At 41.9% G+C, this 72,089-nt stretch overlaps 1 long non-coding RNA gene across 1 annotated transcript; it reads left to right on the plus strand.

Annotated features, from left to right (window-relative positions):
* Positions 1–25,338: 25,338 nt before the first annotated feature.
* Positions 25,339–46,274, plus strand: LOC120406775. Its single transcript, XR_005599573.1, has 4 exons — positions 25,339–25,453; positions 31,512–31,616; positions 31,700–31,775; positions 45,777–46,274. It is a non-coding gene; the product is annotated as an uncharacterized LOC120406775 (long non-coding RNA).
* The last annotated feature ends 25,815 nt before the right edge of the window (positions 46,275–72,089 follow it).

The raw sequence follows: 72,089 nt of genomic DNA on the forward strand, positions 1-72,089 counted from the left end.
GAAGGGGAGGATACCAAAGAAGCCCACCACAGTAGCCTTTCACTTCAAAAAGTGGCACTACACAAAAATGAGGAATGTAGCCCGATCTATGGATCGTATATTAATCATATTGATTACTTAAGAATTCCCAGTTATCACTGTGAGCTTTGACAGGTTCTTGTCCCAAGATCAGGCCTGGTATTATTAGAATTACTGTGTAGTTGGGAACCCTGATGTACACAATGCAACACTCACTGTTTTTGGCACCTTGCTGTATTTGTAATAGTTTATTAACACATTTAGCAAAGTCCCAAACACTCTAATCCAGCAAGGTGGCGAGAGATAATACACACTGTACAGCTGAACATCCATATACTCACTCTCCCTTGCAGAACAACCTGAAATGTTAGCCATCAACTTCCTCATCACCATCACCTTCCCCATTATCACCAGTGGCCATCATCCTGGCACCTCCCAAAGGCTACATGTCTCTCCTCTACTGTCCACAGGCTGGGATACAACTTTTATAATATGGTACGCTAACACTACTATATCTAATGCGTATTCAGTCGGAGTTTCTCCCCCTCTTCCTTATTTGTATTTCCTCATCATACTAATGTTGGGATGCCCTTCTCCTATAGGTTAGCACAATAATGATCTCAACTTATGATCATGTATGTTAATTCATTGCCATGGAACTCTTGTGGTCAGGCATCTGCAGCTGTTCGTATCCTAAAATATCAAAAAGTTGGTGTTAGTTCATGTTCTTGTGGTTGGCTGGTGTCGTTATGGACAAACTTCCCCCTTAAACACTCTATTCTCAGTTCCCCAAAACTTAAGGGTGACTATTGGCACAGATAAATGGTCTAAAGTGCATAGGCCTCAAGCCTTATGCTAACTGTCGAAGCCAATGTCTTACATGATACAGGCCTATAGGTTCCTTGCATTACTGCTGAATAATGCTCTGAGGAGGAAGTCCAGGATACACTCCTTAACACACCTGAAACCGTCTTCATAAAATAAAGTGAGCATGAGAATAATATTAGTGGAATTTACTGTTTGTGTCCAGTTGTGTATTTAACTAAGGCAAACCATACCTTCAGTAGGAAATCACAAAACCTAGGGATCATATTGATACAGACTTAGAGATTGGATGTTTGCTTGGAACATGCAGCAGAAAAACTGGGCTTGCTAATTTAAAATAAAACTGTGCTCAGTTTATTCCAGCACAGTCCTGAGAGCGCTCATGATGGCTGTTAACAGGGGCGGCTCCAGACCCCAGCACACCAAGCGCATGCTTGGGGCGGCATGCCACGGGGGGCGCTCTGCTGGTCGCCGGGAGGGCGGCAGGCGGCTCCAGTGGACCTCCTGCAGGCGTGCCTATGGAGGGTCCACTGGTCCAGCGTGGCTTCGGTGGAGCTGCGGGACCAGCGAACCCTCGGCAGGCACGCCTGCGGGAGGTCCACCGGAGCCGTGGGACCGGCGACCGGCAAAGCGCCTCCCGTGACATGCCGCCCTGCTTGGGGCGGCGAAATGTCTAGAGCCGCCCCTGACAGTTAAACATATCTTCTAATGAACACAGTCTGAACTGTATTTTTAAATTACTCTTAGAATTACCAGTAGCAACCTTGAGCCTCCTTATCTGAAGAAGTGGGTTTTTTACCCATGAAAGCTTATGCCCAAATAAATCTGTTAGTCTTTAAGGTGTCACCGCAGGGCCGACTCCAGGCACCAGCTCAGCAAGCAGGTGCTTGGGGCGGCCAAGGGGAAGGGGAGGCAAGTTGGGCTCTTTGGTGGCAATTCGGTGGTGGGTCCCTCGGTGCCTCTCGGAGGGAAGGACCTGCCACTGAATTGCAGCTGAAGAAGAAAGTGGCGCGGTGGAGCTGCCGCTGATTGTGGTCACAGCTTTTTTTTTTTTTTCTTCGCTGCTTGGGGCGGCAAAAACCCTGGAGCCAGCCCTCGTCACCTGACTCCTCGTTGTTTTTGTGGATACAGACTAACACGGCTACCCCTTGATATCTGACCTCCTTAACTAGGTTATTCTAAGACCGTGAGAAGAAAGCTTGATTTTTATTTTCTATACAGCTACTGCTGTAGAGATTCACGGTTCTGCTTAACCTCCTATTTATCAATGAAGTTATATCCATTTATATTCTTGACTTTTTGAACAGTAAAATTATATCTTGAATATTAAATTTAACTGCATGTGATACACAACATTATAAATCAAATATAATTGGTGCATTATGCTGTACAAGAAATGACAAGATGTTCCTTCAACTGCAGAAAAGAAAATGTGATTGATGGCAGAGATTAATATTGAGCAGCGTGGTTGACTATGCACCACACACAATGAACAGAGCAACTTCAGAAAAGGATAGACAGGGCTAATAAATGGGAAGTGTCTTTCCATAACTCTTGCTTGCAAAGCACATACACAAGTAAAAGAATCTAGTGCACATGTAGGCCAAACACATCCAGAGCACAATAAGCCCCCTTTTTAATGTAAGGCCAATGTCCTTAGTGTCAAACAAAAATCACAAAGAAGAAAAATCCTCCATCCTGGATGGCAGTGTTTAACTTGGCTCTAATATACAATTCTCATAGAAGTGTAGGACTGGAAGGGACTTCAGCAGGTCATCTATACCAGTCCCCTGCATTCAAGGCAGGACTAAGTAATAACTAAATGATTCCTGACAGGTGTTTTTTCTAACTTGTTTTTAAAAACCTCCAATTACAGAGATTCCACAACATCCCTAGGGAATTTGTTCCAATGCTTAACCACCCTGACAGGATGTTTTTCCTAATGTCCAGCATAAACCACCCTTGCTGCAATTTAAGCTTATTGCTTCTTGTCCTATCATCAGAGGTTAAGGAGAACAATTTTTCACCCTCCTCCTTGTAACAATGTTTTATTTATTTGAAAACTGTTATATCCCCTCTGTCTTCTCTTCCCCAATCTGAAAAAAAATTGGGTTTGTTTAATCTTTCCTCATATGTCACGTTTTCTAGACCTTGAATAATTTTTGTTGCTCTTCTCTGGAATTTTTCCAATTTGTCCACATCTTTCCTGAAATGTGGTGCCCAGAACTGGACACAGTACTCCAGCTGAGGCCTTATCAGAGCAGAGTAAAGTGGAAGAACTACTTCTCGTGTCTTGCTTATAAGATTCCTGCAGATACATCCCAGAATGATGTTTGCTTTTTTTTTTGCAACAGTATTACACTGACTCATATTTAGCTTGTGATCTACTATGACCCCCCAGATCCCTTTCTACAGTACTCCTTCCTAGGCAGTCATTTCCCATTTTGTGTGTGTGCAACTGATTGTTCCTTCCTAAGTGGAGTACTTCACATTTGTCCATATTGAATTTCATCATATTTACTTCAGACCATTTCTCCAGTTTGTTCAGATGCTTGCAAGTCCTCCCAATTTGGTATCATCCACAAACTTTATAAGTGTACTGTCTATGCCATTATCTAAATCATTTATGAAGCTCTTGAACAGAACTGGACCCAGGACCGATCTCTGCGGAACCCCACATGATATGCCCTTCCAGCTTAACTGTGAACCACTGATAATTACTCACAGTTATGCAACCATCTTATAGTAGCTCCATCTAGGCTATATTTCCCTAGTTTGTTTATGAGAAAGTCATGCAAGACAGTATCAAAAGCCTTGCTAAAGTCAAGATATACCACATATACCTCTTCCTCCATCCACGAGGCTTATTACCCTGTCAAAGAAAGCTATTAGGTTGATTTGACATGACTTATTCTTGACAAATCCATGTTGACTGTTACTTATCACCTTATACTCTCCTAGGTATTTGGAAACTGATTGCTTGATTATTTGCTCCATTATCTTTCCGAGTACTGAAGTTAAGATGACTGATCTGTGATTCCCCAGGTTGTCCTTACTCCCCTTTTTAGAGATTGGTACTATATTTGCTCTCTTCCAGTCCCTCAGAATCCGTTCTGTCTTCCATGAGTTTTCAAAGATAATCACTAATGGCTCAGATATCTCCTCAGACAGCTGCTTGAGTATTCTAGGATGCATTTCATCAGGCCCTGCCAAATTGAAGATATCTAACTTGTCTATGTAATTTTTAACATGTTCTTTTCCTATTTTAGCCTCTGATTGTACCTCATTTTCACTGGCATTCACCATATTGGACATCCAATCACCACCAACCTTCTTGGTGAAAACCAAAACAAAGAAGTCATTAAGCACCTTTGCAATTTCCACATGTTCTGTTATTATTTTTCCTCCTTCATCCAATCGCTACTAACCTTTCTGATGAAAATTGAAACAAAAAGGTCATTTAGCATGTCTGCACCTGCCCCCCTATTGAGTAAAGGGCCTACCATGTCCTTGGTCCTCCTCTTGCTTTTAATGTATTTGTAGAATAATAGGTATGAGTTTCACTCTTCTAGGGCTCATAGCATAATATAGCAAAGAGGGACATGGGAATGAATTTCCAAATTTGAACTGATACTGAGATTTTTTTGAGGTTTTAAAAATATGGATAACTTTTTCAAAGTGAGGTTTTCCTGCTTATGTGCACTTCTTCGTTTCAAATGAGCCTTGGGAGGTGGCTGGCTGGGTTCAGGCCATGGTGCTATCACAAAAGTACAAGCTACAATGTGCATGCCTTCCCCTATTGTAGGCAGCTGTGACAACTGCCTTCTTCTTTTCCCCCTCCACTCCCAGGTAGAAAACAATCCACCTTTGTGAGTAGATCTAGTACATAGGTGGGACAGATGGTTGGATATAGTTAAGTAGCACCAGTGAGATTCATTGTTCAGATATTTTCCTCTTCAGGACCAGTGCTTAGAAAAGCTTACTGGTCATCAAAACATCTTTTCCAGTCTTCCTAAAGTGTTTCTCTCCCACATAGGCAGCAATCTTTAAAAAAAAGTCCCTGTTAAAAAAATAAAATTAGATTATATCTGAATTTCTCCTCCATTTTCTCAGAAATGGCTTTTTTTGAGGTAAAATTTGGGTTTGTCGTGGTTGCAGAATAAAAATGTAAATTGTTTCACTCTTCAGGAAATACGCAAAAATATAATTTCCCTCCCCACCCTCACACCTCAGCAGGGATACAAATTTTTATGCACTGCTCTCCTGCTGCCCACTCCTGCATACCGTATTCACCCCACGCTCTATGCACCAATTTAGTGTGCTAAATCATGCAGGATTAAGGCTCTTAATAAGCAAAGTCATTTCAGCAATGGCAACTAACAATAAATCTCCCCTAACCATGCAGATGTCTTACACACATCGGTTTGTGCTTACCTGCTCTGTACATTTATGACACTATGGAAATAATAAACAGCATGTGAAACCCATTTGCTATTTTAGAATAAAATAATTCCATCAGGGGAAACAAGAAAGGTAGAGAGCCTGGGCCAAAATCAAAGGGGCTTCAATGGCCTTTGGATAAGGTCTTTAATGTGTGTTTTCACACAGATATTTTGAAAATACTAGTTTTAAACTTTTATTTAGAAATATGTAGTATGTTCCTTTTACACCCTTTGCTAAGATAACAAACCTTTGCCTATATAAATACATACAAAGCAAATAACATGAGTGGAAAAATTAAGCTGGTGTGAAAAAAATACATTTTCCCAACCCAATACACATTATAACTACTAATGCTTATTTTTTGGAGATTATTCAAAGCACACCACTTGTCTGAAGGCTCATTAGACGTTGTTAGGAATAGGGTATAAAATAGTCATCCAGGAATTGTCACCGCTGAGAACCAGGAAAAAAGCCATGCTGTACTTTCTTTAGTGAATTAGCAGCGACGGAGTGGCAAAATAAGGTCCTTTTGTAAATAAATCATTTTCCCTGTTTTGAGGCTTGTTAGATGTGTAACCCTTCTTCCAGGTGGTGTTGGCAGCAACATGGGTGGGATTCAGTATGAAGGTCATTCCTTTTAACATTGCAAAACAGAACTCATTTGAACCCTCACCCAGAAATCTGGGAAAACTGAACACCTCCCCTGGGTGCCTCTAAGACTCAATGCTTCCCCCCTTGAAAGCACTGAGTCTGTGTATGACAAAAGAAAACTTTTATTAAAAGGCAGAGGGAACTCTGCATTACCTGGGGAAAACACTGCAACAATGATTCAAAAGTATGGAAATAATAAGTAATATTGTACTTTGCAGAGTACAACCCCACCGTATCTTGGGTAGTGTCCTTTGTGATGTGAAAATCCATCTCCCTTTAACATGTGTGACAAAGTTCCTCCTCTATCTTGGTGGGTACTGCGCTTATTGGCAGATTTTTTTACATCAGAGATTCACCATGTGGGTCAGGGAACAGCCCAGAGACCTTCCCCTCTGGTAGAACCCACAATCCAGGTCAATTCCTCCTGTGTCAGATCAGGAGTTGGGAGGTTTGGGGGGAACCCGGGCCCAACCTCTACTCCAGGTTCCAGCCCAGGTCCCTGTGGATTGCAGCTGTCTAGAGTGCCTCCTGGTACACTTGTGCAACAGCTACAACTCCCTGGGCTACTTCCCCATGACCTCCTCCCAACACCTTCTTTGTCCTCACCACTGGACCTTCCTCCTGATGTCTGATAATGCTTGTACTTCTCAGTCCTCCAGCAGTATGCCCACTCACTCTCAGCTTCTTGCACGCCTCTTGCTCCCAGTTCCTCGCACGCACTTCCTCTCCTTTGGCTCCCTGGATCCCTCTGGCCTGACTGGAGTGAGCCCTTTTATAGCATCAGAGAGGCGTTAATTAGAGTCAGGTGCTTAACAGCCTCACCTGACTCTTAGCAGGTTAATTGGAGTCAGGTGTTCTCATTAGCCTGGAGCAGCCCCTGCTCTGGTCACTCAGGGAACTTATACAGTGGCCTTCTACTCCCTTCTACTACTCTGCTGTTCCCAACTGGCCAGGGTCTATCAACATGGCCAGTGCAAGGAAGTTTCGCGCCCTAGGCAAAACTTCCACCTTACGCCACCCCCCCACCTAGCTAACCCCACTCGCCCCCGGCGGCAGCTAACCTCGTCTGCTGCGGCAGCTAGCCTAACCTAGGGAGTCCCCCACCCCCGCAGCAGCTACCCCCACCCCTGCAGCTAACCCTGCCCGGGGAGCCCTCCCTCCATGACAGCTAACCCCACCCAGGGAGCCCCCCCTGTGGAAGCTAACCCCGCCCGCTCCGCGGCAGCTAACCCCGCCCAGGGAGCCCGCCCCAGCTCTCCTCCGCTCCGCTGAGCACACCGGCGCCGCTCTAATTCTCCTCCCCTCCCAGGCTTGCGGCACCGATTGGAGGAGAATTAGAGCGAGGGCTGTGTGCTCAGTGGAGGAGGCAGAGTGGAGGTGATCTGAGGAGGAGAGTGGTTCCCCTGTACTCCCCCCCCGTTACTGCGGGTGGCCCTACCAGCGCCCCCTCACCCCAGCTCACTGCCACTCCACCTCCTCGCCTGAGCGGGCTTTTAGGCGCCCTCAACCACTAGGCGCCCTAGGCGGCCGCCTAGTTCGCCTAGTGGTTGCACCGGCCCTGTCTATCACACATGCCACTCCCCTTTTCCCTCTGCTGCACACCACTCATGGTTGATTGTCCGAGTTCAGTGAAGTCCCAGAATCTGGGGGTGCATTCAAGTGGTTCACCTCTGACCCGTTGAAGGGGGTGCGGTTGAGCAATGTCTCCACCGCTGCTGCCACTGGTCACCATGGCTTGCCACTGTTTCTGCCTCTGCCTTGAGCTGCAATGCCGTGTTCTGAGGTTCTACCATATATCCCAGTTCACAGGGATTTCACTGGGAAGTGGGGACCCTCACTACTGCTCCCTCTTCTGTGTTCCCTTTCACCACAACACTGTCATCATATGATGTCTAATGTTCAACTCCCTAGACCAGCTTCTCAGTGAGTTCAGCTCTTGTGACCACTAAGCAGAAATAAGGACTCTCAACTGAGTCTCATCAGCTCTCTCTCTCTCTCTAAATACTGGAGGAAGAGGATCAAAGGGTATCTAGAACTCTTTAAACATCATCTATCCTAGCAAGTGAGAACACATATTCCCACTCCCTCTGACTTTCAGTTGGATTGGACATCACTATTATAGAAAATTAGGGTCAGAAAAGACCTCAGGAGATCATCTAGTCCAACTCCCTAGTTCACACCTCCTCCTCCACCCCCGCTTAGCCACTGAGATTACAGTCAGGGTGACCCCACTCAATTAGGGCATGTTAGTTCTGCTGCCTTTTAGTCATACAATAAGGATAACAACATTTCATTATCCTTGTATCCAAGACTGAAGTGAATTTTAACCCAAAACAGCCAAAATTGATCACTTCAGCAAAGCAGGTCTGGTTTCTGATCACCTAAGCAAAATAGGCATGTCTATTCAAATACAGAGGGGTAGCCGTGTTAGTCTGGATCTGTAAAAAGTGACAAAGAGTCCTGTGGCACCTTATAGACTAACAGAAGTATTGGAGCATAATATGTCCTAGAAGGTGCCACAGGACTCTTTGTCGCTTTATTCAAATACAGTCTGCTCCTGAGGTCTTTCCCCCTAGTTTATCACTAGATGGCAGGAGAGAGCTCATTCAGATCAAAGATTAGCTTGATTGTTTTAACTGAAATCAGAGAGATGCCAAAAAAGTACATTGCCTATGAAGAAATTTCTCTTTGATTTTTGCAGAGGGATTAAAGTTCCACATTTTGAGAGGTGCAACTTGGTGAATATTATCAGAATCTGAATTTAAAAAAAAATCTCATAATAGAGTTGGCACATAGTTGGAGGTCAAAGTTTGAATTCAGTTTTCAATATGTACAGAGTGTTCCCAATAGCCATGCTAAATAAGGATATCCAGCTTATTATTTATCTAATATCCAGTCCTGCCGTAGCCAGCTGGCTCATTGTTCTGATGTGACCCACGCACGCACACGTGCATCATGCTGCACTATCAGGTTACCACAGAAACCTGCAGAAGCTTGGAGCCACGGCAGTCCATAGGGGATCAAGTGCAGTCCAATATGTCCTGATTTGAATATATTATCTCTTTTCCTTTCAAAGTTGATTTTTAAAATTATGCTCCCAAGATAAGCTGTAACAAAAATTAAAATGTTACTATCTACTGACTTTATAGAACATGAGAAATATACAGGCATTCAGGCCCTGATTCAGAAAAGCATCCTTATTCAGGACATCACTTAAACATGTATTTAAGACCCATCAAACTCAATGAGATTTAAAGTAAAGCCCCTTGTATCAAGGCCCTACATACAGATGGAATGGAATTTTCCAAGCATTGAAGGGAATGACAGGTATGGCTGATGTTGAAGTAAAGCCTTTTTGTAGTGAATACATTAGAGAAATTGTTCAGGAACATTTCATCCTTTGGTAAATATCATAATGACTGAAGCAGCTGTTTTCAACTTACTGTTCAGAAGATTTGAGACTAACAGGTGCTGAGATTAGCAACTAAATTTTCATATTGTATTCAGCAGCACATGAACTTTGTTTCTTAATGATCACTGTCACTGTCTAATATACCATTGTAAATTAGACAGAATGTAATTATTGTCTGGATTGTTATTGTATTATTGCCAACACTGGGATATTGCTACCTGTCTCTTATAAAAGTATTTTTAATAAATTGTTCTGCAAAGTACCATATTATTTTGGAAGACATCTAAATATTCCATGATTACAAAATAAAATCAGAAGTTTCTCAAGGTGTAAGTAAGGAAAAAAATCTAAAGAACAATAAGTAAATAAGTGCCCCCGTCTCATTTATATTCAACATGTGCCACAAGAGCATACTGAAATCATACTTCCATGATAGGGTAACACACTGGCAAAGTGTGTCTTATTCCTTGCTCACGGATGCTCTACTAAAGGGTCACAGCCTAAACCACTTACCAGCTAATGAAGTTTCTCCTTTGCTCACATGTTAAAGCTCCGTGCTTTGATAACAAAAGTCCTAGGTTGAAACCCTGGTAGTCGCTATGGAAGGCCATTGCTATACTTAGGATTTAGTGAGACTGCTAAGAAAGGGCATGAACGTACAAAGGATCTTTCATCCTCAATAGAGCTGTTTTCAGAAACCAAGAACAGAAAGAGAAAATATCTCAATTCCACTGGCCTCTCCATCTTTTCAAACAATTCTTTCTTTTCATTTTAATCCTCCGCCTTTCTGGTTGCCTATTCCTCTCTTTCTTCTTCCTGTAATTTTCTTACCTACCACTATTGTCACCTCTCTGCTCTTCTCTCCTACACTGAACAAAACAGCAGAGTGTTGGATAGGCGGTTAACCATGAGCTGGACCTTGGAATGTAGTGTATGCCTTTTTTCTGCTGCCAGTCCTGTGTGTCTCAGAAAGTCTCACCCCAGCATAAGGGTGATCCTGCAGTTGTTTAAAGCCAATATAGAGGCTCATCATCTAGCTATTGACACATTGAGTGAAGGGAGTGCCATAATGCACTGTCTTCAAATCCCCACTGTGACGTTATTGATATAAACTGGGACCATATAGAACATGGTTTGCAACCAAGGTCCTGTAGTGGCACCAAATCTTATGTAAAGGGGGTCATATAAGGTGTCTAAGACCAGGTTATGGGTTGCTGGTTATGATTATGCTGTCTGTATGTATGTGTCATTTTGTAGTTGAAGTTATGAGTATTGGATCTATACTGTCTGTATTTCAAATTTGTGCTGTGTTTCTGGGAAACATCCCAGACAAGTTGGTGTTAGCTCTGCCTAGCCTGCTTGATGGCCCATTAAGGACCATCAGCTACACAATTGACCCATTGAGAGGAGGCAGATATGTCTTGTAACTCAGCAGGGTCTGCAGGAACTTGCCCATGTGACTGCAGACTCCATTTTGCTGTAATTTTCCAGAGTAAGAACAAAGAGGTTCTTACACCTGGAAGAGCCTATATAAGGCTAATGCCTCATCTCCATCTTGTCTTCAGTCCTGCTTCTTACCTCTGGAGGGACTTTGCTACAAGCTGAAGCTCTGCACAAAGGACTGATGACCCATCCCAGCGGGGGATGTTCTCCAGAGACTTGATTTGAACCTGCAGTTTACTCCATCACTGCTACAAGCCTGAACTAAGAACTTTGCCATTACTGTATGTAATTGATTCCATTTAACCAATTCTAGCTCTCATCTGTATCTTTTTCCTTTTATGAATAAACCTTTAGACTTTAGATTCTAAAGGATTGGCAACAGCATGATTTGTGGGTAAGATCTGATGTGTATATTGACCTGGGTCTGGGGCTTGATTCTTTGGGATCAAGAGAACCATTTTCTTTTATTGGGGTGTTGGTTTTCATAACCATTCATCCCCAGGATGAGTGGCACTGGTGGTGATACTGGGAGACTGGAGTGTCTAAGGAAATTGCTTGTGTGACTTGTGGTTAGCCAGTGGGGTAAAACCAAAGTCCTTTTTGTGTGGCTGGTTTGGTTTGGTTTGCCTTAGAGGTGGAAAAACCCCAGCCTAGGGCTGTAACTGCCCTGTTTAAGCAATTGGTCCTGAATTGGCACTCTCAGTTGGGTCCCGCCAGAACCGCATCATCACACCCACTTTAAATGGTAAAAAGGCCTTTTGAAAAACAAACATACAAGAGTATAAATATTTGCAGAAGGGGCTAATTGGAGAAACTGTACAAAGAAACTTCATTCTATATAAGTACGAAAAGAATGGGTAGATAACTTAAATGGGAAACAAAATAAATATATGGAGATATACCTATCTCATAGAACTGGAAGGGATGCTGAAAGGTCATTGAGTCTACCCCCTGCCTTCACTAGCAGGACCAAGTACTAATTTTTGCTCCAGATTCCTCAGTGGCCCCCCTTTAGGGATTAAACTCATAACCCTGGGTTTAGCAGGCCAATGCTCAAACCACTGAGCTATTTTCCTCCAAACACTGCTTAAAAAGATTTTCATTATATGGGATTTGGGCAAAGAAGAGAAAATTTCTTATTTTTAAATTGAATTTAGTAGTTCATTGTGTCAGAGTCCACACAGTGTCCAATAGTCACTTTTTCATCTGTAAGACGTGAAAAGAACAGGAAGGGAAAAACAAGAGAGGATTAAAGAAGAGAAAATTGATATAGAAAAGGGAGAAAGTGTGAGAGAAAAATGAGGTAAAAGGAGAAGGACCCACACATCATTGTGAGATGTGGATTTACAATGAGAGGTGAGCAGAAAAGAGTGTTTATGGCATGTTATGGTATCTCCCAGGAATGGGAAACAAGTTGCCTCTCCTAGACTGGCCTTATTGAAGGCTCACTTCTGACACCCACAATCATATTGAGCAGCTCTCACTTGCATGAGTAGCCCTCTGGGACTACACTTGTGACTACATACTGCTCAACGTAAGGGTGGCACAACTGAGAGTTCTAACTTAACTTCTCCAGGGAGTCTATGCAGACTGCAGCTCTGCCTCTTACAATAATTAAATAGCACATTGCCTGCTTAGGCCTCAGAGATGCCACAATGCGCAAAATCTATTTTCTCGCTCTCTGCCACCTTTTGGGAAGTACAGTATTCCACCCCATCCCTTTGCTTTCTCTGTGGGTATTAGATCCAATGTGAGCAAAAACACCTCGTTAAGTAGTAGGCCAGCCACAGCAAGAACAGTCTGGAGTAGAAAGAAAAATGAAAATATAACAGGAAATTGTGTCTTAATTTTGCTCATCATTTAGGTTGGAGTACCCTAGAGGATGATCTGCTGTTTCACTTGTACTTTCTTTTCATTTTTAAATCAACTCTTGGCATATGCAAGGTAGAGTTAAATTCTTATGATTATGATGTGAATATTACCATTTGGCTTTATCCATCTGGACAGAGACTATTTGCCATCTGAGCAGCGCTATCTTACTCTGAAGTTGTTTTAGACAGAGGGTCTGTTGAACAGCCAAAGTAATCAGCATGCCATCTCATGAGAAATTCATCTCAATAAAATAAGAACTTGGTAGCTCTTATCCCTCAGGTCAGAAATGCTGGCGTTTTCTTTGATTTCCATATACCACTTTCTTCTCATGTGAGGCAGTAACAAATCCCTGTCAACATCATTTGTTTAATCTCACAAAATGCACATATTAGTGCCTGGTGCTATGATTCCGGTTAACTCTTCAGGCATTTCTCAACAAGATAATTGTTTTAACATTTTAAGTGGTCTTCCCTTTTCATCTATCCCATATTTAAAGTCTACGCAACATTTTTTCATATCTATGAATTTTCCCCAATTTTTGAAGTTCTCAGTTTTTTTTCTTTAGGGTTCTTTTGGCACAAAAATTAAGTAGTACCTTCCTCCAGCAGAGAGGTCCTACTGAAACCAGTGGTATTACTTGGGCAGTATCGTACTACTCAATATGAGTAAGCATATCAGAATGTAGTTCTTATTTAGACAACTACACTGGGTCCTCTGCACCTGAACATTGGGTTTAAAGTTCATACTTCCAGCACTCCAGCTTATGCTGAAGTTCACATTTTGTTTTCTGTATTTGTTTCATTATTACTATCTCATATGCACTTTCTCTCATACATATTGAAGACCATGTTTTAGTACAATTTTCACGTGCCTGGTGCAACTCTCTTCCATAAAATATCCACACAAGTTGTTCTCACGATAAAAGTTCTTTTTATGTGTTGCCTGGTCATGTTATTGATAGAGCTTCTTGCATCATTTTCACTTTTCAAGGTTGCAACAAACACTGGGTACAAACGTTTTCTTTGGTTTTTATCGCTATTCCTTCGAACTGTCCCTGCCCCATCCAGACCAATTTTGCTTAGAATGTTACGTGTGAGCAAATCCCAAACTAGATCACATCTGAGTTTTGCCTAATTCTACATTGAAAGCATGAGTTTCAAATGATTCTGCTGCAAAATGATAAATTGGTATCATTTGTATTACGGTAACACCTCCAGGCCCCAATCAGGATTATTTATTAGCTCATATTCCATCCAAATTTGCTTGCCTCCAAAAAAAAATCTTCCAAATCTAGCCCTTCCTTGGTCTCCCAAAATAGGGGCCCCTGACACATCCATATTACAAAACCCAGCACCACAGTTGGTGCTAATTGACAATCTTGTTGACAGTCTCAGCAGAGAGACTAAGGGCTGAAACTGCACTCTCATTCTCAGAGTGTCCTTCCAAGGCAGGGCTGAGGCATGTTTATGAGAGAGTGTAGGAACCCTGCACTGATGTTGCCTATGCCAATGCTTCTCAAAGTCGGGCCGCTGCTTGTTCAGGGAAAGCCCCTGGCAGTCCGGGCCGGTTTGTTTACCTGCTGCGTCCGCAGGTTTGGTCGATCGTAGCTCCCACTGGCCATGGTTCGCCACTCCAGGCCAATGGGGGCTGCAGGAAGGGCGGCCAGCACATCCCTCAGCCCACGCTGCTTCCTGCAGCCCCCATTGGCCCGGAGCGGTGAACCGCTGACAGGGGGAGCCGCGATCGGACGGACCTGTGGACATGGCAGGTAAACAAACCAGCCCGAACCGCCAGGGGCTTTCCCTGAACAAGCGGTGGCCCAACTTTGAGATGCACTGGCCAATGCTGTTGTGCTTCTGCAGATGAACAGAAGACTTCAGTTTCCAGGGCTATCAATCCACTATCTATCATGGGCACTGAATTCACTTTAATAAAAAGAAATCCCAATTTTTTTTGACCCTCCAGGTTGCCAGAGGCCCCCTACATAATGCACAATTTCAATTTGGTGGTGGTCTTGGGTTTTTTTCTTTTTACTAAGGGCTTGGTTACACTTGCGAGTTACAGTGCATTAAAGGAGCCCCGGGCGCACTAGCTCACTACTCGTCCACACTTGCAAGGCACGTAGAGGGCTCTGACTCCACGACTAGAGTGCTCCTGGTACTCCACCTCGGCGAATAGAATAACATTTGATGCCCCCCCACACCCGCTGGAGCACCCCAGTGTCAGTGTGAACGAGGTGTTACATTACTGCGCTCTGATCAGCCTCCGGAAATGTGCTATAAGTCAAGTGGCCACTCTTGTCATTGTTTTGGATATGCCTTTTGAAAGCTCCGTTTGACAGCTGGCTGCTTATCTGCTCCAAGACAAAGCAACCATTACTGTGGAATGCTGTCTGGGGATGGGGAGGTCCGCTGCTGTCTGAACTTACAAGACAGCATGCTGACATGCTCTCAGCCCCCAAAAACCCACTCTCTCTCCCCCTACATACACACAACACACTCCCTGTCACACTCCACCCCACCCCCATTTGAAAAGCACGCTGCAGCAACTTGCATGCTGGGATAGCTACCACAATGCACTGCTTTCTGTGGCCGTTGCAAGAGCTGCTAATGTGGCCACTCCAGTGTGCTGTCAGCTGTCAGTGTGGACAGACTACAGTGCTTTCCCTATTGCACGCTACGAAGGCTGGTTTAACTCAAAACGCTCAACATCTGCAAGTGTAGCCATATAGCTTTATAATAGAATTGAAATAGCCAGCAGATTCCAAGTTGTAAGTACATATTTATAGAGTAGGCCAAAGACAGAAAAAGATTGTGGTCATTATGCTACCCACTATCAAGGCTGATTCTGCTGTTACTTTTATTATTAAAAAGTAAAAACACATATCTGCAGCCTGATGATTTTCCTATTAGATTGGCTTACACAATCACTCCTTTACTTGGCAATGCAAAATAACTGCTTTTATAGCTATAGGCAAAAACTGTATGTGTGCATGTTACACTCAATGTCACAATGTCCACGACAGGCACAAAAACAACAAGGAGTTTGGTGGCACCTTAATGACTAACAGATTTATTTGGACATAAGCTTTCATGGGTAAAAAACCTCACTTCTTCAGATGCTTTGTCAAGCCAGGCCTTAAAAACCTCTAAGGATGGAGATTCCACCACCTCCCTAGGTAACCCATTCCAGTGCTTCATCAGCCTCCTAGATGCATCTGAAGAAGTGGGTTTTTTACCTACGAAAGCTTATGCCCAAATAAATCTGTTAGTCTTTAAGGTCCACCGGACTCCTTGTTGTTTTTGTTATACAGACTAACATGGCTACCCCGTGATACTTCACAACAGCCAGACATTCCAACACCAGGATGAATCCTTTCCAATTAAATTATGTGTTCACTGCTCCTCTCTGGGTCCTTATTACTCTTATTCATTTATACAGGGTTTAACATATGCTTGTTTGTTGGCAATACAAATAAAAAGTTCCGTCCCCTAGAAACTTACAATCTAATTGAAGACCTGTTGCAAAGAATAAAAGCAATAAACATTGTGGTGTGTCAGTGAGCCAGGTGTCTGACTGGTAGGTCTTGCCCACATGCTCAGGGTCTAACTGATCACCATATTTGAGGTTGGGAAGGAATTTCCCCCCGGATCAGATTGGCAGAGACCATGGTGATTTTTCACTTTCCGCTGCAGCATGGGGTATGGGTCACTTGCAGGTTTAAGTAGTGTAAATGGTGAATTCTCTTTAACTTGAAGTCTTTAAACCATGATTTGAGGACTTCAGTAACTCAGCCAGAGATTAGGAGTCTATTACAGGAATGGGTGGGTGAGGCTCTGTAGCCTGCAATGTGCAGGAGGTCAGACTAGATGATCAAGAATGGTCCCTTCTGACCTTAAAGACTATGAGTCTAAATAAATAGGGTTCCAGTTCTGCAATGAGGTCTGCACGAGCAGATCCTTGCACTTGTGGTGGAGTCATACTGAATTCAATGGGTCTCGATGCAGTGTTCATTGCTGGATCAGGGTGTAGAGCTGGAATAATAAGATTACCTGGTTACTTACATATATATGCTGATTTATTAGAGTGGGCCTGGCTCACTGCTGCATTATTCTAGTTTTCAATCCGTGTAATTTCATGGCCCCCAGTAGCGTTGCCCGGGTGGAAAGCCAGAGTGAGACCGTATGAATCAGGCCCTGAAAATGTACCTCTAGATCAGTGTAAATTGACAATATGGATTTAAAAGAATGCATCAGGGAGACCAAACGTTCCATTCAGAAGAGATTACCTTATAGCTGCACATCAACTTCCTCTCAACTTATATTTGAGCAGTCTACTTGCTTTGAAGGAAGATGGAGATATGGACAGCGAAATGAGAGAGAACCAGAAGAAACTGCATATGGCCATGACTATCATCTAATCTACTACAGGTCCAACTGAGAAAAGAAACAGGTCACGTGATAAATATTCTAATTAACCCTGCGGCAAGGAATCTTCTGCATTAACTCCTCACTCAGTCCACCTCCCCACTGCTGGTTCTTTCACATGACCATTGAGGCAGGAAATCATGGGAAAGGAAGGTTGTTTGGCAACACATATCTATGGGTGGTGGGAATAGAGCTAACATGGCGCTGGAGCAGGTCAGATCTGATAAGGAAGCCACGGTTTGTGGAAATAGTGGTAAGAACAGGGAATCAATTGGGTTAATCTGCATTCTGAGATTCTGAATAGCTTGAATAAGGCACACATGAGAATTGAGGCTTTTAGGTGCTTTCCCAAATCGAACCCCTAATATTCATGAAGTTCACTCATCCCTTAATTATAAGAGGAGTTTCAAGATGTTTCTGTTTTCCTCCATCTGCTCTTGTTTCCCAGGGAATTTGTTTTACTGAAAGAAAATGTTGGTCTTTTTGCTTTCTACAAGTACCATAAAAAGCATCACTATGGAAACGGGAAGCTCAACATTTTAATGTTAGAACTTAAGGAAAAACCATGATCAACATGCAAGTACAGTCAAGCCTGTTCAGATTTATTTGCATCACATTTGTTTCTTTTCCACTTACTGCTGATTCTGATTTAACTGTGTTTTTCTTCTGTACCATTGCTATTTTTCAAAGTTGGCCCTTTTGCAACATAATGCATCAAAATGACATGTAGGTTTTTTTCCTGTGTGACAGAAATGATGTGTTTATCTACTTGCATGAAAATTACCTTACCCAAGAGCTACTTGTGCAGATAAACACATACAGATATGGTCAAGATTTTCAAAAGTGATTAATGATTTTATTGCCTTAATTTTCGGGTGCCCAGTTTGAGAGACTTAAAGGGACTTAATTTTCAGATGATGAGTGCTCAGTGCATTCTGAAAAGCATGCTCCTTTAGGCATCTCAAGGTGCTCAGTGCTGACTGTGAGCTCAGTGCACTTCCCTCCTGCAGCTAATATCAAAAGAGGGAGAGCACAGGCCCATTCCACTAGCTTGACCAGACAGCACCTGCTCTGGGAACAACCTGGCCCCAGCTTCCTCTCTACGTACACAGAGCAACATCAGAGGATGTTCTCTAAAAGAGCCCTGCTTCCTCAACTTTTCCAGAAACCCTCTACAACTGGCATGACTGATCTGCTAAGACCAGAGGTAGAAAGCTTTCAGCACCTCTGCTTCCTCAGATGAGGAGCCCTAAACACTTTAGAACTTTTCAGCTGGATATCAGTATCTGCCTCTGTCACCAATCCATTCTGCCTAGCCTCACAGTTTCCAGGCTTCCATGCCTCTTTCATGCCTATAGCTTCACTTCATTCCTCGTCCATATCCCCCTCTCCAGCTTCTCAGTTGATCTCCTCACTGTCACCGTTGTCCTGCTTTTCCTGCTCCCTCCTCTGTGTTGAATCCCACCTCTTCATTCACAGTGACAGAATTCTCAAGACAGGAACCATATTCACCATTACTCTGCGCCTCATGTGGTCAATACATTTTCCACCAGCTCCTCAAAATCATGCCTCTCCCAATCAACAAAATACCAGAGTCTGCCAAAATTATGTTTAGAGTCCAGAATCTCATGAACCATGTATTCCCTGTGGCCCTGGACCATTGCAAAATGGAGACCGAATATATGTTAAATAATAACATTGATGTAAGCCCTCAGGCCATAATCTCAGGAGGGGAAAGAACTCACTACTCCCCTTCTTGGTGAAAAGGCAAAAGTGCTGTCACAGGGAGCTTCATTTGCTTAGGCTGCTATTACAACCAGGACATGGGTGGTCTGACCTTGTAGTCAGATCAGGAGTCAGGCTGGATCAGATACCAGAGTCTGTGACAGGCCTGAGGGCAGATCAAGAGTTAGGATGCAGGCATGGTCAGGTTACCAGGAGATCAGAGTCAGATCAGGAGCAGGTAGTGGAAGGGAAGCAGTCCAAAGCCAGAGAAACCCAGTTGCATGGATAATTTCCTGATCCTGTGCTAGGCTTAGGCGCTTAGAAGCAGGGAACCAATCAGGACCCCCAGTGTCCCACCAACCATATGCCAGGACTGGAATCCTTTGTCAGAGCTGAGCTTCTAATTCTGACAATTGTTAACAGGTCACTGGGTTGTAGATTGCAACTTACTGCCTTCTAACAGCCCTCTGGACCCTGGAGATCGGAGTCTGAGACAGGCCAATGACAAACGGGAGTCAAATGTGAAGAGGCAGGCAGAGTCAGGTTACCAGGAGATCAGAGTCAGGCAGTAGAAGCAGGTAGTTTAAGGGAAACAGTCCTAAGCAGGTGAAACCCAGGTGCATGGACAACTTCCTGTTCCTAGCCTTGGCTTAAATAGAAGCAAGGAACCAGTCAGAATCCCCAGTGTTCTGTCAATCAAATGCTACGACTAGAGTCCTCTGTCAGAGCTGAGCTTCTAGTTCTAGTAATTAACAGGTTACTGGGTGGCAGGTCACTGTGCGGACTGGGGTTTGAGACATGTGGTTCCTGACCGCTGCCTACCCACAATTCCTCTAGTAAAACTTGGAGGTCACCCTAACAAAACATAATGTACTGAACTTTTACCATTTTTAAGCTCAGAGTCCTGAGGAGAGATGAAGCAGAGGGCAGCAGTTGACCTGAGTAGACACTGGTGAGGTCCCATTTACCCAGCATCTTAATAAAGCTGAATCATTAAGCTGAGTTAGTTCGTGGTACCTCCAGGCAGGACCAGGGAAGCAGTTCCCTTGAGACTGGAGATAGACTGCTTGGACTACTGCTACTTGCTGATCCAAACTGTGAGTGAGATTTGGTGGATTTGTGAGGTAGTGCAGTTAAGGGACATTCTCACCAATTGGTGAGAAGGAAGTTAGATGGACTACTGCCAAAGTTATTGGAAAAATAAAGATTTGCTTGTTTGTACACAGTCCCAGAGTGCTCACAAGTGGAAAGTTCTGCCTGTTAAGGGTGCCCAGAGAGACTATGTATAGTTTTTCCAAGTTTCTCATTGATGTCATTAACCACCCATCAGAAGGGTTACACCAATAACAGCCTATGTCACCACCATATAACAATTTAGGACAGAAAGGGGACATTACAGTCTTTTTTTAAAGTGAATTGCAAGTAGCATAAGATTAAGGAAATAATTTCAAAATAGTAATTAAACAGCCTATAAATTATCCACTGAAAAATATAAATGAAGAACAGAAGTTCTTAATTTCTTTTAGGTAGCATTATATGATATAAGGTTTCTAACTTTTTAAAATATGTATTCTTCTTTGATTTATATACAGTACATACTTCCTGAAGAAAGATGACCAGTACTAGTAGCAACATACTGTTATGTAAAACATTACTCAAAAGTATCATTTGTTGCTTAGAATAATAGACTCAGAGCAGCAATTGTAAAAAGGAACCCAGGTTTCAATAAATTATTTAGATTAAAGAATGCATGCTTGAGGGCGACTGAATGATTTTGTTTTCTTTTAAATCTAATTTTCATCAGTGACTGGAGGTTAAGTTAAAAGGGAGTCCTTTGCTACAGCTCTGTGAAGTGGTTGAACTGAAGAAGTTTGCTTCCATGCTGATAAGCTTTATAATGTGATTCAGCAAATGGCACGTATTCTACACACCTAATAATGAATCCCCAAATGAAAGGAAAGTGTGTATCAGGATAGCAGATTTCTGAATCCCACAATGAGATTATGGTCTCTGCACTGAGACAACTAGTTATTCAGAGGGAAGTAAAATGGAGATTGATAATTTGTTCTGTTTCAGACTGATACTGTTGAAACAGAAAGGGTCATGATGGTAGCAATTTAGCGAGTGTCAAGTCCTAACCCCCCTACATTAGGAAGAGCTACAGTGCACAATGGAAAGCTGTCTTATCGGAAGCACATGAAGATATACAAACAAAAATCAACTAATAATGCATTAAAGCAATTCATGATTAAAATCCATCAAATGAGATGTGAAAATGACTCCAAGTACATTTCAAATATTGGAAAGAAAATTGTGTTAGCACTGGGAAATAAATAATGACTTCAGTGTTTATAAAAGGTAAGGATTGGAAACGGATGCCTTCTTTAGCTCTCTTGTTTCTTTGGGTCTCATTTTAATAATGATAATTAATAGAATCACTGCTGTTTTGAAAATCTAGCAATTTATTTCTGCAGACTGCTTTACAGGGAAACTAACTTGAGAAATGATGTGAGGAACATGTAACAGTTTCTTAATTTACTGTTGCTATGTTGCCAGTTCATTCTATTTCTACCAGCCGTAATAAAACTGGAGTAAAATCCAGATGGTTAGCATCTAGTCTAAAAATAATTCACTGGACTCTCTGCTTTCCTTGATATGTGAGTTAACATCAATTAGAGTTATGCATGTGTATCAAGAAGAGAAGATAGAATCTTGGGCCCAGGTGTTCCAAATTACCTAGCTGCACTGACAACCCCTCTGGTCTTTGGACTTGCTGCATCTTTTGTCAGCTGTCAGCAGCCCACAGGAGCTGTTCTGGCAGCCAGGAATCTGCTTCAAATATGCACCTCCATTCCTAGACAAGCCACCTGTGCAGAGTAAAAGAGGAGAATATGTTAAGATCTAGCCCAGTATCCTGTTTTCCAACAGTGGCCAGTGCCAAATACTTCAGAGGGAATGACCAGAACAGGGCCATTATTTAGTGATCCATCCCCTGTTCTCTAGTCCCAGCTTCTGGAAGTCAGAGGCTTAGGGACACCTGGAGCATGGGGTTCCATCCCTGTCCATTTGGGGCTAGTAGCCATTGATGGACCTATCCTCCATGAACTTATCTATTTCTTTTCTGAACCCAATTATACTTTTGGCCTTCACAACATCCTCTGACAAAGAGTTCCACAGGTTGACTGAGTATTTTGTGAAGAAGTACTTCCTTTTGTTTGTTTTTAAATTTGTTGCCTATTAATTTCATTGGGTGACCCCTGGTTCTTGTGTTATGCGAAGGGGTAAATAACACTTCCTTATTCACTTACACAAAATCATGAATGGTGTGGAGAATCAGCTCCCTCCTTAGTCCTCTCTTTTCTAATCTGAACAGTCCCAGTCTTTTTAATCTAGCCACATATGGAAGTTGTTCCATACCCCTAGTCATTTTTGTTGCCCTTCTCTGTACATTTTCCAATTCTAATAAATCTTTTTTTTAAGATTGGGTGTTGAGAACTGCATGCAGCATTCAAGGTGTGGGTACACCAGGGATTTATATAGTGGTATTTTGATATTTTCTATATTATTATGTATCTCATTCCTAATGGTTCCTAACTTCTGCTGCTGAACATTGAGCTGCTGTTTTCAGAGGACTATTCATGATGACTCCAAGACTTCTTTCCTAAATGTTAACAGCTGAATGAGACCCCATCATTTTGTAAGTATAGTTGGGATCATTTTTTTTCCAATGTCAATTACTTATCCACATAGAATTTTCATCTGCTATTTTGTTACCCAGTCACCCAGTAGTATAAGATCCCTTTGTAATTTTTCACAGTCAGCTTTGGACATAACTATCTTCAGTAACTATGTATTGTTTGCAGACTTTGCCACCGCACTCTTTTCCCCACTTTTCCAAATCATTTATGAGTATGTTGAACAGCACAATTTCCAGTACAAATCCTTGGGGGACTGTGGCGAGGAGATGACTCACTGGCACAGCACCTCCTGCTGGGCATCCTGGGAATTCGCTCTTTCCAGCCCAGAGCACCGTCTTCAGGCCAGTGTCTCGCCTCCCGGACCCCAGTGCCCATCTACATCAGGGTTCTGTACCCAGCAGTAACCCATGATCTGGGTCTCCCTACCCAGGGGAACTCCCACCTTGCCTTGACCTGCCAGTCTCCATCTAGCCCCCACTCACTGGGTCTGAAAACCACTCATCATCAGCAAGGGGGGTTGGAACAGCTGCCTCTGCCTATTCCTGGGATGCCCCTCTGCAGCTCTAGTACCCTTTTGTGGGCCCTTAACTTGGCCTGCAGCCTGGGGCTTCGTTAGGCTGGAGCTCCCCAGCTCCCTCTGCCCTTCCCCAGCACTTCTCCACCCTAGGTACCCTTCTCAGCTCCCAGGCAGCCAGGTCCTTCTCTCTCAAGAAGCTATAGAGAGAATGTCTCAGCCTCTGGCCCTCAGCCCTCTTATAGGGCCAGCTGTGGCCTGATTGGGCATGGCCCCAACTGCAGCTGCTTCCCCCAATCAGCCTAGCTTTTTCCAGCCACAGCCCTCTCCAGGGCTGCTTTAACCCCTTCAGGGCCGGAGCGGGGTGACTACCCCGCTACAGGCACCCTGCTATTTACCTCCTTTCATAGTGAAAATTGGCCATTTATTCCTACCCTTTGTTTCCTATCTTTTCAACAGTTACTGATCCAAGAGAAGACCTTAACCCATGACTGCTTATTTTGCTCAAGAGCCTTTGGTTTGGGATCTTGTAAAAGGCTTTCTGAAAGTCCAGGTACACTAGATCAACTTCATCACTCTTGTCTATGTGCTTGTTGACATCCTCAGAAATTCTAATAGATTGGTGAGGCATGATTTTCATTTTCAAAAGCCATGTTGACTCTTCCCCAAAATATCACATTCATGTATGTGTCTGATAATTCTGTTCTTTACTTTAGGTTAAACCAATTTGCCTGATACTGAAGTTAGGCTTACCAGGCTGTAATTACCAGGTTACATTAGCTATTCTCTAGTCATCTGATACAGAGGCTTATTTAAGAGATAGTAGTTCTACAATTTCATATTTGAGTTCCTTCAGAACTCTTTGGTGAATAACATCTGGTCCTGGTGACTTATTACTGTTTAATTTACCAATTTGTTCCAAAACCTCCTCTATTAACATATATAAATTGGAAGTAAATTCCTACAGACTTCACCCAGAAAACATCTGCATTAAAATCAACAGAAGTTTTGCCTCATTCAGAAGTTCTTACTCTTCCAGCCCTCATTTTCCAGTACCCTACCCAAATACTACAATTGAAGTAAGTGGGATAATGAGTTCTCTGAAAGCGGGGGTGGGAGGAGGGAGGGAGAGAAAGAATACAATAGCCAAAGGCATTGATTACCAAGGTACAGTACATAAAGATGGAAACTGTAATGCTGTGTGATGTTCTATGCCCATTATGTATGCATCCCAAGGTGCAGGCCTGTTGTGTATTGTACTAAGGTTGGAAACAAAATAAGGCGTTAGGGAATGCTGTTTTTTAATTGTTGATGGATGGATCTTAATTTTTTCAAAACTGCTGGTGACAAAGGTAACACACCAGGTATGATCATATACCCAAGAGTGTAATCTCAGTGTTCTCAGCTGATCTTACCAATTACCATCCTCTGATCACATGCACCATCAGAGAGAGAGAGAATAACTAACAGAGGAAAAAGAGGTAAGGTTTGGTGCTTAAGCTCTGTCTCATTAAGCCAGAAGGAAAGAAGAGAGTGTCCAGTGGAACCCACATTACCTAAGCTTGCCTTCCAGATTCTAGGAGCTGGGGCCAATGCAGGAAGGTTTGGGAGAAAACCTTCATTCATGTTTTACTGTGCATTATGGTGGGAACTGATAACACAGCCAGGCCTACGCTTTCACCCTAGAATTGGGTATATAATGCAAAAAAATGTCCATGACTGTTCATTGGAATGAGCTTTGACTGTATTTGCACCTCTTTTGTATTCACTTTCCTTGAGTAGCCTAGCTTAATGACCTACAGGCAGGAATGTTTGCCCAAAGGCCACATTTTAGGAGAGTATCACAGAATGTTCACAGAAAGCAAATTTAAAATGTGCCCCTAGTGAGCATGAAGGCTAGAGGTGAGATTTTTAAAATTACACTAATCAAGTCAGGGAGCTGCACTGCTAGGGAGTCAGGCATGGGGAATTTTGCCAGGAGCCAGAACGTATATGGAGACATGAGCCTCCACATAGATAACTTGGCTTCCTGTGTATCCTCTAGGATCTGTGTGGCTCCCAGCAGGTGTACTAGGTTTGAAAGTGAACTTCATGGCCTTTAAAATTAAATCCTAAGTTTCCTCCTCACCAGCTATGAAATGCTATGAGGGTGACCTTTGAAAGGCTTTACGAGGTGAGGATATGATCTGGCCATATGCTAAGCATCTGAGAAAGGGTATGTGAACTAGATATTTCTGGAAGCCTGACGGGCTCAAGCTCATCTGAGTGGCCACGTAGTAACCACAAATGTTGTGTCTTTGTGACTGACAGGCTTGTCTCCTGAGTGCTCATTAAACATACAGGGACCTCCAAGAAGATTGCTTCCAAGAGTATAGGGACATTGCAAAGACAGATCCGATCCCCAACAGTCCACATTCTGAAGAAGGTAAAGTGCCAGTACATTAACTAAGATACATTTACCTGAATATTAAATAAAGTGTACATTCTCATGGAGGGCCTTTTGAAAACACAAAGCTATGGACTTTCTTCATAACCATACATCCCAAGCTGATGTTTGCTGATATGAATCATCATTTGTGGAAGATGTGTTTAACATAATTTATATCAGGTGTTATCCTGAGAGTTAGCCCATGCGTTGTGACACACAGAGTCACTGCCCTAACAAGTTTACAATTTAAATACACTTCAGTGAGTAACACGGAATGCTGGGTGACCTTAAGGCCAAAGTAGTTCATGTACTTGGTGTGACTAGGAATTATGAGACAGAGAAAACTGAGGGAGCCTGATTTACATTAATCAGAAGGCCACTCCAAGCTTATAGAGAGGTATACAAATTCTACAGCATGCAAGCAATACAATTCAAAGTATCTAAATATAAATTATAAAATAGTGTACACAATCTGAGGGAATAATTATTTATGAAAACCACGTTGGTTCCTCCTGCCTACACTGTGTGGAATGCATGAATATTTGCACTAAAATTCAAATCAATTCATTTGAGAGACTTCAGAATCCTGTATCTCCTGGCTTAATCTTTCTAAATACTCCTTTTTAATTAAAAATGTATTGTTTTACAATAAAAGCCACCGAGATTTAGGCTGAAGATTGTATTCCTAGTGCTCAGTGTCATGTTGATATACCACCAGAATGACATTGCTATATTAATATGCCATCAGCTTTCACAAACCCTGCCTGAAATTTAAAGTCCTATAAAGTTCATTTGTAGTACAGCCGTTCTTATTTTAAAATAAAAGCTGTTTCCTTTTGAAATGCCAAACTCAGGGAGCTATTGTTTCAGGAATGACTTTGTCTTAGCTGCTGCTGTCTATTACACTAAAGAAAGATAATGCAGTTTAGCGCAGAATGTTATTTCAGGGCAAAGGGTCTTTTTAGGGTTTTAACACTTCATTTGAAGAAAGGAAAAGGAAAGTTCTTTTTCTGGGTGGCAGAGTGCTATACCTTTATTCACACTGAGTAGTAGCTTGTTCCACAAGTATTCTCACTGATTGCAATAAAAGCTACTCATGGAATAAGGTATGATTCACCATGAGGAAGGATATAATTTTTTAAAAAATACGTGACTCCTAAGTATAAACTCTTGCAACTTTTCACAGAAAATACACATTAAATTTATGTAAAATTATTCATATCATTCTAAAAAAAGAAACATATTTCTGCATGTCAGGTCTCTGTAGTTAATTAGGCATGTATAATTATTATTTATTATTAATAACTAATACAATGTCTTGGAAAGCCCAGCTTCTCTTGAAGGACCCTTTTCTGCATGTCTGCAAATGGATATCTAAATAGCCATAAATTGTGACTATTTTTCTCTTAAATGAGCTGTCATTTTATCTGTTGATATTGAACCCCAGATTGCAGAAACCATCTTCATTCAGCTATTAACAAAACGAAGGTTATATCCCAATATAGAAACCTGATCCTGCAGTCTCACTTGGGCACACTCCTGTAGGTTTCAACCAAGGGTAGCCAACAAGAATATGCAGTACATCCAATTTAATAGCAACACGATGTTAATTTACATATAGTCCTTGAACATAAACCAGAACTGATCGGTGAGAGCTACCATTACATACTATAGGCCAGTGCTTGCATATCCCAAGTGATGGGTGCTCAGGCTATGCTGCTTGTGTAGAGCAGGCACAGAGAGAATTGCTCAGGGAATCCTGGAAGATTTAGAGTCAATGGTGCTCGCTACTGCTGCTGCTTTAGAAATGAGTGGGCAGACTGCCCCCAGTAGTCTGCTACTGAAGCAGAGGGTGGGAATCTGGCCATCACCCTATGATTGTGGTATATTGCCAGAAGTGCTTACTGGCTCCAGCCCTCCATCTCCTATCCACATTGGTCCACAAGCACTAGGGGCTGTGTTCTGTCTATATATGTTGAGGCCTCTGTCACACTAATACCTAAGTATATTCTGCCTGATTCTTGTGTAAGAAGATAAGAGGTTTCCTGCCTCCCCTTCCCTGCAGTGCACCTAAAAGAAAGTCACCAGAATTTACTCCTTTCTATGAAAAGGAGATCTCTGTTATATCTAGCTGACTCCAAAAAGAGTAATTATTTGAATCCGTAGAATGTCATTTGACAGGAGTCACATAGCACTACACACAATTTTCCTTTAGGCTCCCTTAATTGATGCTGCAATTGAACAGCTTGAAAAAATAATAAGTCCAACTGCAATTCCAGTCTATGTCACTCAAATTCTGGTTCAAGTTTTCATTGTTTTCTCTTTCACCTTCAGAGTCATAAGTACTTTATATGCTTTTTGAAGCTTTACTTTTATCTCTCTCTCTCTCTCTCTCTCAAATAATTCTTGTATAGTTTTATCATATTGTCCCAAAATTTGCAATTTAGTCAATGAAAAAAAGCACATTAAAAAGCTTGGCAAACTGTGAAACTGCAATGGTCTCTGATTTTTCTCTGTACTTGCTGCAGAGATTAAAAGCCTTCTGCTTTAAAATAAATTAGAGAAAATAATTTATTCTCCCAGTTCCATGAAATATACCCATTTTTTAAAATAATAAAAATAGTTAGATGTAGATGATTCATAGATTTTTTTTAAGGCCAGCAGGGATCACTGTGATCATCTAATGCTTCATTAATCCCGATAATTTTTGATTGAGTTACAGCATATTTTTAGGAAGGCATCTAATCTTAAACTAAAGATTTCAAATGATAGAGAAAATACCACATCCCTTGGTAAACTGTTCCAATGGCTAATTAAACTCATAGTTAAAAATGTTGCATCTTATTCACAAGTTGAATTTTTCTGGCTTAAATTTTCAGCCATTTAATTGAAATCAGCCCCTTATCAAGTTCTATTTTAATACATTATAAGTCAGATTCTCCCCCCGCCCCTTCCTCATATGGTATAATAAATTATACAAGAGTAATCTGCTAGATTAAATACTGCTGTAGTATCATATATATCCTCCATGTGTAGATAGTTATAGATCATAACCCTCAAGCCACCTTCTAAGTTTCTCTTCAATAAGCTATATTGATTGAGCTCCTTAAGTCTCTCATAGTAAGATATGTTTTCCAGACCTCAAATCATTCTTGTAGTTCCTTTCTGAATCCTGTCCAATTTTTCAACATACTTTTTCTACAATTCTACAGCTACAATTTGTTTAGTCTTCAGTGATAAAGGTAATAGAATTTAAATTTTTCTCTTAAATGAGAAATTTAAATTGCTCATTACATTTTTCTCTTAAATGAGCTGTCATTTTATCTGTTTAGCAAATAAGGAAAAGAGGTCTGCAGTGGAAATTAAGCAAACAGTCTGAAATGTAATATCCTCCCCGTACCTTTACAGAATCAACATTTCTATATTTGTTTATTTTGTCAGTATAAATACTGTTGCTATTCATATAATTATAAACAAAAACCCAGGTATTAGTGAAAAAGAAGATACAGCTGTTGTCAAAATAATCCAGGATTTCTTGATCATGTCAGACTCACTTGGTAAGGAACCATTTTCATGCTCATGGAATGGGGTTCTTTGCTGTCACACTTTGTAATAGTTCATCATGAAGATTTGTGGTTAAAGTCCCAATAGAAAAACATCATGGCTCAGAAACTGGGTACTTCAATACAGGCAGTGAAAACAAAGTCTGTATAATTATCCCACATTTTCCTTAATGTTAAAACTATTAGTGTGAAAATGCATCTGAATGGACAGAACATATATTAGCAGACTAATGAATACATCTAAAAATCATAAATATTCTTCAAAAGTTAGATATCTTTTCTGTTTTGGGGCTTTTCCATAAAACAATACCCGAGTGATCTGGTAGCCTGATGATTTAGTGGATCAGCAATAGAATACAGACTCATGGCTTGAGTCTGTCTCTTGCCAATACCATTCAAGAGTTTCAGAGTTTGGTGGTTTCTGTTAGTAGCCAGGTAGCCTGAGTATTATGGTCCCAGACAATCTCTAATCAGAATAATAGAAGGGCAAGAAAGAGTTTGAGTTTGATTTAGGAACACATCCAAAAGTTGTGATAAATAAATGATTGTATTCTAATCAAAACACTAGGGATGATGTCTTCACCTCTGTTGAAATCAATGGCAAAATTCTCATTTACTTCAATGGCATCAGGATTTCACCCTTGATCTGAACACTACCTGAATACTGGAAGGAATCCAGATTCAGCCGCAAACATGATGGTTGCCACCTAACTCTGAAACCAAAACCAACTTTGTGGCTTGGTCCCACTTTTCTCCAGATCTGTTGGATTGGACAGCTGGTAAAACCAGATACTGCTAAAATATTCCATAACTTCTGCTTCTAGACCCAGCTGGAAAGATTGCATACAGCCTCTCTTTGTCATTTGTTGGCTACTCTTACATCTATTCAGATTTTCAATATGGGTTCAGTTCAAGTCCATTTCTGAAAATAGTAGGTGATGTTTCAGGGCTCAAGGGTGGGGGGACTCATTTTATCTAAACTTGTTAACTAATCCCTTACAGCTAATCAGTCTGAAAACTGCTCCTTTATAAAATTAAATATACGTACCTGGGTTTCAAATGCAATAATGTATGGTGCAGAGACTTTAACTATGGCCTTGGAAATTCATGTAGGCATTGGCAAATTGCACCTCTTTTTAAACAGAATGTTACTTTCCGAATAAAAATGGAGTGTAACATTGTCTTAACGGATGTGCTATGAAGCCTAAGGTTAATCACTTTCAAGAAAATAGGCCTGGTTCTCCACTGAATTGTTCCAGGTTCTTGTCAGTTTAACTCCATTGTAACTCCATTGAAAACTGAAGTCACACAGCGGTGTTTCAGGCCTGAAACATTTAAGAAAATAAGAAATTGAGGTGTAGTGGGTGGTTTATTTTCCTCCTACAATATTTCACAGTATTGAAACCACCTAAAATGCTTTTTTGAACTGAAACAAAACCTAGTGTGTCTTGTGGAGCAGTATGCAAAATAGAAGTGCTACCTTTTAACAATTCTTTGCAAAAGTCCCCATTTTACATTGTACTATATTTTTTGCTTGATGGGATTTTCTTTATAATTGCATTATGTTTTTTAGATGTACAGTTGCAACAGTGAAAAGTATATATACAAAACACTGAGATACAACTGACTGGCTGAGCGCACACAGTTTTTGAATTGAAAAAACCCCAAACAATCAGACCCCTGGTTTATTGAAGGACTGTATGACATATATAAACTCTTCTCAGTCCCCTAAAATTAAATTGAAACAATGCTGTTCTAAACACTGAAATTAAATGCATTTCTAAGTACTGCAGTTCTGTACACTGGGAATTAGAACCATGTTGTGATATACAAAGTAAAGTCTCTGATGTTTTTCAGATTCTTTAAAACTTGTGATTAAAACCTGTGGTTTAAATTACTTGCTTTTGCTGCTTATTGCTTTTCTTTCCTAATCCTACCCGTTATGACCAATGCTTTATATATGACAATGACATGGGAAATAAATAGTCTGCACTAAAGTTAGCAATTTCTTTCAAACTGTCAGTTTATCATTTTCCCTAGAGATTAGCATAAGTCTCCTGACACATTAGCCTTGGCTTCCACATATGTCAAATGAAGATCACACTGGGAAGATTACTATGCCAATCCTTTTAGTTCAAAAGAAATTGTTTTATACTTTAATAGGTCTACTCTGTATTTAGAGATTTATATCTTCTGCACATTTCTCAGACGTGCTGAATAATGCTCTAAAAATGTACTGATGTCTCTGCTGCATTGTTAAGTTTTCCCGTCTTAGTAAGAAGGAACACACAATGAAACTGGGGGGAAAATGCTGTCTAATAGATTTAATTCTGCGGAATTAAGTTTCCTAAATCTGCCCTCAGATGCAGAAGCATAGCTCCATCTAATTCTGTGAGACAAAGAGACTCACACATCTGAAGGCAGAAATCAGCACTTGCTACTTAAAATCACCACAAATCTGTTTATTGCTGAAACCGTTATTTTGCTGGCAGGGTGACACAGCCATCCCCCAATCTAAAGAGGACCCCTGGCTCAGGAAGTACTTCTGAGATCTGTTTGAGAGTGTGTGAAGGTGACAGCAATACAGCAGCAGGAAGGTAAGCTGTCTGTGCCCTGCTTTTCAGCATTAGAGGACTTGTTCCTTTGCTGAATGATCTTGTCCTTGCTCTCATTTTTCTAGAATCTGTGCCTGCTGGTGCTAATTCACCAATAAACTTACCATGACATCGCATAAGACCACAGAGATACAATACCAGGTACTACTAATATTTTTAAATGTTATGAGTTCTTGATCCTTGCTTTATCCTCCCATAGTCTGTTCAACTGAATTCCAATAGAAGCTTTTTATAAAAAATTCCTAAAATAGATATAATGCCATGTATACTGTATATGGTATCAGAAACATGACCCAAACAATCCTATCCATATTTTGGCATTTAAAAGGTCTCCAAGCAGCCCTGTTCAAAGAAAAACAGGAAGATTGAATAATCAGAGAGCTAATGGTGTGGAAATATATTATCCCTCCTATATTTTTTTTCTTTCTTAGCAGTGTGTTAGTGTAACCCATGTGCCTAGTAGGGAGAGATCTCTTTAAGAGACCCACAGTGGGGGTCAGGAGGAGGAGTGAGTTGTGTCTGGGTCATTGTTGCTAGGCAGATTTAGTATTCCACATCCAGAAGCTTCTGGATGTTGGGTGTGGTAGTTTTGGGTATGCGCCCATAGATTCCCAGTTGCTGGGGTCAGACAGAGCAGCTGCTTTATAAAGGGCCATATGCCCTGTGTGAGTTGGGAGAAGTTGAGCCCAGGAGCAGAAAGCAGGCTGGTGTCCCTAACGCTGAAGGATTTTGCAGCAAATTAGTGATATTGTTAACCCTCTAACAGGGAAGCATGGGCAATGCTAATTATAGCAAGGGGAAATGGTTTTTTAATTGTATCCTTTGTTTTTAGCCAAACTGTTTTAGTTATATTGTCTCAACTGTATGAATCCCCAACGTTTGTTTGAATCTAGTAATGGGGAAAGGGTCATTTATATTTTGCTATTCTCAGTTTTGTATTTTCTTGTAACAGGGTGGTTTTTTTTTAAATCAATATATTTAACTGAGTGATTGGTTACTCAGCTGATTGGCTAACAGTGATTTCAGCAGAAGAAGAGTCTGCATGGAGTCCAATGGAAGAGTCCCACTAGCAAGTGGAGGGAAGATGTTGTTTTTGACTCAGCAGTCTATAGATTTGGTGATCAAAAACTCTGAGACTCAGGTGAACTCAGCCTAAGCTTTTGGGAATTCTCAGTTCCTTCTCACTGTGTTTTTGTGGGGATTGGCGCATTTAGAGTTAGTTTGTTTTCTTCATTTATGTTTATGTGTAACTGTATAATGTAAGTGGATTATAAAATAGCTACGTTGTACACATTGGTATTACTATTATTGTTTCTTTATCCTAAGATTTTATCCAGCTGTTAATTACTTAAATTCATTTCTTTTGTTCCTTTTGGGACTTGAATGTGGGGAGATTTGCTGAAAATCCTTAGAGACTGAATTCTGGGTCTCCAGCTACTTTTCTATAGGAGTTAGGGGGGGTTAGGCACTGGAGAAGGGCAATGAAGAGAACTCTAGCCCACCCAAAGGTTACATTAGGAAAGCCATTTTTAAACGAGTTTACTTTGATGAAGTTTCATCTCCTAATCTATTGCCATAGGGTGCTACAGCTGAATGAGAATGTGAAAAATCACCAGGAAACCTAACCTTAATGAAAAAGTCTTTTAGAATGTAATAGGGATGAATCCATTAAGGCTGATGGCCAAAAAGGATGTCTTTTCAACCATGTTAGCTTATTTGAGTTAGTATAACATGATTGAAAAGCCCTGTCAATATGCAGGCTAATCTACTGAAGGCATATTTATAGCCCTTGTTGTAGCCTAGGATGATAGCCCAGGCTACAACACAGTCAGATAATATGGCCTCAGACTGGTTAGCCTACATCTTAATGGGTTTTTCAGTCATGTTACATGAGCTCAATTGAACTAACATGATTGAAAAAAACACAATCATTTTGTCCATTGTGACGTACACTATGGCTCTAGAAAAAATGTAAAAGATTTCTCTATAAAATAACCTGAAAACCCCCAGTTTGAGAACCCCTGTTCTAGAGGTCTAGTCAGGGAAAGCTTGGAGTTAGTAGTGAATTCTCATTTCAGCCAACCACTGTTGACCTGTTTAAGCAACCATTGTGCATGGAAAATTGACATGTGATGGATAGGGAGGAGATATCTTAATTCACTAAAAATACATGCAGAGGACTTCTGTGGTGGCATCAGCCAGTCACTACAAACTGAGCTGATTAAGCACCTCAGGGCAGAGGCACTAGACACAAGAATACATACGTTCTGGCCATTTATCTGGTATGACACTGAACTGGAACCGGGCCAGCATGTCATGGTGTAAGGTTTTTTTGAAATATTTCTTTTTATATCTACTGCAGCTCTGTCTGCTGAGTCAAATCAGTCCATTTAGGAAGGAAAAAGCTGTCAGTTATGTATTGGTTTTTTTCCTCTCAAGCTGAAAATGAACACATCAGTGTGCTGTTATCAGGAGATCTTTCTCTGATAGCAGGAGTCAGTGACAGGTGTGAGGGCAGCAACTGAGGTGGCGGTAGCATTCTCCCTTTTAACTCTATCAACGTGATGGTTGAAAATATGGGCTTCATCCAGCTTTCATTAAAATCAACAGGCATCTTTCCACTTTCATAGGAGGACATCAAGGGGAGTTATTTCCATTGACTTCAATAGGGTTTGGATTAGACCCCACATTAGCAACAAATTGTGTTAAAACATAGTTCTTGTTAGCACAGTTTCCAGAACCAATGTAAATAGATTTTGTTTTTTTAAAGGGAAATACGTGATATAACCTTGCTAAAAGGATGCCTACATGTATTCGGTCACCAATGGTTGTCAGAAAAATCTCTGCCACACTGGTTAGGGAACTATGACAGACCCATGTTAGCAACAGTAAGGTCTCAATACAGTTGTAACTAGTTCAGTTTCAAACATCATGTGGTCAGACTCCAACATACATTTTTTTGGATAAATTTAAATAATCTGTAGCGTTTGTGATATCTGGTACTTGCTGTAACTTTTCTTACAGTCTGATAATATTTAATACTGAATGATCTTTCTACATAATTTTTAAACCAGCCTATATCAATGTTCAGCAAAGGTATAATTCCCAATAAAATTCTATAATTAACAAACATACAAATATCACTTTTCACAGCAGCAGACTTACTATCTAGCAAGTTTTTTTTAAAAAAAAAGCAACCAAAAAAGCAAAAGAAACAACAACAAAAAGACAAAAACATGCAAAGCACCTTATCTATGTTTCTATTCTGTTTAGGTCCAGTAAAGAATACAGACCACTGTACATTATTTTTATTACTGAGTCTATAAAAACCCTACATAAATAATTTACAATGATTTGGACATGTATATATGCATTTTTATTTGTTTTTTCCTAAAATTAATTAAGTATTTTCAGAAAAAATTGTCAGCGCGGCCACCAGCAAGAGTTGGTGGCCACACTCTGAAGCCACCAACAAATTTGTTGTGAGAACCTCTGCTCTAAGTCCCACTGTAGTGTACATGACAGTTCTGCATCACCATAGTAACAGAGGAGCTTCTAAATCCACCCTCCCTGTCGCTGCGAGAAAGAGAAGTGTTTGAGACTAGAAATGCAAACGGGCCAAATGAGGAGAGTGGTTCAGCTGAGTGGAGTCAGATTACATAAAATTAAAATAAATAATAAGAGGTTTTTTAGTTATATAAAAGAATAAGGGAGGATGAGGTTGAGTCCCTATGTACTGTGGATGGGGAGGAGATTAATGATACTCTAGTGTGGCCCAAAAATAAATGAATGCTGTGCCTCAATTTTCAGTAAGGATGATAATATGGGCATAAAGGTAGGGTGGCTGATGAAAAAAAGTGTATAGAAATGGAAATTACCACATCTGAAGTAAAAGGGAAACTTAAATAGCTTAATATGTTCAAACCAGGGGGACCAGATAATTTCCACCTAAAAATACCAAAAGAACCGGAATATAAAATTGTTAATCCAGTAGCAAGGATTTTTCACAAATCTATCTATTCACGCGTAGTACCATATGACTGGAGAATAGCTAACGTCATACCTATATTAAAGAAAGGGGAAAAAGTAATTCAGACAAGTGCAGACCTGTTATTCTGACCTCAGTAGTATACAAGGCTTTAGAACAAATAGTGAAGGAATGAATAATTAAATTCATGGAGGTAAAAGGAAGGAGACATGTAATGCAACATGGTGTGACAGACCCAGGCCAGAGGGGTACAGGAGTCTGGTAGAGGGCAAATATACTGGTCACTGGATGAGTAGTTTTCTGTTCCCTGAGTGACTAGAGTAATCAGGAACCAGCTAGAACCAATTAAGGCAGACAGGCTGATTAGAACACCTGCAGCCAATCAAGGCAGGCTAATCAGGGCACCTGGTTTTAAAAAGGAGCTCACTCCAGTGAGGCGAGGAGGAGCCAGAGGAGAGGAAGTGCGTGTGAGGAGCTGGGAGCAAGAGGCACAAGGAGCTGAGAGTGAGAGGGTGTGCTGCTGGAGGACTAAGGAGTACAATCCTGTGGTGAGGATAAAGAAGGTGTTTGGAGGAGGCCATGGGGAAGTAGCCCAGGGAGTTGTAGCTGTCATGCAGCTGTTACAGGAGGCACTATAGACAGCTGCAATCCACAGAGCCCTGGGCTGGAACCCGGAGTAGAGGTCAGGCCCGGGTTCCCCCCAAACCTCCCAACTCCTGATCAGACACAGGAGGAGTTGATCCAGACTGTGGGGAAGATCACTGAGGTGAGCAAATCTGCCAATAAGCGCAGGACCCACCAAGGTAGAGGAGGAACTTTGTCACAATGGTTTTAGCAAAGATATATCATGCCAGACTAACCTGATTTTCTTCTTTGAGAAAATACCTCATTTTTTAAATAAGGGAAATGTGGTATGTCCAATATACTTGGACTTCAGTAAAGCATTTGACATGGTACCACATGTGAAATTACTAGTTTAAATCAGAGCAGACAGGGATTAGTACGAGAATTTTAAGGTGGAAAAGGAACTGGCCATGGGGAGAAGGCAGCAGGTTGTGCTGAAAGGTGAACTATCAGACTGAAGGGAGGTTACTAGTGAAGTTCCTCAAGGATTGGTCTTGAGACCAATCTTAGTCAACATTTTTATTAATGGCCTTGGCACAAAAAGTGGGAGCAGGCTAATGAAATTTGATGGTGATAAATTCAATGGGTGGCATCTTCAATACAGGAGGAGGATTGGAATATTATATAGGAAGATCTGGATGACCTTGAAGACTGGAGCGACAGAAATGGGATGAAATTCCATAGTACAGGGTGCAAGGTCATAACTTAGGGTCTAATAATAAGAATTTCTGCTACAAGCTGGGGACTCATCAGCTGCAAATGACGTAGGAGGAGAGAGATCTGAGTGTGTGGGTAAATCACACGACTGTGAACCATCAATGTTGTGCAGCTATGGAAAAGGCAAATATAATGCTAGGATGTGTCAGGTGAGGCCTTTTCGGTAGAGCTGGAGAAGTATTGGTGCCATTGTACAAGACACTGGTAAGAGTTCAGGTGGAATACTGTGTATAATTCTAGTCACCCATGTACAAGAACAATGAATTCAAACTGGAACTGGTGTGGAGAAGAGCTATGCAGATGATTAGGGGAATGGAGGGCCAGTCCTATCAGAGGAAACTGGAGGAGATTGGCGTGCTTAGCCTAGCAAAATGAAGTTTCAGAGGGTATATGATTGGTATGTATAAATACATCAGGGGGTAAATACCAGGGAGTGTGAAGAACTCAAATAGGCAACATTGGCACAAGAACAAATGAGTATAAACTGGCCATGAACAAGTTCAGGCTGGAAATTAGAAGGTCTCTAACCCAATAAGAGCTGTGAGGGCAAACAACTTAATTAGTTTTTAGTGAGAACTGAACAAATGTATTTGTGGGATTGTCTGATGAGGTTGCTTCTGCTGGTAGGTCCTTATCGTGGTAGGGCTCAGCCGCCCTGGGAGTCCCTTGCACTTTAGGTCTTATGTTCCTAAAATCTCATGCTTCAGGGGTCAGATGGTCACCTGAAGAGGTCAGGAAGGAATTTCCCCACACCTCTAATATATTCTTTTGTTGTTGTTGCTGTTGTTTTTTCTTCTCCTTCCTCTGAAACACCAGAGATGGGGAACTGGATGGGATGGGCCAGTGCTCTGAGGTAACACCGAGCAATCTCTCTCTCAAGTCTTTGGCTGGTGGATCTTGCTAACATACTCAGGGGTTCCTGAACGTAGTGCTTGTATTACCCCATTTTGAGATTTTACTATTTTCTGTGAGCTCTGACAACAAAGGAACATAACAACCAAGGAATCCAAGGAATTTACACAGTAAGTATGTTATGTAATGCTCTCCAAGGAATTTACACATTAAGTATGTTATGTAATGCTCTCTAATGTGATATATGGGCTTGTGTGTTGCGACACAGCTTCTCTGAGGGTACGTCCATACTACCCGCCCGGGTCGGCGGGTAGCGATCGACTTTTCGGAGTTCGATATATCGCGTCTCATCTAGACGCGATATATCAAACTCTGAACGCGCTCCCGTCGACTCCGGAACTCCACCACCGCGAACGGCGGTGGCGGAGTCGACGGGGGAGCCGCAGACTTCGATCCTGCGCCGTGAGGATGGGTAAGTACTTCGAACTAAGGTACTTCGAGTTCAGCTATGCTATTCGCATAGCTGAACTTGCGTACCTTAGTTCGAACCCCCCCCCCCCCCCAGTGTAGATTAGGCCTAAATCCAGGGATGTGGTAGAAATTGCACATCTAATTTCCAATGTGACATCAATGGTAGAACTTGATGGACACAATTGAGCTGAATCCAGCTTCACACCAATACATGCTCACAAAAGGCACTATCAGTTTCAAGGTATGTGTTGAGGATGCAGGATATTCATTCTTGACAATGAACCAGAACTCGAGGACATAAAGTTCGGCATATGTGCCTCACAAGAATCGGTCCCAGGAAATTTCGATAAGCTGTTTGATTTCAACTGATGGCAAATTCATGGCATCATGTTTGCAGTGAAAGGATTTTGCATCCAACCATACTTTGTTGTGTTCAAGTCAGAGAAAAAGGATCAAAACTGTTTTTCCCCAACAGGCTAAAATGCTCAGCCATCACCTGTGTGGTAGGCTGAAAAATTTCATTCTCAGCCAGGAACTTGCAAAGTTGTTGGAAGGATTCATAGTTTGTTTCTGGAAGAATAATCTATTGATGACCATATTCTTCATGAATCCTGTGATTCGGTCAATCAGCGGAAAAATGTGGGTGTTCTTTCCTTGCAGACCTGTATTCAATTCATTCCATTTCCCAAATATGTCTGTGACATAGGAAAGAAGGCACATCTTTATTTGGTCACGTAGAAAACCAAAGAAGTCACTCTTTTTGCAGTCCATTGCATAGGCGTGCAGCTTGTCTCTCAATTCAAAAAATCATCCCATACTTTTCCTCTCGAGAGTCAATGAATTTCAGTGTGGAACAACAATATGTCATGATCAAATCCCATTTCTTCACACAGTTTTGCAAACAGATGTGTGTGAAGAGACAGAGTATTGCTGTAGTTCACAATAGATAGAGACCTGCTAAAAAACTTTACCTAGCTCTGGGCTCAGAGCTTCAGATGCCAGTTGTTCTCTGTGAATCATTCAGTGAGTCCACACAGCAGATGGAGCAACTTTCTTCACCAAGGCATGCTGATCTGCTTTGCGGCTTGCCATAGACAGAGCTCCATCTGTACAAAAGCCCACCATGCAATCACATGGTATATTTTTGTCTTGCATGTAGCCATGTGGCACATTGAACATTCCATATGCCATCTCATATACGGGAATAAGGAGACAGAACAGAATGTCTTCAAGAATTTCACCCTCCCATGTGTATTTCACAAAAGCCAAGAAATGTGCATCATGATCCTCAGTGCTCACATCAACCTGAAGAGCAAAAGGATCCATGTTTTTCAAATGCTCCACCAGTGTGTTTTCCTCATCTGCTGCTATTACTTCAGCCCTTCACTTCACTGTGTTGTTGGAGAGTGGTTTGGCTTTGAGTGTGTTTGCCTCAGTTTCTTCACACATTACTTTCACCACATTGACTGCAGCTGGCAAAATCGAAGTGTTTACAACAATTGTCCTGTGCAATGTTGTAACTCATCTCCAATGATGCCTTTTGAGCTTGGAGAGAAACAGACATGGCTTTTTTGAGTTGCAATTGTTGACGTGAAAGTTCTTCTTCCTGGTGCTGGAAAAGTGACCTTGGTTTTCCTATGTGTTCCTTGTGAAGGGTTTCCAAGAGATGATTAAGTTTATTAGGCCTCATGCTTTCATGTGACATAGCAGGCATTTTGGCCTCTCTTTGTTCTTGACCAAAACACTGGGGAAGCCATAAGCAAAGAAAGCCTCATCGTATTTGCGAGCATTTTTTTTTTGCACTCTTGTTTTTCATTCAGAACTTCATTGCTAGACTCACTGCTGGAGGCTGAAGAAAATACTCTGGATAAAAATGAGTCCTTTGTGTTTATTGTCACAAATCAGAAAAAGGAATTCACTGTTAAGCAAATGAGGCCAGGATTTAAGGAGGCTCTCTGCGGTGATACTAAAGCAGCACAGAAACAGTGACTTACAATGATTCTTTATCCTTGAGTACCAACAGGCATTTAGGGTGGCATAAAAGAAAGTATGGGACCTGTCTTAAGGAGCTTACAAGCCACTGCAGAGTCCCATCTCAGAAAAAGCTAGCACGGGCTCCTACCAGCTCAAGCAGAGAGGATGCCCTGTTGATGAGGCTGCTGCCCACAGATAAGGATCTTCTCCATTCAAGTCCCTCAGCCTGATGCTTGCACACGCAGATGGTGCAAATGGCCAAATTGGCATCCGCACAGCCACCTCCACACAGCCAATGAGTCTGGACCTGCTCCACAAATGCCGCACCAAGCCACTGTTTTGAACTACAAAATGGCGATGTCTACACTACCTGACCTCACATGCAAAGTACGGGTGAGGTCATGCTGTGCATAGGCTGCCATTTTGTAGCTCATAATGGTGGTCTCCTGATGTGGCATTTGTGGAGCAGGTCCGGATATATTTGGGGGCAGGTGGCATCATCTCACAGGTTGAATCTGGCCTATTTGACTCACAACCTCATCTACTAATGGCTTGACCCTACTTGGGGTCACAATCCACAGATTGGGAACCTATGGTCTAATTGATCATATGTGTGATTGGGAAGGAATTTCCCCCCAGATCAGATTTGCAGTGAAGTTGGGGAGGTTTCACTTTTCTCAGCAGCATACGGTGCAGGTCACTTACTGGGATTCTTTGCATATAATCAATTCCCTTCCATTTCAGGGACACTAGGCATTTCTGCACCTCAGTCCCTTCTATTCTCTGCCTGTGGCACAAAACAGTCTCTTGACAACTGTAATATTTTGGTCTAATTTTGGTTGCTGGGTTTAGTTTGTGAGTGCTGCTCAGTGTTGGTGACCTGTGATGTACAGGAGATGAGCCTAGATGATCTAATGGTCTCTTTTGGCCTTAAACTGTATGACTCTACATAGAGACAATGATCCTGCCTTCTTTTGGCCCTTACTTGAGAAGCACAAAGTGATGCAATTCACCTTACCAATGCTAGGAGCCTGGGTGGCAAACAAGAGGAATTGAAATTGCTCATTTATTAGCATAAATTTGATCTAATTAGTATTATTGAAACCTGGTGGGATGATTTGCACAATTAAAATGTTAAAAGATTGAGTAGGCAAAAGGGAAGGAGGGAGGGGCACTCTACTATGTTAAAAATGGCATTACCTGAGTCACTGATAACTCAGAAGAAAATGATCTTGAATGCTTATAGATAATTTTACTAACAAAGTACAAGATGGGATATTAGTTGGAGTCTGCTACACAGTGCCAGATCACAACCGGGAACATGACGATCATCTCCTTATGCACCTAGGAACTGCAATTTGATTGACTTTGATTGACATATGCTAGAGATCTCCTGCTGCCAGTACTAAAATATCTTTGCAATTTATAAACATTATACATGACAATTTTCTAATTCAAAAAGAGTTGCAGCCAACATAGGAATTCTTTATTAGAACTTGTGTCCTAACAGACAAAGAGGAACTGATCACTAAAAATTAATGGTAGCTTCACTACAAGTAATCATGAATTCATCACATTTATAATGTGCAAGTGGAATAATGTCCAGACCCGTAATGTAATATACTTGGTGCTTTAATGGGGCCAGTTTCACAAAGCTGAAAACAATTAGGAGTCAAGTCAGCTGGGAAGGAATAATTCAATCAGGAAAATATGAATGATCATTGGGAATAATTTAAGAACACCTTACTAGATGCCCAAAATTGAGGAAGAAGGCTGAGCCAGCTTCAAAAACCAACCTGGCTTAGAGGGGAAGTTAGGAATTGTAGAAAATTGATAAGGAAAGCAAAGGGACGCAAGGAGAAATCTAGGACCAGCAGAATTAAGGATTGTAAAAAGGAGTTTTTTAAAAATATATTAGAAACAAAAAATGGTTTTGGTCCATCACTAGATGGGAATAGTAGAATTACCAATAATAATGCAGAAAAGGAAGAAAGATTTAATAAATATTTCTGTTCTGTATTTGGGCTAAAAACAGATGATGTAGTCTTATCACATGATGATGATAACTCTCTATCCATTCCACTAGTATCTCTGGAGGATGCTAACGGTAGACATTTTTAAATCAGCAGGTCCAAGAGTTTTAAAAGAGCTGGTTGTGGCACTTACTGGACCATTAATGTTGATTTTCAATAAGACTTGGACCACTGGGGAAGTTCCAGAAGACTAGAAGAAAGCTAATGTGCCAACTTTTAAAAAGCGTAAAAGGGGTATCCCAGGTAATTATAGGCCTGTCAGGGGGTGGATCAATTAATAATTGCCCTGTTCTATTCATTCCCTCTTAAGTATCTGGCACTGGCCACTGTTGAAAGACAAGACACTGGGCAAGATGGATCATTGGTCTGACCCAGCTTGGCTGTTCTTATGTTCTTCTTTTTAATAGTGAGTTTGATTCATCATTGAGACTATTTACCAAGGTTCGTGGTGGATCACTGATCATTTTTAAATCAAGACTGGATGTTTTTTCTAAAGATATGCTCTAGGAATTATTTTGTGGAAGGTCTATAGCAAGGGTAGGCAACCTATGGCACACGTGCCAAAGGCGGCACGCGAGCTGATTTTCAGTGACACTCACACTGCCCGGGTCCTGGCCACCGCTACGGGGGGCTCTGCATTTTAATTTAATTTTAAATGTAGCTTCTTAAACATTTTTAAAACCTTATTTACTTTACATACAACAATAGTTTAGTTATATATTAATGACTTATAGGAAGAGACCTTCTAAAAACGTTAAAATATATTACTGGCACACGAAACCTTAGAGTGAATAAATGAAGACTTGGCACATCACTTCTGAACGGTTGCCGACCTCTGGTCTATAGCCTGTGTTATACACGAGGTCAGGCTAGATTATCATAATGGTCCCTTCTGGCCTTAGAATCGGCTCCAAAGGAACACAGGATTTCCACTCCTAGTACAGTTCTGAACATGGATACAAAGCCAGAAAGAAAATACTATTGAATACAAAATGAAAAGAAAGAAGGCAATTACCGGCCAAGTTCTGAGCTCATATGAAGGGCTTACATGGAAGTTCTGCCTGAGGAAGAATGCGGTGCAGGATCGGGCCCAGAGCTTACAAAAAAGAAAAATCTAAATAATGAACAAACATGAGAGTTTGGCTTTGCATAAATCCTTTAACTTTTTTAACTCATGGAGATCTGTATGTTTTTATGATGATAATAAAGTGTCTAGAGCGTTATTTTCAATTTAATTATTTTGAAATTTGATGTAAATATGTTAATTTATCAAATATTTGCATGATTTAGTTAATGATATTAACTAAGACTCAGATGCCAGTAACCACATAGGGGCATAGCCCCGAGAAAGGCACAATGCATTCTGGAGCTTTCCCCAGTTGTGCTTTGCGGGGTATAACAACCTTCCACTTGGAGCACTTGGATACGTGAAAGGGCACATCATCAGTGCTGCAGCATTGATAACAATAATGAGGGCCTTCTGTGGAGTCAGAGGAGAGGAGTGTGTAGGGGTGGGAAAGGGAACAGCGGCTGAGTACATTACCCATATGTACACAGACTCTCTCTCTCTATCCCCCTCTAGCGGCTGGACTACAGAAGTTTATAATTCTGCTATTGCCTCTGCTCACAAACCTGTGCCTTTTAGTGCAGATAGTAGAGACTCATGCTTTAGATCCAGAAGCATCACACTGCAGTTATGTGTAGACCCATTTCCCCCTTCTGACAAAAATTGCACCAGTTGGTAAAAGTCTTCCAAACCTCCATGGGATTTTTTTTCAAAAGCATGGTCTCGGCCTGAATAAAGCATGGCAGACTGGGTCTTTCTCAACATTAACTCTGAATAGAAGGACCCAGCACTGAGTGCACAAAACATTAAGGAGAAAAAAAATCTTGAAAAGGTCCTGAATGAATCTTTGAACAGCTGCTCACTGTTTATGAAAAGATACGCTTTGTAATTGTATATGGAGTGCGGAAACAAACAGGACTGTAACAACGAGCTGAATATCATTCAAATATGTCAAGTGAAACAGTAAAGCAAATCAAAGTGCCAGAGGGTAGAGCTGAAGCTCAGTAATGGGTAATTAAAAGAGAAAATCAGCCAGAGTGACAGAAAAACAGAACAAAAGTGACAAAAACAGGGTGACAAAAACATAACAGGAAGCAAACCAACTTCATACTCAAAGGCAATACATTGTTCAGTGCTTTCATTGTTGGCTTTTGAGTTGTGAAGGCCTGATCCACCACCAAGGGGATTTTGGTAACAGATGTTCTGATAGACCCCAAAATAGAACATTCAGAAAGGGCAAAGAGAAACTAAAAACAGAACAGGCATGGTTTTCAGCAGGTTCAAGGTGGGGACCTTTAGCTATGTCAAGGTAACTGTAAAAAGGTAAAGGTGCCACAGTATGTAAAAGGTTAACAGGTCCCAGCTGATCACATAGCTGCTGGGGGCCGAGTATAATAGGAAAGGGAAGCTGGACTGACTGATGGGACACAAGTCCGAGCATTATCGTCGAGTGTTTTTCAGTTGATTTATGACCCCTTATTGGATAATAACACAGCACTGAGAAAAAGGTCTTAAAAGGACTGAAGCTTGGAGCTTTATTTCCCTTCCCTGGCTGGTAACACTTCCCACCAGCTAACAGTAACCCAGAAAAGTTTATAGAGAACACAGGGTAATGATTACAATGGTACACTGTTCATGTAACCTTGGGATACAAAGCTGTGCTTTGTTATAGTACCTTTTGAGCTAGATGGCTGCTTGCAGAATTACATATAACACAGTTGCATACAGGGTTTGATCTGCTTCTGTGCAAGTCCAGAGAAGGAGTTTTACCATTTCATGCCCAGAAGGAACAAAACTGAACCCACATACATTAGAGATGGAAAAGACCATAGTTTATCTGGTTAAATTATTACTATTTATTAATAATTGATTTCATGCTGTGTTTTGTACAAGGCATAGACATAAGGGCAGTCCCTGCCACAGAGAATTGTTGTAATAATTGGGCCTACAAATTTACCCTAATTGTAAGCTTAATTGTAAAAGATATATGAACATTTATAAAATATTACAATAACCTATAATAACAAATGTTGATGGAAAGTAGGTCACATTGCTTTTAATAATAAATGTTATGAACAGCGCAAAGAGAATCAGAGACAAAATTACTCCAAACCGGAAAAAAAAGCAACATTACTATAATTCAAGGACTATGTTAAAATCATGCTTGGTAAACACAAACTATGTGAAACCAAAAATTAACCAAAATTGGTGTGTTGAACATAGGCCTAACTGGTGGACAAAATAATAGGGTGACCAGATGTCCCAATTTTATAGGGACAGTCCCTATTTTGGGGTCTTTTTCTTATATAGGCTCCTATTACCTCCCACCCCGTTTCCCGATTTTTCACACTTGCTATCTGGTCACCGTAACAAAATAATGACAGGGTGGTCTATTCTTCTCATCATTCCCTTTGCAGGTCCTTAAAGAAAGAAACTGTTGGGGGAGAATAAGGCAGAAAAGATGGAGGCTACTGAAGCAAGCTTAACCATCCTGGCTGCCACCCCCAGTATCACCTGGTATCCCAGAACTTCTTTGTTCTAATCCTAAGAAATGTCCTGACCAGCCAGGACCAAAGAGCGGGACCCAAATAACATCGCCACTTCTACTGGCTCTAGCTGAATCCCAAATACCACCGGGGATGAAATGGGATCAGACTTTGACAGCAGCAGCAATAACAGCAGCTCCAGCCCATCTCAATAAACTTCTTCTCTTTCCCCCAAAAGAACAGTTTCGGGCTTTAACAACAACAACAATAACATCAGCTTATCTCAACTAACTTCTCTTTTTTTACCTGAAAGGACAATTACCATCTTTAATACCATCTGAAAGACTGTCAAACAAGGAGGTTTTCCTTTTAAAAGCTCTCTCCAGCTACGGGGGGGGAGGGGGGAGGAGAAGAAATATCATTAAAATGAAAGCCTTACATAACACTTTACATTTCAAATGCTTTAACTGTTTTTCCTTCTCTTCATCTTTAATAAAAGGTTAAAAGTATTTTAATGGTGTGTTTGCCATGGTACTAAGAAAGCAATGGTCTCTGTCTACCAAAACCTCAACTTGTTTAATATGGGATAGTAACTGGGTTATGATAACACCATTAACCCATACATTCCATCTAAATTAACACAACAGAGCTTGCACTCTAAAAGATAAACACAGAAAAATAAAATAATCTGGGAGATTGAGTGAGTTACTTTAGATAAATCTCATGCATTAGGCCTTAAACTTATCTCTACCTGTTAGAGATTAAGAATAAACTCCCCTGTTGGGCAGATTACCCTATATCAGCATCTGGTACTGGCCACTGTCAGATAAGAACTGCCATAGTTGATCGGGCCCATGGTCTATCTAGTCCAGTATCCTATGTTCCTAAATGTGTTTGTCATTTCTTTCACACAAGAAAGAGGTTTGTCTTTCAGAAAGACTTGATAGCACAGTGACAGTCAGTCTGAGGCGCGCAAGCCGCAAGTGGCTCTTTAGTGTGTCTCCTGTGGCTCTTTGCAGCACATGATATTAAAACACTGTGTGATTTAATTATTAACCAATCTAAGTTATTAACCAATCAGGATGTTTTTACTATGTTATTAACCAATAGTAATAGTTGATAAAATATTAATACTTGGCCAGTCATTTTGCAGTGAGAATCATATAAAACAATGAATTCACACTACTGTAGCTCTTTGGAATAATGTTGATCATTAATTTGGCTCCTGAACCACAGAGGTCTGAGGATCACTGAAATAGCATGTTTGGACTATGGCAGCTTGGGCTGGGGATCGGATCTCCATGACAATCCATGGCACATTTAGTAGGGTTAAGTCACATTTTAATAGTCCAAACTGGGCAAAACACTAGAGCAGGGGTAGGCAACTGTGACAGGGTCAGAACTGATGGCTACAGGAGAGTGATCGAAGGCAGATATATTAGCCCCAGGTTAAGTAGGTCCCCTTTCCCTGGGTAAGGTAACAGGGAAGGTTCCAGAACAATCAGGAACTTTCTGGAAACAATTAAGGCAGACAGGCTGATTAGCACACCTGCAGCCAATCAAGAAGCTGCTAGAATCAATTAAGGCAGGCTAATCAGGGCACCTGGGTTTAAAAAGGAGCTGACTTCAGTTTGTGGTATGCGTGTGAGGAGCTGGGAGCAAGAGGTGCAAGGAGCTGAGAGGGAGAGGGAGAGGGAGAGGGAGAGGGAGCGGGAGCGGGAGCGGGAGCGCTGCTGGAGGACTGAGGAATACAAGTGTTATCAGACACCAGGAGAAAGGTCCTGTGGTGAGGATAAAGAAGGTGTTTGGAGGAGGCCATGGGGAAGTAGCCCAGGGAGTTGTAGCTGTCTTGCAGCTGTTACAGGAGGTACTATAGACAGCTGCAATCCACAGGGCCCTGGGCTGGAACCCAGAGTAGAGGGCGGGCCTGGGTTCCCCCCAAACCTCCCAACTCCTGATCAGACACAGGAGGAGTTGACCTGGACTGTGGGTTCCACCAGAGGGGAAGATTTCTGAGGCGAGCAAATCTGCCAATAAGTGCAGGACCCATCAAGGTAGAGGAGGAACTTTGTCACACAACCTATGGCACACATGCTGAAGGCGGCACGTGAGCTGATTTTCAGTGGCACTCACACTACCCAGGTTCTGGCCACCAGTCCGGGGGACTCTGTGTTTTAATTTAATTTTAAATGAAGCTTCTTAAACATTTTTAAAACTTTATTTACTTTACATACAACAATAGTTTAGTTATGTATTATAGACTTATAGAAAGAGACCTTCTAAAAACATTAAAATATATTACTGGCATGTGAAACCTTAAATTAGGGTGAATAAATGAAGACTCAGCACACCACTTCTGAAAGGTTGCCGACCCCTGCACTAGAGTATGTGCCACGAGCATGCATCCGCAGAGGAACTGACTATAAGACCATAGAAGGTCTTTTCTATTCCTAACATCTGTGGGACTGCTCCTGCTCCTATGGAAATGGACTGTAAAGTTTCTGTTGACTTTTATAGAGTAAGGATTAAGTCTGAAATCATCTTCTAAGCTTCCTCGCCACCTTTATAAAACATGTAAGTATTGAACATTAATGGTCCAAAACACAGTAGTAAGATCATTAGGGCCACTACTGTAGGAATCTTATAGGATAATGTTTAATGTTAGTGTCCCATTCCACTGCACTGTATATCATGCCATCAAAGCAGCAGAGCTCACTTGACCCCTCTGGAAAAGATGCAGCCATAATCCCCATCACACACCTACCTCTAATTCACAGTGGAAAGAACCAGCCATTTTCATTTTAAGGTTTCACCTTTTCCCCTCCCTATATAAACCTCTCCAGCCGAGTTGAACATTTTCATTTGCATTTTATCAGACTTTAAAGCTTTGTTCCAAATCTCACTCTTTCCCAACTTTTAAAATAAAATAAATAATAATAATCGCAATTAACTTGTGCTTTGATGTTAGATAATGTTTCTTAAAGGTTAATTTTCTATTCAAAATCTTCCTCCTTATTCCTCATCTTTCAGCTTTCTGTGCTATTAGCCACAATATGTTCCTAACTCTTTTTTTCATCTTCCCAAGCTCTGAACCTCCTGTTTTTCTTCCCTGGTTTCTAACAGAGTTCTTTTCACTCTATGACTTAACTTGGTTGATCTCCCATTTCTATTCTTTGGCAATATGTGTCTCATTATAATTTCCATAATCCATTTAGGTACTCAGAGCTGTTATCTTATTTATCTCAGAAACACTCCTAATTCCAAACACGTAGTATTATATGTGGTGAAAGCTCAGCTCTTTGTTCTTGTCAATAATGGTAACATATTATGCTCTCTTTGCCTGCTAAGTATAAACTATGGCCCAAATGATGTGTTAATTAATACAATGCCTCTTTGAAGATCTGAAAATTGTCTACTTTCTCTGAAATTCTGCTTTGCGGTGCCAGAGACTCTTTCCTGAAGACTCTTATAAATGTGCTTAACTTTACATATGTCAGTAGTCCAAACTGAAGTCAAAGGAATCTATATTTGTTATTCATTTGTTTGAATTCAAAGGGGACAAATGATCTGGGTAAAGTTAGGCATGTAGGTAAGTGTCTGCATGACTGGGCCTTAGTCTGTGGACTTGTGTGATTAAAGTAAGGCACCCAATACATGGTTTTTCTATTTATTTATCCCCACCCTCCATTCTAAACTCTCTCTCTGTTCTTATATAGAGCCCCTGACCGTGGTATCTGAGCACTGACTATGGCTCTGGTCCTGCACTGGGATAATCCAATGTCAACTTCTGCAATTATATGAAGTACCACTGAAGCCAGTGAGATGTCTGTCTGGACACACATTTCTGCACTAGTGGATTTGATGCAGGATGAGGGCCTATATTAAGTAGTCATAGAGTTTAAGGCCAGAAGGGTCCACCAGACCATACAGTCTTATGTTCTATGTATCATAAGCCACCAACACCACCCAGTCCCCACGCACTAAACCCAACAACAGAAATTAGACCAAAGTCTTACAGCCCAAAGGAGACTGTAGTTGCTGCAATCTCTTAGAAACCTGCGTTGTTTCCTGCCAGCTCTTCCAACTTCCTTAGCAACTTGCTTCACTCTTCCTTAGCAGTGCTGGGCCAGCTCACTAGGTAGACTGTTCCAGAGCAAGCTTCCAGGGTCCTGGCTCACAGGTTTCCCGATCTGCCTGGCTCTCAACCTGAGCTCCCAGTCTCTGGGCAGCTTCAGGAGACATTTCCAAAAAGTCAAAATGAAATGTCATTTTGGCTTTTTCAGAACAAGCTTTTGGAATTGCTGTTCAGTGGGAAATTACAACATTTCACTTTTTGTTCCATTCCAGAATGATTTATTTTTATTTTTGAATTTCCTATAGAACGGGAATTTATGCAGCTGGTAAGCTCTGCTGAGAAATGTTCAGGTATTTTTCCTACACTGATATATTGGAGCATTTCGTACCCCTACCTATATAAGACCATGTCATCTGAATCTCAGGTCACAATCATTTGAAATGTTTATTGCTGCTTCCAAAGTGACACCAAAAGATGTCCATGACCCCATCTTCCCTGATAAAAGCGATAGGGAAGGGAAGGACACCACCATCATATGACAAAGATGTTTTATGAATCACTTCTTAGCTTCTGCTTAATTGCGTAGCTCCTAAAGATCTTCTAGTCAACAACTGCAAGGTTTAGTTTCTATAGCAACAATTAATCCGTGTTCTGTTATTTGGGGTCCTTAATGCAAATACATATTTTGCATATAGAAGCCTTGTTTTATGTTAATTTTTGGCCTGCAACATTTATCTAGAAATGTCACAATACTTAAACAGGCAGAACACAAAAGAGGTAAAATAACTACCGTTCAGGTTTTGCCTCTAAACTCCAAGTTGGAGTGGCTCTGATAAAAACTGGATTTCACTTCTTGCTGTCTGCCTTTGCTATTTTTTTGCCCTTATATAATTAATACAAGACATCAAGACTAGAACCTAGTCTAATGAAGAACTATTATCTGATATTGTAACATAGCACAAAACAATCATCTGATAAGGTTCATATTCTCTGTCCACCACAGTCTTGAAATGCCCCAAAGATTTATTTTCATTATTCACTAGCCAGTGTCATCCACACTGGTGCCCATCTTCTTCAAACCTCCTGTTTCAAGAAGTTTTTCTCATTGGTACAATGTAATCTATTGTAAATTCTTTGGGGGCAGAAAACATGTCTCATCTATGGGGTAGAATCTTCCACCCTTACTCAAATTGTATAGTGCTTTACTCCTAAAATAGTCGTGTTCCTTTCAAATAAGCTATTTGTAGAGAAAAATAGTGCTCACCGTGAGTAAGAGTGTCAGAATCTGATTCAAAGAGCCAGATTCTGAATAGTCTTACTCACATTAAGTAGTACTTTACTACGAGTGGTCCCAGTGATTTCAATGAGACTTCTCCTGTGAAATAGTATTAAATAATAAATAAATAACAGAAGTGAAAAATAATTCTTTTTGAACACTGTCATTAAGCTGTAGTATTGAACATTGTGGGGGAGGGATAGCTCAGTGGTCTGAGCCTGCTAAACCCAGGGTTGTGAGTTCAATCATTGAGGGGGCTATTTAGGGATCTGGGGCAAAAATCTGTCTGGGGATTGGTCCTGCTTTGACCTCCTGAGGTCTCTTCCAACCCTGGTATTCTATGATTGACACTTAGAGGTAAGCTAGTGGTCCTGGGAAGCTCACTGATCAGCATAGTGATGACACATGGCTACATTCAGACTTACAAGGAGTTATTGAGGAGGAGGATCAATTGAGAGAGTTGTAGGATGAATTCATTGGGGGCACAGAAGAAAAAAGAGAGTGATGGGAAAAGCAATGACTAAGTAACTGTGAAGTAAAGAGCATTTGCTTGCAAAATTAACTTTCACTGAAATCTGGGAGTTGTACATCAAAATGAAGGCAGATGGAATGTTTAATGCTACAAAAAGAGATCATGTCAACTTCTCAGAAATTTCTATGAATTTCACAAACATTTGTACTTTTAACATATATAAGGCTTCTATCCTGCATGTAGCAACTTTATGAATATCAGTGGAACTAGTCACAGTGTTTAAAGTAAAGCAGATGCATCTTTGCAGGAATGGGGCATAAAACATCAGTAATTTTTCATTAGAGCTGAGTGAAATTTGGAATTTCTGTGCTAAGGAAAATCCAACATTTCAAAACGCGTTATAAAAGTTGAGATTTTATTGGAATGGAAATTGGAAACAAATTTTGATTTGGAAATTTCTAAACATTTCATTTTGATATTTTCAATTGAAATGAAACATTTTGACATTTTCCAACTAAAAATGTTTTGCTTCACTTTTACAGTCATTTCAATATTAAAGTGCATTTTCCTATGGCACATTGCCTTATGGGAGTTGTAGTTCTCGCCCTCATTCTCTCCCTGGCCAGACTTTATTTCCCACATGCACTCAGTCATGTGACTCCCATGATGCCCCACACAGAGGGAAATCCGTTTGCATTATAGAAGATGTAGTCCTCTAGGGAGTTTGGCCCGTAGACGAGAATAAGGGTTGGAACCCCCTTTAAGGCAATGTGACACAAGGGAATGCAATTTAACTACTGTTAATTGATTTGAAATTAAACATGATGGGCTAGTTCAAAAATGAAATATTCCAATTTGGGTCAAACTGACCCCAAATTAAATATTTCAATTTGATTTTTCCAATGGAAAATCAATAATTTGGGGCAAAATCAAAATTTTACCATGGCAAAGTTTGATTATACAGAAACTGCATTTTGCACTGGAAAATTGTTCTAAAGGAAAATTCCCAACCAGCTGTATTTCTCCACCCTTTGACAGGCCCCAGGTAGAGAAACACCAAAACTGCAGAACTTGGATTTGAAATTTTCTATATAATAGCTTGGGGATGTGCAATCCAGCATTTTAGTTTAAGACCATCACTTGTTTCAGGAATTGTATGTTACTTACAGTGGTTCAAATGAGACTTGTTAATACAAACATAGTGAGTAAGGCCTTGTCTAGAACTAGTCAAAACTTGGAATTTCTATTTAATGGAAAAATTGGATACTTTGAAATTTGTTTTTGTTTCAAATTAGAACAAAAGCAAATATTTTTTTAAAATTTCACACAAAACATAAATTCAAACAAAACTATTTGAAAAGTCTATTTTGAAACAAAATTTTCATTTCAAATTTGTCTTTTCATTCTTATAATTTTTTTAATATATCAAAGGATCGCCGGTTTGTGTTGTAATGAAACAGTTTTAGACTTGGAAAATTTAAATAAGAAAAGAAGATAAGCACTCAGTGTAGTAATTAGAGGATCAGAGGGGTAGCCGTGTTAGTCTGGATCTGTAAATGCAGCAAAGAATCCTGTGGCACCTTATAGACTAACAGACGTTTTGCAGCATGAGCTTTCGTGGGTGAATACCCACTTCTTCGGATGCAAGTAGTGGAAATTTCCAGGGGCAGGTATATATATGCAAGCAAGAAGCAAGCTAGAGATAACGAGGTTAGTTCAATCAGGGAGGATGAGGCCCTGTTCTAGCAGTAGAGGTGTGAAAACCAAGGGAGGAGAAACTGGTTCTGTAGTTGGCAAGCCATTCACAGTCTTTGTTTAATCCTGAGCTGATGAATTAGAGGAGTAGCTGTTTAATATCCTTTTATTTGCCTGGAATAATTTTTCTAGGATACTGACAACAGCTGCTCTTCTAATTAGTTCACTGAGTATTTACCTTCTTTCCTTGTTCAAAGTGTTCAAATAGGAGACACTTTTATTTAGAAAATAAGATTCACGGAAGGATTTTAAAAACACAAAATTTTTCAACTCATCGTAGTATGACATCATAAAACAATGTAAAAATAAAAAGTAACATGTAGACAAAAATAAATTAAATTTTTTTTCTGAAACAAAATTTTCCATTTTTTTTATTTCAAGGCCCTGGACTGGGACCCAGTGGAGTAGGAAGGGCCCCTACACTGGCCCCCACCCCTTTGGGTAGTGGCCCATCCCCCTCTGGCTGATAGGGTGGAAAGCCCCACTAAAGAGGATACCCAAATTGACTCTGGCCACTAGTCCGCACAGCGCTGCAAGGGAGGGCAGCCGTATTGACTCTGGCTGCTAGGCCACACAGCCTTGTGAGGAAGGCTGGTCAGGTGGACATAGCCATGGGGCTACATCACTCTTGCCTTGCCCCCAGAAGAGAGACGGGGTGTACTCACCCTGGGACAGGACTCATCCAGAGTCACCTGAATTCAGTGTCTTTTGGTATTTTAGGCAACAACAAAAATGATTTGTTAAGCATTGCAGACACTGCATCTTATAGCCTGTGTTTTGGAAAGGGTTGTCTGAGAGTCATTCACTTTGGAAGCAATATAAAAACAATTTACATCAGAGATTCATTTACAAAGTGCTAATTATTGAACATTGACATACTAATTAAATTAGTTGCAACCACAGTGTAATTTTAAATCAATTTAATATGGTTTTCTTCAATGTTTTCCTCGGTACTGTAACACAGTCTTTGTATATGTGAAAAATGAATTTCTTGGCCTTTAAAATCCCTTGTGTCCTGGTGGAGGAATTCTACTGAATGACAACAGACTTCCTGTAAAAGAAACAAGGAATATTAGAATAAGGAACTTCCATAGCCAAACTTTGCCCTCAAACACAAAATCATCTGCAGTCAATGGATGTCAGGGACCAGAGCGTGAGAGGTCTGATCTAGTGTGAAGAGCCAGAGGCTAGCCCACAGGTTAGAGCTGGGGTCTGGCATAATGGTTGGAGCCAGAAACAGGAAGTCAGAGCAAAGCAGTCAGGAACCAGGAAACAAGCCAAGGGTTAGAACTGGAGTCAGGAACTGGATGAGGGTGCAGAGCTGAAGCAGCCTGGAACCAGACAGGGGCAAGGCAGCGAACAAGGCTGACATCACAGCTGCAGGAGTAAGTGTTGCTCACCCAGCAAACTGCCACTGCTGCTGAGCTTAAATGCAGACCTGTAGGTTCCTTGCAATCAACTGGGTGGGCTGGCCAATTAGATCAGTGGTGACCAATTGGTTGATCGCAATCAACTGGTGGATCCTGGATCCTCTCCCAGTTGATCGCAATCTCCAGCTGCTAAAAGTCTGGCAGTGCAGTGAGGCTGCCACTAAGGCAGGCTCCCTACCTGCCCCAGCCCCATGCCACTCCCGAAAGTAGCCAGCACACCCCTGGGGGAGGGGTGTATAGGGGTCACCACCCTCTGTGGGCTGCTCCTGCCTGCAAGCACTGTCCCTGTAGTTCCCATTGGCCAGGAACGGGGAATTGTGGCCAATGGGAGCTGTGGGGATGGTGCCTGCAGAGGGGCAGCGTGCAAAGTGACATGCCCCCTCCCCCCCAGCGGCCCCAGGGGTGCGTTGTGGGGCCAAAGCAGGCAGGGAGCCTGTCTTTGCCCTGATGCGCTGCCAACCAGGAGACGCCCAAGGTAAGTGCTGCCCAGCCCCCAGCCCTGAGCCCCCTCCAGGAGCCAGCACCCTGAACCCCCTTCTTCATGCTGTACCCCCTCCACCTCAAACCCCTGCCCCAGCCTTGACCCCCATCCCAGAGCCAGCACCCCGTACCCCCTGCTGCACCCCAACACTCTTCTCCAGCCCCGAGCCCTCTCCTGCACCCAAACAACCTCCAATAGCCTGCACCCCTCAGCCCCTCCTGCACCCCAATCCCCTGCCCCAGGATCAGCCTGGAGCCCCCTCCCACACTCTGAACGCTTCGGCTCCAGCCCAGAACCCATACCCTCTCCCAAATCCCAACACCCTGCCCCAGCCTGGTGAAAGTGAGTGAGGGTGGGGAAGAGTGAGCGAAGGACAGATTGGGGGGTGGAGTGAGTGGGGTGTGGCTTTGGGGAAGGGGCGGGGCCTCAGGGAAGCGTTGAGGTAGATCCTGGGTTGCACTTAAATTCAAAATGTGATCTTGTGCATAAAAAGGCTGGAGACCATTGAATTAGATGATCTTGCCGCAGCCTGGCTGAGCTTATTAACAGGTCTGAGGGCTGATATGGCTAGCCCCAGGTTCAGATGAGGGAATTAAAGCCCATTGTTTCTGACAATGGGAGTTGCATATATATTTCTGAGGATAGAATTTGGTCCAGTATATTTGCATGTTACATTGTAGACATTCTTTAAACATAGGAGTATGTGGTTAGGCACCAAAGCAGGAGTAAACAGCAGGGGAGAGGAGGCTGGTAGTGGAGAATCTAGATGAAATGTATTTTCAAAAGAGGGAGTAGTTTTAACTGTAAGTCAATGCTTTCTGGGAGTGTGTGGGGGGGGATATCTGTGGCGTGTTGTGGTTCTATAATAAAAGAAAAATCATGCTAGAGTTCCAAGAGCTCTTTCTACAGGCACACTGAAATTACACATTCTGCAAGTGTGAGACATGGAATACGCCTTCATTTTCATAATGAGAATTCCCTAAGAATAACATATTGGAGAAATTATTTCCTTTTGGCTTTCTACCACAAGACTTCTACACTTTCATGCTTTCATCCAGCCTAAAGGAAAAGTTATATGCTCTTCATTTAAAACAATCACAAACCAAAACACCTGTCTTGAACCTTGGCTAGTGTAACTGATGTAGCTACACGAAATCAATAAAGCTAGGCCAATTTACATTAGTTGAGGATCTGGCCTTCTGGAGCCAAACATCCTTGAACTTTTGGGAAATTTGGATATGAATTTGAATTCAGCGGACATCCATCTTTATTGTTGGCCAAAAAATAAATATAAAACCTCAGCTTCTTCTACCAGTCCTTCAAATTTCAGGAAAGTATGGATCCAGAGGCAGACTTTTACAATCAGATCCACGTCTACTTTTCACATGAACTGCAATGTGAAACAGAGTTTTACTGCCTCTCTGTGTGTGTGGAGGGCCCCTTCTCTTAAAAAAAATCAGTTAATTCTAATACATCTTCTCTCCCAGAAGAGGAAGGAGGGATTGCTCGGTGGTTTGAGCATTGGCCTGCTAAACCCAGGAGTGTGAGTTTAATCATTGAGGGGGCCGCTTAGGGAGCTGGGGCAAAAAATCAGAACTTGGTCCTGCCTAGTGAAGGCAGGGGGCTGGACTCAATGACCTTTCAGGGTCCCTTCCAGTTCTATAAGGTAGGTATATCTCCATATACTCCTCTACCATGATATAACAGTGTCCTTAGGACCCAAAAAATCTTACTGCATTATATGTGAAACCACATTATATCAAACCTGATTTGATCCACCAGAGTGCACAGTCCCACTCCACCCACAGAGCACTGTATTATATCCAAATTCATGTTATATCAGGGTAGAGGTGTATTTTCAGGAGGGAAGGATAGCTCAGTGGTTTGAGCATTGACCTGCTAAACCCAGGCATGCGAGTTCAATCCTTAAAGGGGCCATTTAGGGATCTCAGACAAAAATCTGTCTGGGGATTGGTCTTGCTTTAAGCAGAGGGTTGGACTAGATGACCTCCTGAGGTCCCTTCCAACCCTGGGATCCTATGCTAAGAATTAGCATATAGTTTATCTTTCACAGAGAACAAGTAATTTAAAGTTTGTGGGCCAAATTTATCCCTTTCTAATGTGTTTACACCAGAGATGAATCTGGCCAAATTAATCTCATGACTCTGTGCCAGCAGCAGATGTAAAACTGCATGGGTCCCTTTGACAGGATAGAAGGAAATGATAGCCAGGATGAATACAAGCAAGAGGAAGAGAGCTGCATGAGCCCTCTGAATGAATATTGATTTATTTTTATATTTTACTGTGGTGCTGCAAGAAGAATAAATTAGGGCTATGTACAGATAAATGTAAGAGAAGGAAATAATTCCATTTTGTAACTTGTAGTTTCATGGGATTTATATTTGTATTACTGTCATTGCTCAATAGACTTGAATGTTTTGGTTTGCATACCACATTAACACTGAGTCTGTCACTTAAGGGTGAATTACAACTCAAGGGGTTAGAAGCATTGAGTTATGTGAAGGATTTACCATTATAGTATGAGCTGGAGAAGCAGAAATGATACAACTAATTTCAGTGCTCAGCTAATAGATACATAACAGCATGTATCTGAAATGTGTGACAGCTGTTTTGTAAGTTCCTGGTTGTAGTCTACTATTATACGAAGAAGACCATCTTCAGAGTCCATCACTTACTGGGTTCAATTTAGAAACACTTAGCTTTATTGAATAATAATGATTTTTGGCTATTTATTATGGCACCACCCAGCATCCAAGGCCCCATTGTTCTGGGCACTGCACAAAGATGATGTAGCACAATTTCATGGTCTCCTTTTTCATGCATTTGCACCTATAAGCAGTCAGAGTCCTCAGAATAATGACACAAGCATGAGCTTGGTAAAAGCAGAACCACGTCTGTTTATTACCAGAGGAGGGGACAGAGGCAGTTCGTCTCCTGCTGATGATGTTGCATACAAAACCAGTTTTGTTTTCTGGCCAAAGCAGGATCCAGACACATCACTGAACTTCTGTATGGTCAGCGCAGACAGCAACTCCACCAGTAGATGGTGCTGTATCTTAGCATGAAGTTGTTTTGTTTGGACAAATATTTCTGATGGGAGGTGTTTGAAGGAAGTTCAGGCCTGCCTGCCTGTGTGTGCTAGGTTTGGAAACTCCAGTTTTGTCCTGAATTTCCATGAATTAATCTTTAATTAAAGATTATGTCATGTTATGAAACCTCCAGGAATACATCCAAGCAAAATTGGCAACCCTAGCGTATGCTGGGGTTGTTAGTTGCAGTGTCCAAATAAATCTTGCAATTTCTATAGTGAGTATTACATGCCATCTCAGGATTGCTTCTGCCCCTCTGGGATGAGCCACACCCTCCAAGGGGTGTGTGTGGGTTCCAAGAAACACTCTCACACCTAACCAGCCCAGTAATTGTCACCAGAGGGATAAGACTTTTCCAAGTGAAAGCTGTAGACCGCAGTCTGCTTGTGTGTAGTCCGATGGTTCGACGATGATGTTTTCATGCTCTCTCTTTTTGTGGATTCTTGAGTGACTCTGAAGTCCAAAACGTGACGTGCCTCCTCATGAGCAGATTGGACAAAGTCATTGGTGAGCGTCTTGGTAGCTATAGCAGTAGTATGACGCTTTCCCCTTGCAGCTAACAATCAATTATTTCTGTCCTCTTCAAAGGTTTGGAAAGCTCTGGTATTGTGCGTTGATCTATTTAACGCAGACTTCTCAAGATCCTTCAGTTTTATGGCACCAAAGTGTATACTATTTTATGCTGTCCTTGTGGTGCTTTCTGGGATGACCTTGATTCTGGTGTCCTTGTGCCAATTCTCCATAGAAAATTTTTCTGGGGAGTCAATATTAGGGTGACCAGATGTCCTGATTTTATAGGGACAGTCCTGATATTTGGGGCTTTTTTATATGGGTTCCTATTTCCCCCCCCCCCCCCGATTCTTCACACTTGCTATCTGGTCACCCTAGTCAATATTCAGGCATCCTAATAATGTGTCCAACCCAGCATAGTTGGACTTTATCATCATGGCCTCAATGCTTATGGCATTTGACTTTTGGAGGACCAACGGGCTGGTAATTTTGTCCTGCCAGCGGATCCCCATAATTGCACGCAGAGTCTGCATATGGAAGGCCGCTAGCTGTTTGATATCCCATTTGTATGGTGTCCAGGTCTCACAGCCATAGAGGAGAGATGTGAGCACAAAAGAATTATAAAGTTTTTTTTGTTGTTGAGAGGGTTATGTTGTGGGATTTCAGGACTTTGTTACAGAACTTTCCTAATGACTGAGAAGCTTCTGTATCCTGTTTGTGATCTCTTTGTCAAGAGCTCCATCATGGGAGATGTTGCTGCCAAGATAGGTAAACCTGTCAACTTGCTTTAGTTGGTTTCCACTAATGGATATGATAGAGGATATGACACAGAGTGGTGAAGATGATTGGTGCAACACCACTGTTTTCTTCAGGTTTATTGTGAAGCCAAACAATTTTGATGCATCAGCAAAGTGATCTACGATGCACTGGGGATCATCCTCTGTGTGTGCAAGGAGGGCACAATCATCCACAAAGAGTGCTTCTCTTATTGATAGTTCTGTTACTTTTGTCTTTGTTTTAAGCTTTAAGGAGACAGCAGACTGCTACTGATAAGGTAATTCATAGAGCCCTGCGCGGATACAAAAATGTGGAGCCGCATCTGATCCACATCCATCAGGATCAACCCACGATCCGATCTGTGATCCGCCAGCCATCTTTTACCTGTATCTGCATCTGCACCTGCAGCAGCAAACCATCTCACAAGGGCTAGTGACGGGAGGAGGAAGGAAAGGGAGTGCGAGGGTGGGGACTGGGGGTAAGGGGCAGTGTGGGGACAGAGTCTCGAGAACACATGGCACAGAGTGGGGGCTAGGGGAAAGGGGTGTCACATCGCATGCTGCTCCTGGGGGCTTGTGAGTGACAGCACATGGCAGCAGCAGTGCATGTTGCATTACAGTGGGGTGGAGGGGCCCACTTCAATCCTTGGGGCTGGGGGCGGGCCTGCAGCCCAGGAACCAGCGGGCCAGGCCCGGGACTGGGAGCATGGACAGTGCTGCCGGGCATGTTGGGGATGCTGGCACTGCCCGAGGGGCCTGAGCTGCTGAAGAGCACCAACTCCGACCTGCCACTCAGCCCCAGCAACTGGCTGCTGCCACCAGCCCTGAGCGCACTATGCCTCCTGGGCTGCCTGAGCTGGATGCTGTGGGCCAGGCGCTGCCGGTGAGTAGAGCCCTGTATGGTTGTATCTGCATCCATTCCACTATCCGCAGAAATGGTTCGCAGATATCAAGCAGTTATCCACAGATTTGCAGGGCTCTAGTAATTCATGTTCAAAGACCCCTCCTACAGCTGCTAGCGTCTTCACCTGCTAGCTTGAGTATCCAGGTGGCTCCTCCCAGGGATTTCTTTCTTCTCCAAGCTCATGTGTCTGGGGAAGGGGAAAGGCCATACAGAGCCTGCTGCCCCCCCTCCCAAAGTATATGTGGAAGGTGCTCTTCCCTGCCCAGTTGTTCCTGCAGAAATGTAGCCTTCAGTAAGCTGAATAATTGCTTTGCAGCTGATAGGTTATTCTAGCACAGAGCTAGAAACACCAGAACAGTCGTGAGTGCATGAAGCAGTTAAAAACAGCCCAGTGACCAAATGTTCATTTCTTTGTGCAGTGGTGGGCAACCTGCAGACCACAGGCCACACGTGGCCCGTTAGGGTAATCCACTGGTGGGCCGCGAGACAGTTTGTTTACATTGACGGTCCACAGGCACGGCCACCTGCAGCTCCCAATGGCTGCGGTTCACTGTTCCTGGCCAATGGGAGCTGCGGGAAGTGGTGTGGGCTGCAGGGACGTGCTGTCCGCCCCTTGCTGCAGCTACCATTGGCCGGGAACAGTGAACCGCGGCCACTGGGAGGTGTGGGCAGCCATGCCTGCAGATGGTCAGTGTAAACAAACTGTTTTGCGGCCCACCAGCGGATTACCCAGGTTGCCTACCACTGTCTTTGTGCCTCCTTCAATTTTCACCTCACCTGTCACTGAAAACTGAGCAGCTGTCCAAGGAAGAAGTTTCTCTCTCTATCATGGAATATCTCTATATAGCTGATACAGTAGAATAAATGCATCCAGATTAACCCCACACTTTCTTAGGAAGGGAGACATCTCACCCTGATGGATCCAAGTTTCAGTTCAAACCATTCTCTAGCAACAAATTTGGAGGGTGTAGAGTAAGATTCAACTTCTCAAACATTCAATGAAAGGCAGAAAATGAAACCTCAGCTAGATATGCGCTGTCCATGCCAGATTTGGATGCTGTCCCAGTTAAAATTTGGGGTTTGGATTTCTATCTTAGTATTGTCCGCAGTCCACAGTCAAATGCTTGATCTGGCATCAGAAATGAAGTTGCAAGTTTCCCATCTCCCTATCTCCACACTCACTTGGCCCCTTACTTCATCCACTCCCAGTTCCCCAGCAGCCTCCACTCATTGTTGCTGTCTTCTGGGAAATGGCCGATAAGTTCCACCCCGGCTCCTGGGCTCTCCAGAGCGGTGTCAACTTCAGAATTGTCAAGTCAGTCTTTCCCCTGCCCCCATGCCCACAATCCAGTTGGAAGCATCTTCAAGGTATAATGCTGTCCGCCCTACACATGCGCGCAGCACAAGGGAAAGGCAAGGTCTGGTACAAGCTGCTGGCAAACCCTACCAGGACCAAAACAAAGCCCCAAAAGCACTTGTGGCATTCATTGCTTTTGAATCCTGAAGCCGAAACTAATACTAGGTATTATGGTACTGGTAGATGAAATAGAGATAGCTTTAACACATGAGATAGAAGAAGGATTCAGAGTTTGGAGATGTTCAGATCTAGCGTTTCCAGTTGGGGTGTTTTTCTAAAATCAACTTGTGGAGACCACACAGAAGGAAACCAAAATGAGCCTTTATTTGATACCAAAATAAAAGCTGCAAATTCTGGGGGAGTCGAAGATAGGAACTGAGCTGCTACAACATTAATCGGAGCCAGAGAAGCATGCCCGCTATAGCTCATTATGAGGTATTATACCTAAATGTGATTTGTAGTCACTGTAAATTAATGTAACCACAAATGTTGACACTGAGATTATGGAAAAGCAGCAAAGAATCTTGTGGCACCTTATAGACTAACAGACGTTTGGGAGCATGAGCTTTCATGGGTGAATACCCACTTCGTCGGATGCATGTAGTGGAAATTTCTAGGGGCAGGTATATATAAGCAAGCAAGAAGCAGGCTAGAGATAACGAGGTTAGTTCAATCAGGGAGGATGAGGCCCTCTTCTAGCAGCTGAGGTGTGAAAACCAAGAGAGGAGAAACTGGTTTTGTAGTTGGAAAGCCATTCACAGTCTTTGTTTAATCCTGAGCTGATGGTGTCTGTAACGGGCCTGGGACAGACTGACCTGCCCTGCTCTGGGCAGCCTTATATACCTCTGAGCCTGGCTCTGATTGGCTGGCTCTAAACTGGGCCCTGATTGGCCAGTCCACCCCACTACAGTGTCAAATTTGCAGATGAACTGAAGCTCAGCAGTTTCTTTTTGAAGTCTGGTCCTGAAGTTTTTTTGCTTCAGGATGGCCACCTTAAGATCTGCTATTGTGTGGCCAGGGAGGTTGAAGTGTTCTCCTACAGGTTTTTGTATATTGCTATTCCTAATATCTGATTTATGTCCATTTATCCTTTTCCGTAGAGACTGTCCAGTTTGGCCGATGTACATAGCAGAGGGGCATTGCTGGCATATGATTGCGTATATTACATTGGTGGACGTGCAGGTGAATGAGCTGGTGATGGTGTGGCTGATCTGGTTAGGTCCTGTGATGGTGTCGCTGGTGTAGATATGTGGGCAGAGTTGGCACTGAGGTTTGTTGCATGGATTGGTTCCTGAGTTAGAGTTACTATGGTGCAGTGTGCAGTTACTGGTGAGAATATGCTTCAGGTTGGCAGGTTGTCTGTGGGCAAGGACTGGCCTGCCACCCAAGACCTGTGAAAGTGTGGGATCATTGTCCAGGATGGGTTGTAGATCCCTGATGATGCATTGGAGGGGTTTTAGCTGGGGACTGTATGTGATGGCCAGTGGAGTCCTGTTGGTTTCTTTCTTGGGTTTGTCTTGCAGTAGGAGGCTTCTGGGTACACGTCTGGCTCTGTTGATCTGAGATTATGGAAAACATTATGCACTCGCAGTGTACTTTGTTTTAAAAAAAATGAACTACTTAGAAGCCAGTATAAATAAAGAATTGAAAAATGAGGCCACAGATATTTGCAAACTAGACAATTCCAAAATTTTCTGAAGGATCAGTGAAATGGGGACAGCTAAATTCAAATCTATGGGTAGGATTCATGTTATAAAGATGGTAACCACACAGTAATTTATTTAATACTTGTTCCTAACTGCTGCCAATGGTTTCTTTGTAAATATTGAAAGCAAACTCTCATCCTATTTGTAACAAAATAAAAAAGCCTAGATTAAAATTAATCCAGTTATGTGATGCTTTAAACAATAAAAGTTGAAACTGACAAATATAAAATTATATCAAATAGCTTTTACTGCAGCAGAGATAAATACTTTACAATTTAAAGATGGAACATGAAAGTCCTTTGGCGGAATAGAATAGACACGCAGGAGTCTGCTAAGTTAAATCATGTAAGGATTTACACTCCAATCTAAGGGTCTAATTCTCCTCTCATTTATGCTAGTTCATTCAGGAGAAACTCTACATATTTCAGTTCAGTTACTCCGATGAAAAACTGATGTGAGAGGAGAGTTGAATCCCATGTGGGGAAAACATACAGATGTTACATTGATGGGTTTTATTATAAGAATTTAGAAAAAATAAGATAGAAGTAGACTGAAGAACAAAATTACCGCATGGGGAACTCAGAGCCATGTATGTCATAAGTGAGGTTGGTGGCGCTACCTGTTATTAAAGTTCTTTGACTCTCCCTAAAGCAAGATCCTGTTTTCAGTTGTTTACAACTTTGTCAGACATTAACCATTCAGGATAAAGTTTTACATGCTATGTGTCTGCCTCAGGCTGAAGTGTTCTGGAAAATCTCGGCTAAATTTTGGCACTCAGTTTTGTCCCTCGGCACAGACTACAAAGTCGTAGTGAAAGCCATCTCACTGCAGCTTGGGTCTGTGCTAGACAATGTGATTCACCCCACCAGACCCACACTGTCCAGGGCCAGACCATCTTTGACAACCTCTATCTGGTCCAGGATCTATTCCATCTAGTGTGTAGGATGGGTCTGTCACTTGCCCACCTGCCCCTGGATCAGGTGAAGATGTTTGACAGGATGGATTACAGGTATTTCATGAGCACTCTGTGGCATTCAGCTTCAGACTCCATTTTGTGGGGTTTCTGCAGATGCTGTATGCCTCTGTGGAGTGTCTGATCAAGCTCAACTGGGCCTTGACCGCAGCTGTCACCTTCAGTCAAGACTGCCCCCCATTTGGCCAGCTCTATCCCATCACTATCAAGCCCATCCTATTCTCCTCCACAAGAGGATGATGGGGTTGGTGCTTCATGATCTGGACTTGTGGGTGGTCCTGTCAGTGCCAACGATGTGTTCCTCATAGCCCAATACTTGGGAGACTGGGCATGGATGGAGGCTTGTCAAGCTATATGTTTGGTGGCTTCTCACAGATCAACTGGGTCAAGAGCTCTGGTCCGATGGTCGGGGACAGGTGGCATGTGGGTTCCCTCCCACCCACATTCTGTGCCATCTAGTGGGGTACAGATCTGCTCCTTTATCTGGGCATGTACATTTCTGCCACCAATACCTCCTCTCTTGAGAACTGGAGCAATCTAGAAGCTAGTGTTTCTGACCAATTGTGGAGGTGGATGGGGCAGCTCTGGTACTTTTTCCTTTAGGGAAGGGTGCTGGTGTTCAACCAACTGGCCCTGTCCATGCTTTGGCATCAATTCAACACTTTAGCCCACCCCCCAGGAACCCTGACCAGCCTCAAGAAAAAGATCCTGGAGTTTTTTCTGGCCAGGGCTGCACTAGGTCTCTGTGGGTGTCCTGAGCCTACCCCTAGGGGAGGGCAGACAGGATCTTGTCCATATCCACAGCCAGGTCCATGCCTTCCTCCTCCAACCCTGAAGAGGTTCCTTTATATTGCAGGTAGTCTGGCATGGAGTGTGTTGGCTCATGCCTTCTCCTGCTGCCTTTGATACAACCAGCAGCAAAGCCGTGAGTCCTCATCATCCTCCTGGCACTGACCAAGATGGCCACCCGTCACATCAGGAGGAGGCAGCTGGACAGGGGGTATTCTGCGACTGTGGGGCCTATCTCTGGTCCCTTGTTAAGTCATGCATCCAAGTAGATCTCCCCCTCAGCTGAGGGGCAGGGCCTTTAGCTATGGGTGGGTATAGGCCTGCTGTCTCCTGGCAATCACAATAGGTACACACCTGCAATGAATCAGGCAGAAGTCCGACCGATAGCAGCTTCCTTCACAACCCTGCTTCTCTGACAGCAGAGAATGCAGAGATTCAGTAATGCTGGGCATTCAGAAACCTTTCCTGATCATTTTTCTATTATTAAGGAATCTCATCTTTGCTGCCAATGGATGAATGTACTATATATCTAGAAACCTCGCAAAGCATTATATTAAGATTTGGAGGTGAAATGGTGTTATTGATAGGTGCATCAGGAAGTTGAACTAGGGAAGTAAACCCTGGTTTTCTCTGCTGTCAGATGGTGGCTTTGTGTTTTTTAGTTATTTTTCGTTGACCTATGTTATTTAAAGTAAAAAGATGAAACATGCAGCATAATAACAAATACTAGAGAATCCCTTAAAATATCCAGTATCATGATCCGCCCAGCAGGAAACTAAGGGTTTGTCTACACTGCCTTTTAAAACCCACTGCAACACGTCTCAGAGTCTGCATCGACAGCATGGGGCTCACAGGGCTTAACTAAAACAGCTGTGTGGATGTTGCGGCTTGGGCTCTGACTTCCCACCTAACCCTGAGCTTCAGAGCCTGACCTCCAGCCCAAGCCTGAACATCTATATAACTGTTTTTTAGCACCGTAGTATGAGCCCCAGTCTATAGACCCAGGCTTTGATGGTAGACATCCCATACCCAAAAGGGTTTTGCTTTGTTCCCATTGAAATACACATCAACATTTTGACTGATTTCAATGGGACAAGAATCAGACCCAAAATGCCTTAACTGAGTTTTAACCTCAATTGTGAAAAGATTAATGACAGAATCAAATGTTGGAGGTGGGAGAAGAAAAATTCTATCTAGAGTTTCTATTTGACAAACTCTAATGAACTGAATTTGAAGGTTCAGAGAGTAAAACAATTATCTCTCTTAGTTACTGCATTACAGGCTGAAGATTTAGATATCCACTTGCATAGAGAATTATAAGATACAGCCATCATATTGTATAATGGGACAATAGTACAGGCTTTGAGATTCTATAGATTCTAACTGATTAGTAAGTTCACTTCATCTACCCCATCCTCTATGCATTCCTAATAGCACTCCAGTCTAGACAAAAAATATCAGAGGAAAATGAAACAGGAAGAGGCAACTGAGAGATCAAACCATTGTCCAACCATCAGCCCAAATCCAATTTTGCATCTGAAGATCATGAAGGCCCCGTATTAATTCTATTTTTTTCTCCAACTGTGGCAGATTCATGATTTCAATGTTCAGAATTTGAAATTCTGGGTTGAGTGAAGCAATCCATCCTTAAAGAAACATTGGAACAGCTGAGAAGCCCAACTTCTTTGATGTTTCAGGCCATGTCATTGCCCACTGGGACTGCTCTCTGCTACTAATCCTTGTGTCATTCAGTGAGAAATCAATGGGAATTAGGTGTCTAGGTACTTCTGAAAATCTCACTAGGCACCAACCTGCATCTGTAGGCACCTAAATACTTTTGAACATCTGGCTCTGAATGACTTAGGGAGCTTAGCTAAGCCCCTTTGAAAGTCAATTGTACTTAGACGCTTTTGAAAGTTTTACCCAAAATGAGGAGTGAGGAGGCGTATAAATTACATGTTGGTAAATGGGTGTGAATTTAAGTAAATCAAGTAGTTTAGTTTCCTTTGAGCTATAATAGTTTGGTCTGAGGTTGGTTGTTGGGTTTAGTGTGCATGTGCTGAATAGTGTTGATGGCTCGTGATATACAGGAAATCAGACTAGATGATCCAGTGGTCCCTTCTGGCCTAAATCTCTGTGACTCTAAATTGAGGGAGCCTACCCTGGTGTAACATATGCATTGAGGGGGATCAGAAGAAAGTGTAAATTGCACTGGTTTAGACTCTTCTGAATTTGGCCCATAGATTCTAAATTGTAAAATCTCACAAAGTACACAGCTATAAACTATGTACATGCATCTTAATATAGGAAAATTAAAAAGACAGATAGCAAAAATTCCACTGGCAGGATTAGGCAACTAATATGAATGGGATTAGGATTTGAGTGTTTTATTTTTTTTGTATAGGTACCCCAACAAAATAGAATCATAGAAATGTAGGGCGGGAAGGATACTTGAGGTCATCAAGTCCAGACCCTTGCACTAGGCAGGACCAAGTAAACCTAGACCATCCCTGAAGACCGTAGCATCTTTTTTGCTAACAATGCAAAGTGGGACTAGGCTTTGTAAAATGCTCTTTAAGGAGAATGGCTATAAACAAAATAAAAATTGCCAAGCCCTTGATAATAATCTTGAAAAGGCAGAAGCTTTGTGGAGAGAATCTGCTATTTCACCTATGCCCTCAGACAATAAGAAGTGGCTTACAATGTCTTACTGTTTTGCAGAAGCTTATCATAAATCATTGGAGATTCTGATTATTCCACAGAAAAGAGTCTCTTGACCATGGAAAAAAGTAGTCTTGCATTGATAATGCCGAAGTTAACAAAATGTTTTTCTGTTGCTAGGCTTAGGCACTTGAAAATCTATATTCAAATAAGCTAGAATTTTAAAGGGCAGTGAAGTTTACATATGAAGCCTCACAGATGGCTTATAAATCAGAAAGTTGAAAACAAAGTACCAAGTCTAATATCAGCAGCGGAATACAGACGATAAAGTAGAACCAGAAACTATGCAGTATTATTACTGATGCCTTTCAATGGAAAGGTTCTTATTGCGAGGCAAACTTTCTCTTTGAATGATTAAAACTGCTTTTTCATTCCTCTTCCTGTAATCTATATAGCTTCAAATTTATAGACCAAGATTTTCAAAAGCGACTTGTAATTTTGGGTGCTTCAACTTTTGGGTGCCCAGCTCAAAGGGGGCCTGTTTTTTCAGAAAGTACTGAGCACCCACATTCCTGAGGATCGGAGCCCTCTTTGGTGTCTCAAGTTGGGCACCCAAAATGAAGGAACCTAAAATCACTAGTCACTTTTGAAAATTTAGGAATGGTCTGTTGAGATTGTTTTTATGTTTTGGGCTTCATTCTTAATACTGACAGAGTCCTGTGGCACCTTATAGACTAACAGAAGTATTGGAGCATAAGCTTTCGTGAGTGAATACCCACTTTGTCAGACGCATGGCATTCACCCACGAAAGCTCATGCTCCAATACTTCTGTTAGTCTATAAGGTCCCACAGGACTCTTTGTCGCTTTTTACAGATCCAGACTAACACAGCTACCCCTCTGATATTCTTCTACTGATCTTTAAGTTCTTAAAATCAGGGTGATCTTGGGTCACAGAAATATTCATACACAAGTAATGTGACATCACTGTATTGTGGTTTTGCCTGATCTTGATTTTGAACATTTAGCATTTTGGAAATGCAATTTTTGTTTGTTTGTTTTTTGTTTTTGCAGTGCAGAGGTAAGTTTCAGGTCACCATATTTTATCAAAACATTTAGCTCATCTCAAAGTTCTTTAGACCTGACAAGACATTCTTGTGGGAATAAAATTACTATTGAATATCTGAATTCTCCTTTGGCTTTAACATAGTCCTAGAAATGACCAGCCTGATATCAAAAGAAAAGACCCCTGTTCCAATAATTTCTCCCTTTTAAGCAGAGTTGATCCTTGGTGTCTTTCATCCCCAGTGAGTGCTCTAACCACTTGGATAAAAGTTATAAGGTGGGCACCATCACCACCCCCTCCCACATTTTGAATGGGACCCAATCCAGTAGGTGGCTGTCCAGTAGGTGGCTGTCCAGCATGCAATTCAGACCAGTGAGGGGTTGTGTCACCACCTGCTCTGCGATCTTGGGTGCCTCACTAAACTTTCCTGATGTAGACTCCAAAATTGGGCTACTAACAAACAGCGGGCAGGTCACACCTTGAGTGTCTGCATATATCTATAGTCCTGGTCCAGCACTCTGACCCCAGGTGCCTGTCAGCAACATACCAGCCACACTCTGTCTTCCAGCAGCCTTGCTTACTACTTGCAGGGTGACTCCAACACGCTCCCAGTCTCCTGGACAGTTAAAATACTATATGTCCATTGCACCTGTAAGTGGTCAATATCTAAGAGCCTGCTACTTTAACTACAAAGAGAGAGTTTAAGTGAGTTCAGGCATAAGGCATTAACGACGGAAATGGTTACAAGAGAAATAAAGATAAAATACTTTCTAATAGCTAAAACTTAACAAACTAGACTTGATTCTGGGGAGGGATAGCTCAGTGATTTGAGCATTGGCCTGCTAAACCCAGGGTTGTGAGTTTAATCCTTGAGGGGGCCATTTAGGGAACTGGGTTAAAAATCTGTCTGGGGATTGGTTCTGCTTTGAGCAGGGGGTTGGATTAGATGACCTCCTAAGGTCCCTTCCAACCCTGTGATTCTATGTACACTCTATAAAATCCTTACCATGTGTTCTCAGCAACAGGGCTGACCAAATTCTCAGGTCAGAACTCCTTCCAAAGGCTGGTTCCTTTGTCTTCATATGTGAAAAAGAAAGAGATCCTGGGATATTTTTGCCCCTCTCTCTTTTAGTCCAGCACCCTCTGAAATGCATTTTCCTGAGAGTTACCTCTAAAAAAAGTTCCTTCCCAGGAGGAGGATGGAGACATGGCATCTCATGGTGAAAGACATTCTGTGCTGTTTACTAGCATGCAACAAGGGATGTTCCAGCATCCCTTCATTGTCAAAGAATGGCCACTTGATGGGTGATTGCCAATCAACTTTGATGACACCTGGATAGAGACATTAGCTTGTCCTTTGTCTTTCAGGAACAGATTTACCCCCTCCCCAGGCTTATCTGGTAAACACATTTCAGTCATAATTTCAGTTTATGTTCCTAACTTTACATATATTGTTGCTACATACCTTTCACCAGGATATTATTGACCAGCAAGTTATTGGTTTTCAAATGATCTCTCACAAGGCATATTTTGTACAAAAATTATTACAATGATATGTGGGGTGTGAATACAGGTGGTACATTCAATCACAGAGGCCTCAGAACTTACCTACTGGATCAGGCCCCACATGTGAGTTAGGTGGGTGAATACCTGAGTTCCCCCAGTTCATGGATAGTTCTGAGGCTTAGGTGGGATACCAATGCCCAGGTACCTGGAGTGATGCAGCAGTGCATATGCAAGAAGCAGAAATGTAAGCACTGAGTGAGTTTAGGCACCTCCAGGATTAGATGGGAATTTTGTGGATCAGAGTGGATCCTAAAACTGAGCCTTTAGGTGCTTAACTCTGAGGTTTCAGTGCCTAAGTACCTTTATGGACCTGGGTCCCTGTATAATGGAGATAATAACACTTCCCTCCATCACAGGGATAAATATATTAATGACTGTGCCATGTAAGTACCTAAGATTGATAGGGGATGGGGAGATGGCACAGGCTTTTCTCCTTTCCTTCACATTTTGGAATGGCCCATCTTTCATTTCTGTTCTGCTGGAACCACGTGCAACTCTAGTGTAAGGAAATGCAATTCTGCTGGCTTCAACTGAATTTCACGCACTTACTCCAGCTCTTTGAAGCACATTAGATTTAGCCTTGCTACAGTGTGCAGTCACGGAACACATCCCATCACGTTGTGTGGGGGCAGGGGGATGATGAGAGAGGCAAAAATGTAGCTCCGTTGCCTGAGACATTTAAAACTACTGTATATGAGACAAAGAAAAACAAATCCTATGTCTAAACACACGATAGAGAATCGACTGCTCCTTTGGTACAGTCAGGTGGGTGGGGAGAAATTCCAGCCAAATTATCAACAACTTTGAAGATTTTGTTTTTGCTGGTTTTCAGACTGGACCAATCACTCTTATGTTGTTGTTGTTGTTGTGTTTGTTGTTGAAATTCTTAATTCTCTAAAACAATTTTTCCAATTTCAAAATAGAAAATGTTAGTTTTTGAAAAAAAGAATGTAATAAATTCCAGCATGTGATTAAGCTCACCAATCAAAATTGAAAAGGGAAAAATTGCAGGGACCTAAACAGTGAAAACAAAAACAAAGTTTCATCAAAAAAACTGAAAATTTTGAGAGTCAAAATAATGTTTCAAACATTATTGTGGCTAACATTTTAGAATAATGGCCAAATTTAATCATATTTTCAAACACAAACGTTTCAGATAACTCTAAATCTATGTCTTTCTGACATTTATGTACAGAGCATAGATAAAATATGACAAAATGCTTTAGAAATGCAAGCAACTGATGTAATGTGACATACAATACACATGATATCTCAGCTTTCCTATAACATGTAGAGTGGATATTGTGGGGATCTTGTTGCCAAGGTTTTTCCATTTCAA

Source organism: Mauremys reevesii, linkage group 5 (genome assembly GCF_016161935.1).
Source record: "Mauremys reevesii isolate NIE-2019 linkage group 5, ASM1616193v1, whole genome shotgun sequence".
Classification (NCBI taxonomy): domain Eukaryota; kingdom Metazoa; phylum Chordata; order Testudines; family Geoemydidae; genus Mauremys; species Mauremys reevesii.